The sequence below is a fragment of the Meles meles genome, chromosome 12, assembly GCF_922984935.1.
Source record: "Meles meles chromosome 12, mMelMel3.1 paternal haplotype, whole genome shotgun sequence".
Classification (NCBI taxonomy): domain Eukaryota; kingdom Metazoa; phylum Chordata; class Mammalia; order Carnivora; family Mustelidae; genus Meles; species Meles meles.
In genome coordinates, this window is record NC_060077.1 from 71,355,980 (window position 1) to 71,427,157 (window position 71,178).

Consider the following 71,178-nt stretch of genomic DNA (forward strand, 5'->3'; position numbering starts at 1 on the left):
AGGAAGTGGGGTGGCTGGGGCTCGGCGGCCAGCCAAGCGGGCGGGGCTGGAAGCGAGGCCGCGCGTGCGGGCGGTCCACGCGGTGGGCGTGCGGCGCTTTCATTCAAACTTTGGGAGCCTGGGTTCCGGCGTCAGCGAAGGTGTGACCAATCAGAGTCCGGGGACGGGAATAAATTATGCAAATCACCATCTGGCGATGGGTCAGATGACTCCCATACTTTTAAAAACTACCTCGCCGGGAGTTCGAGGAGTGACAGCGGCAAGTCCTGGCTTCCCGGGCGGGCGGCACGGGTGGGGGCAGATCCAGTTCAAGCCCTTCACTCTCCCCGCCACTCCCCGGGCTCAGAGTAGACAAATTCTCACTCCCACCTTCACCTTCCGCGGGCCAAGGCCACCGCTCTCTGGCCGAGAGAGGGCTGCCCCCGTGGGGTCTTGCCCGCGCGGACTGCTAGAAACCCCGAGAGGTGTTGTCTGCTTCGGTCCTGTTTGGGGCAGGGGGTGTGGCGGGGAAGGATGCGCAGCTCCGTTCCCCTGCTCTGCCTCTGGAGCGTCTATTGTTGCTTTGCGGCGGGAAGCCCCACACCCCCCGGTCCGGAGGGACGGCTGCAAGGTAACGTGCATCTACTCATCTTACCCCCCTCCCCAACTTCTCTGCGCCACGTCCCCTCTCTGTCCGGCCGACCCCTTTCCAGCCCCTCCTGGTGCCCGCGAAGTCCTCTTGCCTTTCCCACTGCCCGGTCTCTCCTCCTAATCAGCTTTGCAGTTCGCTTGCTCCTCGGCGCTTCTGCGGGGGACGTCCCTCGCCTGGCGTCCGAGAGGCCGCCGGCGGGCGGTGCGCTGGCCCGCGCTCACCCTCTCGCCCCACCCCCTCCCATGATAAGGTGCCCTGGATCCGTGCGGTCCAACCGGCAGAGTCGGCCGCGGGCCGCTTGCTTCAACCTTGTCCTTTGCGAGGCGAGAAGGTTGTTAGAGCTGAGTCGCCTGGTGCCCTCCTTCTAATCTGGGTGTGGGTGTTTGGAAAGTTAAGGGAGCAGGGGAGCTGGCTGTGGTTTGATTCACGGTTGCCGGGAGCATTTGGTTGAGTAACGTGACTGTGACCAAAAGCTTCTGGGCCTCTCCCACCCGGGGGTTGGCCTCCTCTTCCCTTACACCCTCTCAATCAGCGCTCTTCCTCTTCCTACCTACCTCTCTTCACCTTCGTCCTAGATGCTGGCCTTTCTTCTTTCCGAGTTCTATAGGGCAGTCTCTTTCATCAGAGGGAGACTGCCCTGGTGGAATGAGGGTAGGGTCACCAGTCGGGTGTGGGGGTGCCAAGTCAATTAGTTAAGTAGCAGAGAGGGGACATCCCCTCAACTCCACCCCATTATCTCATCTACTTACTATTCTGCTAAGTTGAGCCATCATGGGCATGCTGTTGGCCCATGTCAGTTTATGCACACAGGGGCAGGTTAATTTCAATGAATGGGAAAGCTCTGCTTCACTTCGCAGGTTTAGTACTAACTAGAACTGTGACCTGGGGTAGTTCAAGCTCTAGCTCCTCTCCTGTAAAACGCTGAAGTTCCCTCCAACTTCTGTGTTCTGTGATTCTGAGTATCTGCAGGCCATTCTTTTGAGTCGAGAAAGTATGTATCATGTGCCTGCCTAGTGCCAGGCACTCTTTGGGGGCGGGAGGTGGGGGGAATACAAAAATGAACAAAACAGATGATCTCTGCCTCTTGGAGCTTACGTTTCAGTAGTGGGAAGACAGACGGTAAACTCATTAAAATACATACACGATGCTCAGGAGGAGAAAAGTAAAGCAGAGGAGGAACAGGGTGCTGGTGGGGAAGGTGGTGCATGTTTAATTGGTAGTCAGGCTTCCCTCACTGTGAGCAAGGAACTGAAGGGAGTAAGAGAATGAGCTGTGAAGGCATACGGGTCAAGAATAATCGTGAAGTCCCAGAGGCTGAGCTACCCATAGTAGGAATGAAGCTGGAGAACTCTGGGGTCCGAGAAGACCAGATACTCAGGGGAACATTTTATGTCAGTATGTGGGTTTATTCACAAATCTGCCCCAGGAACGTCAGAAGACTTTTGTCCTTTTCTCCTATAGTTTCCCCATCTGGTCTCTGTGAATGGCTACCTGGGTGGGAATTGGGGAAGGCTGGCTATTTTTGCCCATGGTTCAAATTTCTGCTGCTTGGGGCTTTTGTTCATGACTTTAATGACAGTTAACCTGAGGTCTGCTCATGTATGTTTAATCACATTTTCTGGAACCCGATCCTTTTACATCAGGTATATTCTTTTCCTTCCCACGGCCACCTTCTCTACCATTTTGGTGTCTCCTTCCATGATTCCATTTGCTTCTTCGCTCTGGGATAAGTGAAACTCCTGGAGATGTCATTCGGTATTTTTTCCTTTGATCTCTAGGTGACAGGAGAGTTTGATTTGCTAATTTCCTAGCCTGTTATCAAGGGATGGTTTCCTGGATGTCTGGATGATGCAGGGTGGGGTTCTTTTATGACTGTCCCGCAACAGCATGGCGATAAAGCGCTTTGAGTTAAGAGGCCTTAGAGACCTGACGGGCATCCACTGTGTTTTGGGACCTGGGCGCTGTGTGTGAGCAGCGGAGCGGAAAGGAGCGGTTTTGCTGCTCTTATGGATTTCCCCCATGGCTGCAGTCATTTATTTAACAAACTAGAAGAACGTCTGGCTCGTGTCTGGCACGGCAAGGAGTCCTGAGGGTGTAGGAGGTCTTTGGAGTAAGCGCTGGAATCCAGCTGGGAATGCTAGGGGAAGCCCATTGTATGATAGTGGCTGGCTTCTTATTTCTAATTCCAAAATCCTGAGTCCTTTAAAATTAGAACATTATCTTGGTAATTTGTTTGTCACTTGTGGGAAGGAGAACTCATTTGATAGGGAAGAGGGAAGGAAAGAAAGAGACACCTGTTTATTTCAGAGTCACAATAATTCACAGTAATTAGGACGAGTGACTAACCAAAATTCTTCAATATGAAGGAGCTCTCCCTTTATCCTGTCCTTGCAACTCTCCTGGGAATAGAACTAGACCCCAGATCTCTCACTGTCCAAGCCCACTAGAGGCAACCACACGCTGTTCTTTTTTCCCCCAGATGAGGGCCACAAATCCAGCTATATACAGGTTTCTGCCAAACCTCCTATAAGATTCAACCTCCGCACGTCTGGGGACTCAGACCATGAAGGATGCTACCTGTTGCTCGGCCACAACCAGCCCTTGGAAGACTGCGGCTTCAACATGACCGCCAAAACCTTCTTCATCATTCATGGATGGACGGTGAGCCCCGGGGAGGGAGCTCTGCAGCTTGACACCAGATTTGGTTTTCTTTGTTTTGGTCAATTAAAAAGAAGACTGGTGCTTCCCGATTCTGCTCTCTGTCTCTCTCCCTCTTTTTCTTGTGGGCTGCTTGTGTTGCAGACAGCTGTGAAGAATGTAATGGGCCCTTCGCTGAGGGGGCAATATGGACTCCAGCAGGGTGGTATTTAATGCCGGCACACAGAGGGCTTTCAGAAAGTGGCTCTCCTGAAGGCAGCAGCTCAGCTCCACTGGCTCTTAAGGGGCCCTCTAATTACACTTAATTACATTGGTCAACCACTGCCTCGCGGGGGGGGGGGGGCGTCCCTCCCTAAGAGCTGAGCTGAACGGCAGCAAGTTGACTGGCTCTGAGAGTCTATGAAGAGCCAGCTGGCCTGGCTCGCTGGCCGCCGTTGGCATGGTGCCCTCCTGTTTGCATAGAGATGGCTCTGGTTAAAGGCACTGGGGCTCTTTATGTGCCCTAGCTGGGCAATTCACGTTGAAAGGCCCATGACAAACTTCAACAAAAAAGGGCTTTAACGCTCAGCTTTAGAAGCTTTTGACCAGCGAGGGGTTTATTCAATCATATAATGATGGTCTGCAGGAAAATGACACTGTTAGGTGAGCAGGTTTCTGCCTGGGCTAATTGGGAGGGGACATTCTTCTTTTTAATGATGAGAAATTCATATCCGTTACATGCTTTCTGGGTCTTTAGGTCTATCACCGACTGCTGGGGTCAGGCCTGGGGATGGGGTTTGGGGGATGGGTAATTCCCCATCTACCTAATGTGCCTGGAGGGATGGCGAGGGCCTGGCTATCCATCCCCATCCCACAGTCTACAATTAGAATCATACAATTGAACCTTTTTAAGGCCCCCTGTCAAAATGCAAATACAAACTGCCGACAACTTACAAACGGGTTGCATTCCAGAAAGTTCTTTTGTAATCTGTTTGGAGCTTGGAACAGCAGTTTCCCATAGAAGCAAGATGGTAAATGGCGTTTGGGTTCCCAGGCCAGGCACAGAAAATCTATTTATCGAATACTGTACATGTGGATAGGTTTACAACAGGACCTAGGCCCTATTTATAGCTTTGTTTCTGTGGGAAAATGTGTTCTGAGTTCTAATTTGGGATTCCAGGGAGATATCTTCCCTACTCTGGAATCAAGAGGGATGGCAGAGATGGGCTGTGGGATGGGGTCATCTGTTAACTCTGCATTTGCCTAGGACACAGCATCTCCTTGCGTCTCCAAGAGAGAAGCTAATTCTTCAGGACAACCCTTCCCAGCTGCCTTTGGGGCCCCTTGCTTGTCTGTGACAGCGACTCAGGCTAACCCCAGGCCAGAATGGCCACCAGCACTTACCTCATAGTGGCCCTACTGGACAGTGGGTGGCCACCTAAGACACCAGCTATGAAGATTTGATGGGAAAAGCAAGATAGAAAGAGCAATGGAAGACAAACACGTAGTGATCCTGCCTGTGGCCAGTCGTGCTCATGTGCAAACGTTTGTTGTCTGAGCAGCCATTGTAAAAGTTCTGGAACTGGCTGGGGAGAGGGTCATGGAACTGAATTCCGTATTCATCAGGACTCAAGAAGCCCATAGGAAGAATTTTTAAAAATGTCCTGTTTTCTTTGCAGATGAGTGGCATGTTTGAAAGTTGGCTATACAAGCTGGTGTCAGCCCTGCAGACAAGAGAGAAAGAAGCCAATGTTGTCGTGGTTGACTGGCTTCCCCTGGCCCACCAGCTTTACACAGACGCAGTCAATAACACCAGGGTGGTGGGACACAGTGTTGCAAGGATGCTTGATTGGCTGCAGGTAATTGCTCTGAAGAACAAGATCTTGAACCTGAACCTTCTCCCCCTCTCTCTGTCTCTCTCTCTCTCTCTTTTTTTTTTTTTGGTTAAAGATTTTATTTATTTATTTGACAGAGAGAGAGATCACAAGTAGGCAGAGAGGCAGGCAGAGAGAGGGGGAAGCAGGCTCCCCGCTGAGCAGAGAGCCCAATGCGGGGCTTGATCCCAGGACCCTGAGGCCACGACCCGACCTAAAGGCAGAGGCCCAACCCACTGAGCCACCCAGGCGCCCCCTCCCCACTTTTTTTAAGAGAAAGACAGTGAGAGAGGGAACACAAGCAGGGGAGTGAAGAGAGGGAGAAGGAGGCTTGCCCCACCCCTAGCAGGAAGCCCGATGCAGGGCTTGATCCCAGGACTCTGGGATCATGACCTGAGCTGAACTCAGACGCTTAACCGACTGAGCCACCCAGGCGCCCCGAACCTGAACCTTCTTAAGAAAATACAGCTCAGACTGTGTTACCATAAACTCCAGGAGTCTAACAGTGTCTTTGGGATTCAAATTTTTACTGAATTAAGTATTGCTTGAAACGCTTGAAAGCTGGAACTTTGGAAAGTGTTTCAGTTATTGGTATATTTCTGGATCTTGCCTGTTGCTTTATTTGCTGGAAGAAAATTTGACTGATGCATCATTACTTGCTCATGCTCTCAGGTTGGGAATAGTCAGGATCTAGGACCAGCCTGAAATCTTGAAAAATTCCTGAAGTCTGCTCTTTTTCTCTGAAGGGTGGCTGTCCTCAGGGGGAAGGAGAGGGTTGGTTCCAACAACTGCAGTCTAATGGCACACTTAAAATACTAAGTGTGGAAAACAGATCTCAAGCTCTTACATTTACTCTGTAGAGGTTAATGATTTGCCTGAGATCAGTGGACTTACCCGGAGGCAGGGGTGTACTGGCAAAGTGACCCCATGGTCTGGGCAATTCTAGTCTGACCTTCCTTTTGCCCATGGAGTCTGATGAATCCTGGCAGCAGTCTGGTTAGGGTTGGTGAGCAGTACCCAAGTTCTCTGCCTGGGTGGTTTTGTAGAGCTGGGTTTCTGAGCTGTGGGGTCCAGGGCGCACGTCCTCACCCTGCCAGGGAAGTGCCCTCTCTCTGGGTATCCCGGGTGGGCTTGTGGTGAGCAGGCCAGCAGCTCCTGGGGCCTAAGAGGCGGGGAGAGAGCAGGCTGGTGCAGACCATGGCTGGCACTTAGTCTCCAGTGAGTCGGGTGCCCCCCTCATAGTGCCCGAGAGAATGGAAATGTAGCCCAAGGGTCAGGGATGTGGCTTCTAGTCATAACCTCCACCCTGCCCTCAGCACTCAGCATGTAAAGTGCCATGAAGTCCTTTTGCCCTCCCCTTCTCTGGCGACATCCCATCCCCGTCTCACTGCCAGCAGTGAGGGCCATGCCCTGGCCGGTGTCTGTCCCCGGTTCCCCTGGCTCTTCCCTGTCAACGTAGAATTGTTGAATTGTTGGTGACCCTGTGGGCTCAGGACCACACACTTCACTCACAGTCACTCTTGTCACTTCCCACAGGAGAAGGATGATTTTTCTCTTGGCAATGTCCACTTGATTGGCTACAGCCTCGGCGCTCACGTGGCTGGGTATGCTGGCAACTTCGTGAAAGGCACGGTGGGCAGAATCACAGGTAGGTTCTGCTTCCTGCGCTGTGGGCTCACCCCCAGCTCCCTCTGCTCCTTGCCAAGCTGGCTTTCTGCACCGGAGTGCTCCTGCACAAGGCGGCTATGACAGTCAGCTTTGGAAGGGACCCGGAGGATATCTAATCCAGAGCTTTCCAGTGTTCTTTTTGGACACAGAGTTCTTTCAAGTTGAACTTGTGTGGGACCCTGATATATGAAACAGACAGAAGGGATGTTCTGGTGGAAGCTGGATAGATGGTGGGTACTGTTCACTTTGCTATGGGGCCTTTGCCTTCCCCAGAGAACTCTCAGGGTCCCAGAGCACCAGGGAACACAGTTTGAAAACCACTGGTCTAGTCCGACAGGCAAGGGGCGAACAGCTAATAACTTACATGCGGAACAGGGGTGAGCCCCGAGTCTCATTCCGTTGTCTACAAGTGGTGCTCAGGATCTCCAGGGAAGTGAACAAGTGGAGGTTCCAGTCTGAATTCTGCCTTATTTCTGTTTCACCACCGACAGCGTTTCCCAATGTTTTGCTGGCGCGTTTATTAGTGGTAATTATCTGTTCAGAACGGATGCTTCACCTTTGTCATTAAAGAGACCGTTCTGATGTTGGTACCCAGGTCGTCGGTGAAAAAATTTTGTTTTCCATCTTGAGCTTCTGATGTGTGTTTGGATTAAATCATCTAATGAGTGGAAAAGTGTGAAGGAGTTTCTTTCCCATTTTTGTGCTTCCCCCAGGCTGAAATTAATGGCAATTTTGTTGCCCTAAACTTTTATCTTCCTTCCAGAATTCTCAGACTCATCTTCACTTGCAGCTTCTCTCTCACCTTCAAGATACCGAGGGCCCAGCTGGTCACTGAGAAGGAGAGATGTGATCAATTTCCTTCCCAGCAGTGTTTTTATTTTAAAAGAGGAAAAAGGGAGTCCTTAGCTAACAAATGATTTAGTAAAGACACACTTTCAGGTTTTTGCACCATGCTGGTGGGGTAGATTTAAAAACATATGTATTTGTGAAATTTTATTGGCCTGCCTCCAATCATCCCTGGGCTTCAGTCTAACACACACACACGCACGCGCATGCACGCACACACTCCTTTGGATCTAGTTATTTGATTTAGCACAGCTTGAGAACCTCATTTTTGCCTACCAAGCCTGTGGGGCCCGAGGGTCCAGGTGGATAGTGATTGTGTGGCCACGTGACTGCTCATTAACGCATTGCTGGTGCAGAGCTGTTTAGCTGTAAGCCCCTCTGGGGTCCATTGTCTGAACAGCTCCCCTGGACCCCAGTGAGAGGCACGATGCTTCAGAGCGGAACCAGCCTTGTTCACATCCCCATCCCCCCCTGCCGCCCAGGAGGGTCATTGGCTGCAAGGACAAGCTGCAGATCCTCCCGTTCCCTCTTTCTGAATCTGAAATGAGGTGGGGCTAGGGAAGAGTTTTCCAGCTCTTCACCCTGCCTGTTTGGGTGCCGGCTGCTGAGATGCAGGCTCTGCTCCCTGAATGCTAATCAGTGCTCTGAGAGCCGCTCCCTGTCCGGCACGCCCCTTTTCTCCAGCCTTCCCTGTGGGCTGGCGCTGGGTGAGCGCAGTGGGAAGAAGTACCTTCTGGCCAGTTGCCAAGCAACCCCGCAGAGAGTATGTGGCTCACCTGATGCGTGCTGTTGTGCATGTCCGATGGGGGAGGCCCGAGGTCCGAGGGGGGAGTGCCCTCCCTCTCCATTGGTGGACTTCCCATGGGCCTGGGAACCAGGTGGTCCCAACTAGTAGAAGGACCGGACTGCAGCTCGTGTGGGGTCCTGAGACCCATGATGTTGCTGTACGGAGGCCAACAGGGGGACACCTGAACCCTAGTCTTGCTTGAATTAGAGTTGTGGACTGGGGTTTGCCCAAGTTTTACCTTTTGAGAGAAGTCTGTGTGATAGTAGGGAAGAAGTCATAGATTTCTAATTGAACCTGTGTCTAGTTAGTTACAAGTAAGCAAGCAGATTCATTTGTTCATTCAAGAACTATGAATTCAGTGTCCTCTCTTAGGAAGGCCAAGGCTTCCTAATGTCAAGTACCTAAGATGTGAGGAGCACTTCATGCTCTCTCTAAGACACATTGCAATGGGGCAAAAGGGGCCATTTGGCTTCATTTTACAGGTGGGAAACTAGGACTCGGTGCTTAAATAATGGGTACAGTTTCTTACATCCTAAGTAGCAGAGCCAGGAATTCAAGCCCAGGCTGTCAGCTTGCAGAGCCGGTACCGAGCCACCAGGCCATCCCACCTCTCCTTTGTGGGTGGAGATAAAACCGCTATTGAAATGCAGCAGGCCCTGCCCTGCCAGTGCGGAGGTTTTCCCGGGTGTGTGGGCGCGGGTATGTGTGTGTTCCATTTGCTGGACAGAACACTTTGGAAGGGCTCCGACTGAATGGAAGGAGGGGCGGTTCTCCACCTGTTCTTTTTTTGGTGGGAGTAAGCTCTCCCTCCTATTCCTAGTTTAAAAAGGTAAACTGTGTGACTTTTCCCCAGCATCTGTGAGCCCTGGCTCTGTGTCAGGCTGGGTGAGTCTGGGTAGGTGAAGGCTCAGCCTCCCCCCACCCCCCACCCCGGGCCATCTTCTCCAGAAGCCCTGTCAGCCGCCCGCATTCCTCCAGCCCAGCTTGGTTTCCATGGCACTGACCGTCTGGTGGAGACTTTTGTTCACATCAAGCAAAGAGCCCCTCTCTTGTATTGGTTGCAAAGCAGAATGGTCTTCTCTCTCTCTCTCTCTCTTTTTTCTTTCTTCCAGAAAACATAGCAAGAGGCAGGGGGAAGCTGCTTGTGTTGGTACTGTAGCCCTCGGAAGCCTCTGAACCACGTCCTCGTGGGCTGTACTGGGGGTCACTGCTTTCGTGCCGTCCTCCTTTGGGGCCCTGGGCTGTGGCTGAACCACCAGACCGCCCGGGGCTTCCTTTCTGCCTTGATCATACAGGCATTTCTCTAACCTTCTTCTGGAACCTGCTAACTTTCAGTCTCTACAGTTCTCCTGAGTGACGAGTTTCAGAAGTTTACTGTCCTTTCCAGACAACAGCTCTGCCTGTTGTTTAGTCTGAAATCACTGCAGTGATTCAAGCCTCACAGTGTGCTCCCTGGTTTTCTTGTGCTGGGATCCGATGGGCTCTGTCACCCATGTCCTCCTCGACGACTCTGCTCTTAGTCTTAACTCCTCTCTGATGTGGTGTTTCCAGTCCGCGGTGCCCCGGCCTCAGCACCGTTCCCATTCGGGGTCAGCGAATGCTTTGTCGTGGGAGCTGACCCGAGCAATGATGCATGTTTATCGGCCTTCCTGACCTCCGCCCTCTAGCTGCTAGCAGCTTCTCTCCCTCCCCCCACAACTATGACAACCAAATATGTGTCCAGGCATTGCCAAATGTCCCCCCAGGAGCAAAATCACTCCCAGCTGCGAACCACTGTTCTAGACTAAACCATGCTCTGTATTCTCAGCTCTCTCCTGGCTCTCTCCCTGTGTCTGTAGGGCAGAGAGCCGTCCAGGCTGGCGTGAATTTGGCTCCCATAATTACTTGAGCTTGGTAATAGCGGCTGGTATTTACACTGACAAGCCCTGAGTCTCTTCATATCTCACATGAACTGCATGGATTAATGTTCAGTTTCAATGTTATCGATGATACTGACGGTGGGAGTTTTTTCCAATCTAGTTCATAGACCACCTCCGTTTTAGAATCAACCTGGGGCATAAATACACATTTCGGGGCTCCACACCAGACTTGGCAATCAGGATCTCGAGGGGGTTGGGGAATCTGCATCGCATGCTTTGCAAACTCTTCTTTCTGAACGGTTTCCATTCATGTGGTTCCAAAAGAAGTCTCTTTTCGTATTGCTACTACCTGCTCGCTTTCCTTCCCCACCCTCGCCGCCTGCACACATATACACAGGTTGCCAGTGGCTTGTCTGGTCTTTCTAGAGTTTTTTTTTTGGTAAATATTTTATTTATATTTTGGGGAGCGAGAGCAGGGTAGGGGGAGCAGCAGGCAGAGGGAGAGGGAGAAGCAGGCTCTCTGCTGAGCAGGGAGCCCTATGTGGGACTGGATCCCAGGACTCCAGGATCAATGACCAGAAGCTTAACCAACCGAACCACCCAGACGCCCCTCCTTCCAGACTTTTTTTTTAATAGCTACATAGTAGAATTTGAATTTTTAACAAGCTCCCAGTGATATTTGCGCTGTTTCAAATGTGAGAACCGATTCTTGCTACATTGCTGCTTGCCTGTTCAGTGTGGAAAGTTTGCAGGCAAAAAGATTTCACCTTCTTGCTGCAGAATACAGGAATTCTGCGGGCCTGAGATACGGATCTCAGTGTGTCTGGTGTGGTCCCCACCCCTGATCTCCCTGTTCCACCCTTGGGCCTGATTCATCATTAAAGGAAGGAGAAGAGTCAGTCCACATGCAAATAGCTCCGTTTGGATAAACTGAGTCTTCCCTCTAGAACGTGCAGGGAGCTTGGTCATTCCATAAAAGACCTGCTTAATTAAGGCTGTGGAAGGATTTTGGTGGCAGAAAAAATGGGACGAATGGCTTAGTTTGGCCAGCCTGAGTTCTTTCTAGAACCGCTCCATTTGTGACAGGCTGGGGCTCCTGCGAGCTGCACGGCACTGTGAACCTGGCAGCCGGTTTTCTGAGTCTGCTGAGGTGGGAGGACAGGCGAAGGCTGCAGATGAAAGCGCAGGTTCCCCAAGTGCGGGCATCACACGGTTCCAGATTTATGGGGCTTGGCTCTGAGAAGGCCCTCCTTGTGCTCACGTGAATTTACCCGTAACTCAGCACTCATGGATTTGGCACACCTGACGCAGTTGGTCTTGGCTCCCCCTTCTGCTGTAGGTTTGGATCCCGCCGGGCCCTTGTTTGAAGGGGTGGACATCCACAAGAGGCTGTCCCCTGACGATGCGGACTTCGTGGACGTCCTCCACACCTACACACGTTCCTTCGGCTTGAGCATCGGGATTCAGATGCCTGTGGGCCACATTGACATCTACCCCAACGGGGGTGACTTCCAGCCGGGCTGTGGGCTCAATGACGTCTTGGGGTCAATCGCATATGGAAGTGAGTTCCTTATTTTCTGCTTCATGGAGAGGCTTGACTCGGTTTTCACATCTCCTCCCAAATCAGCCCGAACTGGTAGTGCTCCCACCAGTTCATTTCATAATGCCCCCTCCCCCACCATGGGGGCTGCCAACGCCTTGTACAGCTGGTCCTTCTACAGGCTTGTTAACAGCCATCTGTGGGGCTCTGCTTGGTGTTCTCCTGCTTTGAGGTCCCAGTTATTATTGGCTAAATTCTTTTCATAAGGAAAGGAATATGTATTTGTTGGGGGAAAAAAATCAAGCAATGCAGAACTGCATAGTGCAAAAACTAACCCCTTTCTCCCACTCCCTCTCTTATTCTTCAGAGGTAGCTGATAGGAACAATTTTGTATGTATCTTTCCGATCTTTTCTTCTTTGAAAACATGTATCTGTGTGTGCGTGTGCATGTGAGAGAAAGAAATTTTATTTTTTGAACTCACATTGTTCTGTAACTTTCCTTTCTTGGTCATAATACACACACACACACACACACACACACACACACACATACACATAGTGAATATCCCTCAGCATCAGAGCACATAGATTTACTTGACTTATTCTTTTTTTAAAAATATTTTATTTATTTATTTGAGAGAGAGCGTGTGAGAGAGCACAAGCAGGGAGATGGCAGAGGGAGAGGGAAAAACAGGGTCCTCACTGAGTAGGGAGCCCAGTGTGGGGCTTGATCCCAGGACCCTGAGCCAAAGTCAGACACTTAACTGACTGAACGACCCAGGGACCCCTCTTCCTTATTCTTTTTAAAGAGTGTATAATCTTGTACAGAATGGATGCACTAAAATTTAATTTTCGGTGATATTTTAAAGAAGGAAAACCAAGATGATGTCTCCATTCACTTATGATTTACCTTCTGAAAGCCCGAGCCTGTTCTCAGCAGTCTTGAGTTGAACTGAATTTGCTGCTGAAACTGATGCGTGGCCGCAGTGACCCATCTCTTCCGGGTTCCCGCTCGCTTGCTGCCTCGGGTCCTGGCAGTATTGCTATGTCTCCTTCCGTCTTAAGGCTGTAGCCCTCTCCCACTGTGATACTATTCAAGCAGCCCCCGCGAGGCTTGGAGGTCAATGCCAGGACCCCCATCAGATGGCGGCATTCCTTAAGGCCCGTGGTGTTATTGAGGAAGGGGTGGGATGGCTTTGTCAAATGTTTCTTAAGGTCCTAGGGTTTATGGAACCATTGGCTTTAGCTTCTGGTTACAAGAGATAATGATGTGCCGTGGGCCAGAAAACTCAAATCATACTCACACCGATCGTGTGACTCTGAGCGAAGTACTTGACCTCTGTGGGCTTCGGGGCCACCGTCTCTATTTGGCGCGAGGCTCATGCTGCGTGTCCCGTGTCTCGCTCTGCCAGCAATCACGGAGGTGGTGAAATGCGAGCACGAGCGGGCCGTACACCTCTTTGTTGACTCCCTGGTGAATCAGGACAAGCCAAGTTTTGCGTTCCAGTGCACGGACTCGAACCGCTTCAAAAAGGGGATCTGTCTCAGTTGCCGGAAAAACCGGTGTAACAGCATCGGCTACAACGCGAAGAAGACGAGGAGCAAGAGGAACAGCAAAATGTATCTCAAAACCCGGGCAGGCATGCCCTTCAGAGGTAACCAGATAATGCTGTGTGAGCCCTGGGGAAGTTCATCATTAAAAATAAGTGGTGGGGACCACTTTCGTGATGTGCAGCATCCCTCCCCGATCGCAGTGTTGATCTCTTAAATTTGTGTGAAGATAGGACTTTTTTCATTTCTTTGCATTGGCCTTTTGCAAAGCGATGTTATACTTTTCTCATTTGAGTGTCACAACACATCTGAGATGGGACCAACAGGGCATCAGTCATGGCTTGCATTTCTGCAACATGCTCTAAGACCAGAGGGGTTTGTGGGTGTTATTTTACAAATGACGAAGCTGGGGTTCAAAGAGTTAATATGTTGGTCCTTCACTCAGGGTCACACGGCTCAGGCTCTGAGGGTTGCTAGGCTGGGACTCCCCACGCCTTCCCACATTCCCTGAACTCTGAGTTTGGGGCTCATTTGATGCTGCAGTGATCCCTATGCCATTGCATGGAACACGAGCAGAGGGGGGCTGGAGGCTGGAGGCCGGGCTGGACCAAAGGGAAGTCAGCCCCTCAAAACTTGGTGTGCTGGGTGACTCAGTTTGAGTCGGGGTGTGCAGAGATGGCCAGCAAAGCTCAGGAATGCCTTGGTTCTGCTATCTCTGCAGTTTACCATTATCAGATGAAAATCCACATCTTCAGCTACAAGACAATGGGAGAAATCGAACCCAACTTTTACGTCACCCTTTATGGCACAAGCGCAGACTCCCAGCTTCTGCCTTTGGAAATGTAAGTCACGAGCTCCCTTTGACGGGTTCAGGGCCAGGAACAAGTTACTCTAAGAATGGGTGAGCGTAAGAATGTGCGAACGTGTGCAGGGGAAGGGCTGGGTGGCTCCAGAGCATCTGTGGTCCACACTCTCCACCAAGCCCTTGACTCAGACCCTTTCTAGGAGGGAGGCCCTTGGATGAATCAGCAGCGTGAGAAGCTGCTGGATCAGCTGGACAGAAACTGCTGTTTCATTTCAGGCAACGCCTGACCCCTGAGGCTGTAGGAAATTTGGAACATAAACGCCATTCCTGCACCGTTTCTAGTTGTCTGTGGGAAGGGCACATAGCAATCGGTGTGTATTTTGTCGAATGCACGCAAGGTTGGGATTACCAAGTGATGTCATCAAAGTACTCGCTTCCTAGGGCTCAGGGTCTAGTTGGGGGATCAGATGTCCGTGCACTCGCTTTCACACACAAATGGGGTGGGACAGGTCCCCCAAGTGTCAAATGAGAGGGACAGGCAGGAAGGGCTGTCTGTGGGCCCATTTCTCTGAGGTCCCTGGGGGACAGCCCACACAGAGGGACAGTTTTCCAGCAGCAGGTCGGTGACGCCTTTCCCGGTGTCCCCTTGTAGAGTGGAGCAGATCGGGCTGAATGCCACCAACACCTTCCTGGTCTACACCGAGGAGGACCTGGGAGACCTCTTGAAGATCAAGCTCACCTGGGAGGGCACAGCTCAGTCCTGGTACAACCTGTGGAAGGAGCTCCGCAGCTACCTGTCTCATTCCCGCAGCTCCGAGCAGGAGCTGAATATCCGGCGCATCCGGGTCAAGTCTGGGGAGACTCAGCGGAGGTAAGGGCCCCGTGTCAACCGTGAGCAGAGGGCGTCTGGCTCCGCCGTGTCCTCTCCTTGGCTGAGCACGCACTTCTAACCTTGCCCGGCCCCGAGCACGTGGGCAACACTGCAGACACCTTTGTAAGGAGAAGGGAATTCTGCATTGAGACCTCTGTCAACCATTGTGTGGCTTGTGTCCTGATTCCAAACCGTCAGCTGAGGGGGTGGGCAACATGGGGGCTGGGGTCCAGTCTCGGTTGTGTTTGCCGGATCCTGTGTTGGCCCAGAGGAAGGTGGGCTTCTCCTGGACAGGATCCCTTAGGAGCACTGCCTTGCTCACTGGTGTGCTATTGGGTGTGTGCCCCTATCTTTGCTTGCCCCTGTCCAGAGAAGACTCCGGTAGCAAGCCTGGGGAGTCCCCAGGGATGAGGTCCGCCTGAGGCCCTGGTTTCCCCAGCACCCGATTTTCAGAGCATTGTACCCTTCCTTCGGAGGCCGTGAGTCAAGGTTATGGGTGAGGCCCTGACGTTAAGTAACAGAGGATCCTCGGTGCTACGCCAGCTGGCAGTTCCCCCACGTTTTTTTTTTTTTTTTTTTTAATTTATTTATTTTTTCAGCATAACAGTATTCATTGTTTTTGCACAACACCCAGTGCTCCATGCAATACGTGCCCTCCCCATTACCCACCACCTGCTTCCCCCAACCTCCCACCCCCGCCCCTTCAAAACCCTCAGGTTGTTTTTCAGAGTCCATAGTCTCTTATGGTTCGCCTCCCCTTCCAATTTTTTTTTTTTTATAAACATATAATGTATTTTTATCCCCAGGGGTACAGGTCTGTGAATCATCAGGTTTACACACTTCACAGCACTCACCATAGCACATACCCTCCCCAATGTCCATAACCCGCCCCCCCCATGGATAAAGAAGATGTGGTATATATACACAATGGAATACTATGCAGCCATCAAAAGAAATGAAATCTTGCCACTTGCGACGACGTGGATGGAACTAGAGGGTATCATGCTTAGTGAAATAAGACCCCCATGGTTTTAAACTTCAGCCTGGCATGAGTGCTCCAGACTTGCATGTTTCAGCCCCTGAAACCGTGCCTTGACTCTGAGCAGACTTCTAAGCAGAAGTCAGGGAAGCCGGCAAGACCTTGGTAAAGAGAAGAGGGTTTCCTTGGCCACAGCTCTGTGTGGACTGCTGCGAGGTCACTGCCAGCCTTGGGATGACAGGAAGCAGCCTCCACCGTCTCTGTACCTAGTCTGTTCTGTGTTCTCCATTACAGTTCTTCCCGCGTCCCATTTCTGTGCATCGCGGGGACACAGTTTGGCCGAGGGTGGGGGGAGGCCAGGGTCCCTTGTCTGTGTGACTCTGGCCTAGAAACCTGGAAACTGGGGGAGCCAGAGCCCTTTCACGCCCTTCCCCTGTCTCTGGGTTACCGTAAATGTGTTCTCCAGTGTGATGAGATGTTATTAAATCTCCTTCCGAAGTGTTCAGACAAATTGACAGTCTGAGAGTAAGAGTTCCCCTTTCCCTCCTCCTCACCTCCATTTGGTGGGCCCCTCGCCATTCTGTTGGGGGTGAATTGGTCTCTTAATGTTATGTTAATGTGTTTTAATTTCCTGATCTCCATGAGGTAGGTCCCCTTCTTGTGTGTTTATGGGCTGTTTGGGCTTCCTGGTAAAGGTTCTTAAACCTGTTCTGAATGTGGCTTTTGTCCTTTCAGTCATCACGTCCCATACATCAGGGTCAGGTGCCCCATATATGTCTTTTGGTCATAGGGTCATGCTAATGACACACCGTCGAGGTCCATTTGGTTTGGCTCTAAGTTATAGTCAAACAGTTATTTGAGTACTGATTTTTCCCATGCTCTTGGTTGGGCAGTTTCTGAATCTTTGATTTTTGACTCAGTGCGGAATTCCAGTTACGCTTGTTAGTGGGTATTTCTGAGCACCCCGTTGGAGGTGTCCTGAGTTCCACCACAGGTATGGATATCCATGAGCAATTCAGGGCGGTGTATAATGTGCTAAAAGAAGACAAAACGTTCCTAATTAACTCCATGCCATTTTAGGTAATGACAATAGCAAAAACAACACTTATGTAACAATATGCTTTTCTATTAAGGTCAAGGGCTTGGGCCGTCAGGGAGGCTTCAGAGAGGCTATGCCTTGAAAGGCAGGCCACTTTTGGGTGGAAGGATGGAAGAAAGTAGAAGGGCCGTGATGAAAAGCTGCATGAACCCAATCATGACATGTGTCCCAGGAGATGTGTTTAGGACTCTTGCAGCAGCAATGGGGAGGTCTGGAGGTCTGGGTCAGGCTGTGGCAGGATGAAAACACTCTTTCCTCCTCGCTTGTTCCACTTTGGGTCCAGAAAGCACCATCTGGCTAAGGCCAGTGAGTTTTGCCTACATTGGTCGTTTCCCTTTCTTCCTAGATTAACTTTTTTTTTTTTTTCCTAGATTAACTTTTTGTGTGCAAGACTTTGAGAACACCAGCATCTCCCCCGGCCGAGAGCTCTGGTTCCACAAGTGTCGAGATGGCTGGAGAATGAAAAATGAAACCAGGTAACTGGGACTTCTGTGCAGTGTGTGTTGGTGCCCCAGCGTGTGCTGGACCTGGTTCTGGGCGCGGGGGACACAGCAGCGAACAAAACTGGTACATCCGATCCCTTCTCTTGTGAAGCTGACGTGTTGGAAGGAGAAGGATCAATCCGTGGAGTAGAGGATGTCAGAGTGTGGTTGTGTCTTTCTGCCTTTTGTTCTGCCTCCCTGGAAAGATGTTCACAGCCCATGGCCTCTCTGGAATCAGGCTATCTTAGAATGAATTTCTCCATGGTGACCAGGGCTGTGGGAAGGTTCCAGGGCTCCTGGCTTCCTTCTGGGCACCAGTTTGGAGTGAGGAGTCAAGTGGGAGGGAAAGGAGAAGTGCCAGATACAGTCCCCGTGTTGAGGTTTTCTGGAGCCCTGGGTGGTGTAAGCGGATACCAGCTGGCGGCTCTCCCTGTCGTTGAGAAGCAGGAATGCTCGTGTGTGTGGCATTGAATCAGACAGAAGGCCCATCTTGTGCCCCGGTGCTGGAGTCCCATTATTTCAGAATCGAGGAAGGCTGGTCTCATGGTGTGAGGCAGCAGGTGCATCCAAAGGGGGAGTTCGTTCCAGAGCCTCTGAGCCTAAACACCTGCTGGGGAGGTTGGAGATGGTCCCCCCTGCTGGCCCCCATCGCTTACCCCAACCGAGGCACTGGCTAATAATGCTGTCACCGTACACCGACCCCGTGGCGTGTGTCCACTTGGGCCCAGTGCCTTCCCTGTGCTATCTCCACTTACTTTGGTCCTCAACCCCATGATGCTGGTGGGGTTAACCCTGTGTGCTGTTGTGGACACCGAGGCTGAGAGAAGTTGGGTCGTTCTTTCTAGGTCCCCCAGCTGGCGATGGCTGAGTGAACATTTGAAGCACGTTGCTTGACTCTAAAGGCTGTAGTCTTTCTTGAGCATGGAGGTTTTTCTTGAAGTGAACATTGAAGCACGTTGCTTGACTCTAAAGGCTGTGGTCTTTCTTGAGCATGGAGCCTGCTCACCTGGACCTGGGTATCAGTTACCAAGCAGCTGCACCCAGGCTGGGGTCCCCTGTGATGAACCATCTGCCAGCCCCGGGGGACAGTCTGCATCCGCACTGCTCTGTCTTCTGTTCAGGGTCACTAGCCTGACCACAAGCTTGGTGATCATGGGATGCGCAGCTTTCTGAAAATTGCCCAGCTAATGAAGCGGCTCAGTCTAGTGCAGGCCCGTAGGATAGTCTGCTCTAATAATAATTTTAATTCTTTATGTTTGTGTTCAAATGTATACATTTCCAAGTGCCTCCCCAAATACTGATTTCATCAATCCTCAGAACAGTCCTGTAAACTGGACACGCCAAGGGAGGATCCCTATTCTTATCATTATTCTTAGATAACGTATCTTCTGATAAGACATTTTATTCTTCTTTTCCGCTCCAGAACTTTATGACAGTTGAGAATGGTGTAACTCACCTCCTACTGCCTCCTTGAGACAACAAGGCATCCATTCCTTTACCCTCAAAGGAACAGAAAGCAATAGAAGCCTGAGTAATACGTTAGTGCCAGGAGGTCCTGACATCCCTAGACGTAGGTTAGGCCTTCAGTGTTCTCTCCCCCGATAAGGATACTTGTCACCTATTCACTGATAAAGAGACTGAGGTTCCGGGAGGTTCAATCGCATGATTGCATAGCTGAGATTAGAGTCAAGATCTCTGGATTCTGTCTTGTCCCCTTCCTGCCATTCTACAGTCTCTCTTGTGTTTCAAAGTCAATGCAAAGAGGACTCATGGATAGTTCTCCCTGCATGTGTGTGTGTGTGGGGGGGGGCCACGGATGAGTATTGTGCTGAGCCTGTGCAAGCCAGTGGGGAGGTGTAAGGAGCTAGGAAGCCAGAGACTGCCCCAGTGTTGTGTTTCTCTAAGTGAATCCGTGGCTCGTTGGGAGAGGGGGAGGAGGAGGCACTGGGAACCCTTTTCTCTTGCTCTGAATAGGAAGCAAGTAAAAGAGTGTGACAGGTGTGTAAGAAACCCTGGTCTTGAGGTGAACAGAGCGCACATTCAGTGCAGGCTGGCGTGTTTGCCAAGCGAGTGACCGAGCGCCTCTCTTACACGGTTCCCTACAGCCTCGCTATGGATCTTCTCTGAGGGGCCAGCCAGGCCCGCCCACCCCCACCTTCCAGGGACATGGAGGAAAGTTACGGCTGAGGACACCCCTGAGGGAAGGACCCCCTTGGCCTGGACCCTCGAGCACCGGGAAGAGTCTCTTTGCTGGGCCCACGACCTTACCTCCTATGACGGTTGGGACATCTCACCAGAGGGGACCAGTAACTGCTGTTCCTGCTATTCCTGCTGCTCTAGAATAGCTCTAACTCCAGACCTGTGTGCAAAGGGTCAAAGGCCCGGGGCCTCTTGTGCACACGGGCTGGTTTCTAAGGAACTGGATGAGTCTGTGCTTTCCCTGATAACAGAACGCTTGTGGAAGCATGTGGAAGGCTGTCAGCTGCCAGACCGGACCTGAGAGGTGTGGAGTAGTCGTTGTGCTGGGAGCTGACTCGTGTTTGGAGGGCAGACCTGTGACTTCGTTCATCCAGAAGGAGGGGGTGAAGATCTGGGGTGGTGGTGAGGCCCTCACTGTTGGGGTTCCATGGGCTGCTCTGATCACTACTAGTTACATTTCAGCCATTCAGTCCTGCTCCCCTGGCTCGTTCTCTAAAGCACACATCATTGGCTTTCTTGGTTTTCTGTTGATTATTTTTTGATTGGACAAATGTTTGTTAAGCACTTAACTCATTAGCACACTCATTAGCACATAGCAGGAGACACATTCATAAACCTCCCCAGACTTAGAAACTGAGCGGGTTGGGATTTCTAGACTCCCTTCCACTGTAGGTGATCCAGGGGTAAACGTGCGATGAGGGGCACGAGGGATGCTACGGGGGGACGGTGCTGGGGACTATAGGGTGTGAGAGTTGGGGATCCCAGGCATTCAGGGATTTCAGCCAGTTCGGGAAGAGTGACACGTTTGATCACTTGCATGGGAGCAAGCAGAGTGCGGTACGTGCTGGGGACAGAAGGGTGGCCAGTCGCCAAATGTGACGGTTTCAGAGCAGAATCTCTTCCGCTTAGGAAGACAGAAGGCATTATGTATCTGTTCTACAGATCCGTTCCCGCAGAAACCAGCCCCCATGGAGCAGAGCCGGCACTAAGATTTAATAGAGTGCTTCCTCCTCCTTGGACTACCTTCCTTTCATAACCGTGCCTTCTCTGTGTTGAGCTCAGAAAAGCCTTCAAGTCCTGGTCTTAATATGAATGAATATATGTGATATCTGGGAAAGTGTTTTATACTTTTCCAAAGATTTGCATGTGCATCACCTAACTAGAGACTCACAATGGGAGGTGCAGGGCAGCTCCTGTCTCTGCTTGAGAACACTGGGGCTTCGTGGGGTTCGGCCACATGCCCGGAACTATATTCCAAGTTGGTGGTGGGGTCAGGGATGACCCAGACTTCCAGGAGGCAAGTCCATAGTGTGCTCATTTCTGCCACTTGGTGAAGAGGTCCGTAGCCTTTTCCCACCAGTGTGCCCCAGATGTGACGAACAAGGAATTATTTTTTAGAGCCCTCCATAAAATCATAAACCCTTTTATTAATATATAACCGGGAAAGCAACTGAAAGCCCAGAGGCTGGGCTTTTTATGGATGAGATTTGTTTGGAGGGAGATGTGATGTCAGGTTGGGGGAGAAGAGTGATTTTTTTTGTATCGAGATTGAGGTTTTTAAAGGACGTAGTTGTGCCATTTATCATCTGTGTTGTGCCAAAGTTGTATCATTGGTCAATGCCAAACTTCCAAAGTCGTAACCAGTCAAGTCTGAATTCAAGGTTGTTTTCTTAAATTGCGTGCTTCCTCTGTTGCTTCTGTGAATGGTTCCTAGCCAAAGTGGAGCCCATGTTATTGACTGTGCGTCCCGATTACTCCTGACTTCTGTTTTTAGTAATGAAAGCCTTAGGAATCAATTCCTCGGTGGGTCATGTGTTTATACATTTGACTTGAAGCCTTATTTGTATATAATGATGCTGTTTTTTTTTTTTTAACACTTACAACACTATTTATTTCTCAAGTGTATATAATGTATAAAAACAAATATATGGTTAGCTTTTATTTTAAAATTAACCAATTTTGAGATTGAAAATTTTTAATAGTAAAATAATAAAAATCTATACAATGCTTTGTGGTCTGGCATCTCAGTTCTTAATATTTGAAAGAATTATGGCTGCCCAAGCCTGCGGTTTGACAAAAAGTTACTTTCAAATAAGCTCTACTCTCTGTTTGATACTAATTATAGGTAGGAAGTGGACAATAACTCCCTTCACTGAAGAACAAGATGGAAATTTATTTATTTTTTAAAGATTAGAGAGAGCACACAAGCAGGGAGAAGGGCAGAAAGTGAGGGAGAAGCAGGCTCCCTGCTGAGCAGAGAGCACAATGTGGGACCCGATCCCAGGACCCTGGGATCATGACCTGAGCTGAAGGCAGATGCTTAACCAACTGAGCCACTGAGGCATCCCCAAATGGAAAGTTATTCAAATTGCACAAGTGCCTTGAAGTGTTATGTTAAGAAATAGGGCAGGTGGCTGGACATTGGGGAACATTGGGGAGGACATAGGTTTAGTCACATGAGGCCTGGTAAACAGTGACTCAGGCCAGGTAGAAGCTGAAGTCTCTATTGGGCTCAAGTCTCGGCTGGTATTACTCTGCTCCATAATGCTGAGAGGGGTCCAGGCTCTAAGTTTTTGCTGCACTACCCATAGGATGTTCCCCTCATCCCCACAGTCCAAAGTGTCCCCCACTAGGTCCTCTTCCAGACCGTGAGAAGGAGGAGAAAGAGAAGTCCATCTCCAACAAAAATACTGAACTGGACAAAGTTCGTATTTGTCAAATTCTGACATCTCTTTCTTATGCCTCTTGCTATCTTCACATAAAATCGGAGCATTTCTTTTATTGCAGTGGAGCTTAATGATCATTTTATACATTGCCTCAGAAATTTCCATACAGTGTGTGGACCATGATGCTTTCCTGAGCTGTCCCTCCATGGCTGGTCATCAGGTCCACGATCCTTTCCTGCTCACTTTTTTCCCCTGGTGCCTCCTTTCCTATTGCCCATTCTCACCTTGCTCCAAACATTTCCCCACTCATCCTACTCAAATGTTCCATTTCCCAAATATACTTGAGTTTCTACTCCCTCCACCCGAACTCTTGTTTGTTCAGTGTGGCTGACTCCCACAAGGGGATGGTTGGAAGCTTTCAACTTAGTCATGCTCATGGAGCAATGCCTAGTAGGCCTTTAGTCAGTCCAGAGTTATTCCCATTGTCAGAATAAGATGCTTATTGATCCAAGTTAATCTTTGATTTGCAGGAGAGCAAAGGTTTCCTGTGAGGGTAGGAAAATACTGGGTCAGAGTGGTCACCTTCCCAATAGGCTGGTCCTGCTTGGGAATCTTTCCTCTAGTGAAGTCCCCTAAAATCCTGCTGGTTTCACAGTGGATCCCATGCCTTCGCCCCCCATCCTGTAGATCCTGGGAGCACCAGTGTTCGTTTTTTCCCTCCCTCTTCTCCCCTTGGTTTCCATGGAGGCCATAGTTGCCATGGCGAAGTGGAGAGAAGTGTCAAAGCTGTCTTTTGTAACAGTGGGGTAATCTACAAATTGGGGATGGCCTCTCCTAAAAAAAAAAAGAAAAGAAAAAAAAAGATTACTAAGTATGTGCAAAGAATGAGAGTAAAACAAAGCCAAACTAGGGTTCAAGTCATTTGTTCTCCTAAACATCTGTGGTTAGTAATATCATTTAACCTTGACTTTCTTTATACCATGTAAGTACATGTGTGTGTTGCAACAGGAAGGGGCTGCTGGAAGAGTCCAGAAACTAGGACAGGTCTAAGCAGGCAAGGGCTCAGGTCCTGAGGTCAGCCGGGGCAGAAAGGAACGGTATCCAGCCCCACGCTAGTTACCGCAGTCCAAAGGAATGTGCACTCTGCCCGCTTACACTTTCACAGGAAGTGGGTGGTCACGGTCAGATGTCGCATATGAACCTTGCAAGTGTGGAGCCCAGGGACAGAGGCTGGGGTGATTTCACTGGCATGCAGAAGCCGGGAGTACGCTTGAAAAGTAAAGCTATCTTAGCCGCTGCGCTGGTCGGTATCTCAAGACAACTTCAGAGGGACTGCAGTCAAAGCCTCAGCTCTTCGTTGAGGGGGAGAGCATTCCAGCATGACCTCAACTGTTTTGTGTGTGTGAGAGATATCCATCCTACTGTCTGTCCCATGTCCTTTTTAAGATAAGCACAGCTTTCTTCTTTCTGCCTAGGGTACCCTAAACTCTATACAGGCTTCTTTTTGGTACCTCAAAAAGAGACACTCAGAAGTGTGGCTTCCTAAACCCTGCCATTCATTTCCCTGGTGATGGGGCTGCTCCTGTCTCTCCCTCCAAGGCAAGCTTCCTGTTAGCAGTTCCCTGGCTTCTCTCTCTCCCTTCACCACCCTCACTCCCCTTCCTCCCTCATCTCCTCGCCTCTTCCCTTCTTCCCTCCCCCACTTCTCCCTCCCGCTCCCCTGCGTTCCAGTATCTTCTTCGGTGAGGTATCTGCTCTGATCTTTCCCCCATTTGGGGCGCCTGGGTGGTGCATTTGGTTAAGTATCAGACTCTTGGCTTCAGCTCAGGTTGTGATCGCAGGGTCATGGGATCAAGCCCCATCTTGCATTGGGCTTGGGCTCCGCCCAGCGGGGAGTCTGCTTGAGATTCTCTCTCTCTTCAACCCACCTTCCTCAGCTCCTTCTTTGAATTGGAACACTTTTTACATTAAAGTCAGTATTTTACAGTGTGGCTGTCTAGTGACAAAATTATTTCTTCATGGCACTTGGCTTACTCTTTCTGAATCTATAATAATATTTTTGGATAGAACCATGCCAAGCAATTCACACTCACTTACGATGGCATTTTTATTTGTAAAATTTAAAATTTGAACGTTAAACAATGTCAGGACCCCACTTTAGTTGTCATAAGGGGTGTGGAGGGCCACAGAGATGCCCACTCAGAACGGAGGCTCTCTTTTCCCCAGCTTCTGGGAGTGTTGGCGGTTGAGGGCTCCCAGGTGAGCCTCTCTCCGGGGATCGCCCTCAGCCAACCACAGAGTTCAAGGGCACAGCCCCTCCCCAGGGGCAGTACATAGCCATGGACTGGTGATAAGGCCCCATGTCCACGCCTCAAGCCATAGCAGCTCTGAAGGGCCTTATGAGCTGCAGAGCTCCTGGTGGGATCCGGCCAGAACTTTGTTGTGCCCAGTGCTCCCCTGCACTCTCGCTGCCCTCACTCTACAGAGTGCTCCCCAGCAAAAGTCTTGCACACAAATCTCCACCTCACACAGAGGTCTGTTTCCTGGGAATCCAACTGAGGACAGATTATTTCCTAATCAACCTGCAATTAATTCAAGTGCTTAAAGAGGTGTAGACAGAGAAACTCGGGTCAGCCCTTGAGGCTCAGGGAAGAGACGTGAGAAAACAGGAAGCCTATTATCACTGGCCTGTTATAACTGCTTCTGGTCAAAGTCACTTACCTCACCCAGGCAAGCTTTCCCTTTCACACAGCACCCTTTGAAACTATTCTGATGTCGGGAGGAGGAGAAAGCACCTGGCAGGGACCAGGATGATGCAATGAGAGAGAGAGAGGGAAAGAGGGAGACTTTCCATCAAGGCCAAGTGAAGCTGAAGAGAGAAAGAAGTTCGCCCCCCTGGGAACAAGTTATCACAGAGCTGGGGTGCGTGGGGAGTGTTTGTGGAAGGTGGAGAAGACTCATTTCGTAACTTTTCTCAGCACCCGTTTGACAGGGTGGGAGTGTGAGATGGGAAGTCAGAGGAAATCGTACCAAAAACTATTATAAAATTATACAGGGTGATACTCAAACATATTTTTATTCAGCTATGGATGCTAATGAAACTTGGATCAGAAGTGACAGGTGGGCAACCAGGATCCTAATAAAAGGATTTCCTAAGTTTTCTTTGCTACAGATGTTAGCTACAGAGTGTTAGCGACACTCACCTTGATGTGAATCTCATCTTCTTTTGTCCCCATAATATGTGCCTCTTGGAATCACCCCACATTTTTATTTTATTTTATTTTCTTAAAGATTTTATTTATTTATTTGGCAGAGAGACACAGTGAGAGAGGAAACACAGGTAGGAGGAGTGAGAGAGGGAGATGCAAGCTTCCTGCTGAGCAGGGAGCCCAATGCAGGGCTCCATCCCAGGACCCTGGGATCATGACCTGAGCTGAAGGCAGAGGCTTAACTACTGAGCCACTCAGGCACCCCTCACCCCACATTTTTAAAGAGTTAGAACAGGGCCTTTAAAAAACAACCTCAGTTAGCTTATGTAAGTGAGTTTCCCTTATACACCAGGCAGATGTTTTTGTAAATTTAATTACATAATAATAACTAATAAGTTAATTGTATTTATAAAGTCCTTTCACCTATGTTCCCTTCATTGGACCCTTACAGCCATCTTCGGGGTAGGTAGTGGAGTCAGGCCTGTGTTATTTCCTTCCCTTAAAAGCACTGAAAGAATTTACCTTTCAGTAGTGTGAGTCTGTTTGTTCCTCTGTATAAATCTGGACGTTGATCTATTCTGAGGTGGGGCCACCCGCTTTTTCTGAGGGAACAGCCCTCCTAAGACTTTCTCATAAGAAGATGGACAAAGAAGAAACAGTTCCTCCAGTGCTCCAGGTGAGTGGGAGATGCGAAGTCACCAGGATTTCTAAACTTGCCCAACTGGCTCCTTGTGGAATACTGGAATCGCGCACATTCCAGAAGAATGCCCTGGAGATGTTTTACCAGCGGAACCACCTGGCGTCGTGGGAGGGGATGCTTCCCAGGGGGAGGAGCAGCTACAGAAACGGGAGGAGGGCTCCAGCTCTCACTCAGTAAGGCAGTCCTGGAAGGTTCTGGAAGTGATAGAGAACCTGGTGTGGAACCGGGCCTTTTTCAGTTCCATTCCATGTAACCCTCACTGCACTGCTGTGACATGAATGTTCCCATCCTTTATTTCAAACATGGATGCCAAGGTTTGGGGAGACTGACTTGTCAAATGTCAGAGCAGTAAGTAGTGGTTGGGACTCCAGCCCAGGTCTCTCCGACTCCAAATCTGTTGTTTTTAATCACTGGGTTACACTGTGTATAGGGTGAGGTGGGACAATGGATTGTAGTGCGTACCTGCAGACCCATATTTAAAATATTTCTTCAACATATAGTTGGTGGAAAGATTAAGACCGAAAGGGGGGGAGGCTGATGGGTTGTGGGGGAGCGGGCAGCATTCAGGGTACCCCATTGGGCAGACAGAGTACCATCGTTAACACCGCCTCCCACCTCTGAAAGCAGACGAGGGAATCTGTGCCCACCTGAGCTTAACACCGGGTGGTATCTTTTTCCCCACCCTTCGAAGCCCATCAGAACCTCCCTGGCAAGGGTAAACAGCTCAGCCCCGGAGAGGTGGCCAGGGAGGGCCTACTGCCAAAGGCTGGCTCTTTAGACACAGCTGCCAGTATGCCCCGTGTGGCCAGACCACAGACCACATCTGTGGACTCTGAAGAGGTCTCATATTCTGTCTCCTGGCTTTCTTTGGTCCGGCTTCCTTCTGTGCTCTGCCCAGGGTTGGCAGCCTGGCTGGAAATGCTGGCCCCAGTGGTTAGATGGCATCCTCCCGTCCCTCCTCCCCTGGGCCATGCCACACTGTTTTGCCGCAGGGCTCCACGTACCTTCCTCTCTGCTGGGAGAACAGGAGGTGAGGGGACCTGGTGATTGTTTCGGGTCATTGTTACCTGCTTAGGGAGCTTCCTGTCAGGCTACCTCCCCTGCTTCAATGAGTGGACATCCTCCATCAATCCACATCGATCCAGAGATAGCCGCAATGATAGAAAGACCATCTCCCAGGAAGCCTGCCCCAGGATCTGCAAATTGTGATAAATAACCAACAACCCATTCTCTCCATGTTATTTACTTTCTGTGATTGTTGACATACTTTGCCGAGATTGAAGTCTACGATGTTTTGGTTGAAAATGAATCAAGCTGAATGCTTCTAAAAGCTATAATTCTATGTAATTTAGACGTATTTCCATCAAAGAGATTGTAGTCTACCAAGAATTCAGTCCACAGTGTGGCAAATCTTTATGGTGCCCAATCCAGTTTCAACACTTAGGAAAAGAGAAGCTGAAAGCTGGTTACAAGTAATTTTATATGGGAAATAGGGATAAAAGAGAGGTACAGAAATGGGTAAAGATGATTAGAGCTGGCTGATAAGGAAGAAGAACCAGGGAAAGCCTGTACCTGCCATGCAACATGCTCCTGAGAATCCTGATCATTATCAGAAGAAAAGAGGGGCACGTGGATGGCTCAGTCAGTTAAGCGTCTGCCTCAGGCTCAGGTCAAAACTCCTTGGGATCGAGTCCCACATCAGGCTCCTTGCTCAGCAGGGAGCCTGATTCTCCCTCTGCCTCTGCCGCTCCCTCCTGCTTGTGCTCTCTCTCTGGCAAAGGAGTAAATAAATAATCTTAAAAAAAAAAAAGAAGAAGAAAGAAATACAAAAGAGGAATGTCATGGGGGTTAAGGACTTGAGCCAGCCTAAGGGTGCTGAGGAGCCCGTCCTAATCTGTGCAAAGCCAGGAAGGGTTATTACCTGGTAACTTGCAAGATTAACTCGAGCTGATGTGTGGGTTATTCCATGAATGGAAGATTCTGGAGGATGTTCCAGGCCTTAGGTCATCCCACCCTGCAGCTGTGTGCATAACTTCTTGGTGATTTCTGGTGGGTTTGCCCAAATTCCGTGATTGTATGTTGACTAACACTATCTAGGAGCATTCTGAGAGCCAGGGGGAGATGCTGGCATAGTGAGTCCCACCACCCCAGGGACAGGCTGGAAGGTTTGGAACATTTGGCTACGGATGTAACATCTGAATGATACTGTGTTATTCACGATGACGTTAGTTTTCCCTTACTCTGTTCTGGAATATGTCTTTCATGCATAACAAGTAGATATTCTGATAATGATTTATTGAATAGTCTTCTGATTCCCTTATAAAGGTAGGAAGCACTTAATTAAATCAGGGAGAAAAAGCACAGAGAAAGCAAATGACTTAGCCAAGACCTTGGAGCTCAGGGGCTCCTAACTTGAGGTTTCTTACACTAGGAAATGGTCCAAGGGGATGTATCCTGCTGCCTTCCTTCCTGTACTAGGTTTTTCACCCAACGTGTTGGAGTGACCAACAGGATTCTTGATTTGTTTTTTCCTGCTCTTTTCAGAAGGCAAAAGGTACTTTTCTGGGTACATGAATGTTCATACTGATATTATTTTTTTTATTATTTATTTATTTGTCAGAGAGAGAGAGAGCAAACACAGGCAGACAGAGTGGCAGGCAGAGGCAGAGGGAGAAGCAGGCTCCCTGCCAAGCAAGGAGCCCGATGTGGAACTCGATCCCAGGACGCTGGGATCATGACCTGAGCCGAAGGCAGCCGCTTAACCAACTGAGCCACCCAGGCGTCCCTGATATTATTCATAATAGTGAAAAAGTGGAAACGATTCCAATGTCCATCAGCTGAAGACTGATTGAACAAATTGTGGTCTGTCCCTACAATGAAATATCATTCAGCCACAAAAAAGGAATAAAGCTCTGATACGTGCTGCAGTGTGGATGAACTTTGAAAACGTTATGCTCAGATTAAGAAGCCAGTCCCCAAAGACCACATATTGTATGCTTTCATCTATGTGAAAAAGAAACTACATGGAAACATCCAGAATAGGGGGGCTTTGGAGATTGGTGATTAATGGTGTCCTTGGGCTGAGGGACTGGGAGCAGGGGGAATAGGGGGTGGCTGCTAATCGGTACAGGTTTCTTCCAGAGGTGATAGAAATGTCCTAAGATTGGCTGTGGAGAGGGTTGTAGGACTCTGGGAAAATACTAAAAACCATTGACTTGTACACTGCGAATGGGTGAAATGTACAGCATGTTAATTATATCTCAATAAAATGAATAAGGAGAGACCACTAGTAGGGTTTGGGGTGCTGGAGATGGGAGGCCTCAGCTGTGTTTGCACCTCTCGGTATAGTCCTGGGACCAGAAGTGGGTATCAGCACAAAGGGTGACAAAGGAAACCTACACTGGTCACCAGGGGCAGGAGCCAGTGGGCATATTCAGTAAATGAATGAACCGATACTGAAGTTGCTGATTCTTTTTTTTTTTTTAAGATTTTTATTTATTTATTTGACAGAGAGAGATCACAAGTAGGCAGAGAGGCAGGCAGAGAGAGAGAGAGAGGGAAGCAGGCTCCCCGCTGAGCAGAGAGCCCGATGCGGAACTCGATCCCAGGACCCTGAGATCATGACCTGAGCCGAAGGCAGCGGCTTAACCCACTGAGCCACCCAGGCGCCCCAAAGTTGCTGATTCTTTGTTAATGCCCAGTGAGTGAAGGGAAGTGGAAAGCGCTTTGGCCTAAGTCTTAGGGTGTGGAGCCAGGAAGGGCTTTTGAGGGTGCCCAACGTGACTTTGTATTAAGTCTTTAATGGAACCAGCACTACGGGGGAATATTTGCACATCTCTTATCCCCCAGAGAGCACCACCTCTGGGGTCTCATTCGAGGCCTTGGTGCTGGTAGACTGGGGGGTTGAGAGTGGGAGGCTCTCATCTGGTACTCAGCATGGAAACCTGGAATGAATAAGGAAACCAGACGACCCTAAAAAATGTAATCTCCTGTTGTAGCAGGTGGCATTTAAATTAAATGTGAAGATTTTTCTAGCAGCAAAGCTCACAAAACACTGCACTGAGTCATCCCTGAGGAAGTGGGGACTTTAATGTATGCGGACACCTGGGAATTAGATGCAACCTGTTATGAGACCGGAACGTGGATTGTTTGACTTCTGGAAAGCCCGCAGCCAGTGGGGACTGGGATCTCACTTGTTGCAAGATCAAGTCCAGATGCGATCTACCGCTACACCAGTTGATTGTGTCATGATGAATTGATGGTGTTATGCTGGGACAAGCCATTCGCCTTGTAAATCGAAGCGTCAGCAAGGACGGTTTTGAAAGAAATTGTGTGGCCATCTTTCATTTTCTCTGTCCTTTTTGTCTTTTGGTTCAATTGTGCTTGAGCCCAAGAACCAGTGTGGTCCCAATCTGGTCTCAAGTCCTGTGCCTTAGCAACTCGGCTGGCAGGGGGCCATAGAAAGATAGTGGCTCAGGCTAAATTATTCTGATAAACAAATTCATGCTGAGATATGCTTGCATATACTTGACTAAGTCATTTAACATACTGCATTTTAAAGGAGCAAGTCAGTTATCTCAAGGAACAATTTAATGACCCCACACCTCATTGCAGTAGAATCTTTTTGTTTTGTTTTAGACCGTTTTAGGTAGGTGGATTTTCTGGATACTTCTTAACTGACGCAGTTAGATCAGTGTGTCTCCAATGTATGTAGGAACCACCTGGGGATCTTGTTAAGCTTGACTCTAACTCGGTAGCTCTGGCATGGGGCCTGAGATTCTGCATCTCTAACAAGCCCCTGTGGGATGCTAACACTGCTGGTGGGGGACTCGTCTTTGAGCAGAGGGCCTGCATGACCACCAACCTACATTCAGCAATACCAATGCACTCAGGAAGGAGCTGAGTTGCTCTTCCTTGGAACCCCCTTGATACACTCTATATCCCCCTATTATAGCACTTGAAACATTGTATTGTAACTATGCCTTAGGAGCTGGCATCTTGGCTGCCCTTCAGGGCTCTTCTACAGAAGAAACTGCGTTTTATTCAGCTCATCTCGGTTAGTGAAATTGCTGTGTTGTATGGTACACGCTGTGCTGGGCACGGAGGAGGCACTTGGTGTTGGATGGGGAGCAGACACAGCCCTGGAGGTGGTCGGAGGAGATGTGGAACTCTGGCGTGGCACTTCCGTTTCCACCTGGCCACGTGGCATAATCCAGCGAGCGCTTCACAACCCTGCCTGTGGATTAGGGGCATTTAAAAAACACAGATGCCCAGGTGCATTCCACGTTCTGATTTCATTGAAGTGTTTGGGGGACCTGGATACGGATGATTTTAAAAGCCTTCCAGGCCCTTACAAGCCCACAATAAAAAGACAAATACCCAACCAAACAATGGGCGAAAGATCGGGACAAACATTTTTCCAAAGAAGATACACAAATGGGCAGGGAATATATGAAGAGAAGAGCAAAATCATTAGTCATTAGGGAAAGGTGAGTCAAATCCTCAATGAGTGATTCCTTCACACTTAGTAGGATAGCTGTAATAAGAAATAAAGAACAAAAGAAGTGTTGGTGAAGGTGTGAGGAAAGGAGAAGCCTCAGACACTGCTGGTGGGAATGTGAAATGGGGCAGCTCCTTCGGAAAAACAGTTTGGCAACTGCTCAGTCAGCTAGAAATGAAGTTACCATACAACACAGCAATTTCACTCCTGGGTACAGACCCAAGGGAAATGAACGCATGTATTTCCACAAAAATGTGGACATGAATGTTCATAGTAGCATTATGCATAGTTGCTGAAAAGGGGAAAAAACCCAGATGTTCTTCAACTGATGGCTAGATACATAAAATGTGGTACAACTGTACAATAGAACCTGGTCTAGCCATAAAGAGGAATGAAGTACCGTTACATGGGAACTTTGGAAACATTGTGCCAAGTGAAAGAAGCAAAAAGCCACTGATTGTATGATTCCATTTCGATGAACTCTCCAGAAAAAGCAAATCCACAGAGACAGAAGTGGATTGGTGGCTGCCAAGCCACAGGAGAGGGAGGACTTGAGAGATACAGGCTTTCTTTTCCTGGTGAGAAATTTAAAATTTAAATTTAAAATTAGATAGTGGTGATAGTTGTGGGACCTTGTGACTATCCTAAAGGCCACTGAGCCGTCCCCTGTAAAGCGGTTAGAATGATGGATTTTTTAGAAGTAGGTTCTATGCCCAAGGCGGGGCTCGAACTCATGATAAAAGTTGCCCGCTCTATCAACTGAGCCAGCCAGGCGCCCTGCAGAATGATGGATTTTAAGTTTTGTGAATTTCATCTTAAACAATAAAAAACGGAAAGCTTCCCAGGAGATTCTGAGCAGCCAGGTTTGAGACCCTCTGGTGTCAGGCAACCGGGGGTATGTGCTCCCACATTTGCCACCGAGAAGATGCTGTTGACCAGAGAGTCAACTTCAAATGCACCTTGGAATGACCTGGGGAACTTTAAAAAATGCCAGTGCCTGGGTCTCTCCCCCTCCCCAGCAAAGGACTCTGATTTGATTGTTCTGGGGATGGCGTGAACAGATTCCACAGGAAGTTCTAATGGGCGGCCAAAGTGGAGACTATGTTACTTGTGAAGCTCAAGTGCCTAGATGTTAGGGTTAAGAGCATCACCAAGAGAGTTGTTAAATGCCCTTTTCTGAACTCTGCCTGCAGAGATTCTGGTTCCGGAGGCCTGGGGTGGGGCCTGGGAGTCTTTGTTATTAATAAGCTTGTTGGTGAGGCTGACGCAGGTGGCCTGGACCACACTTTGAGAAACACTGCTTTGAAGGAAGCTTCTCAAAATTTCATGTGCAGTCAAGTCACCTGGAACTTTATTAAAACGTAGCTTTTGCATTGGTTCAGCAATTCTAACCAGTTGATGATGCCAGAGACACCGGTCTGTAGACCACCATTTGAGTTTCAAGGCTATCGGGCCCGGTTCTCAAAGTGGGTGCCTGGACAGGCATCTGTATCACTTGGGAATGTAGGGGAGGGATGGTGGATGCTTCTGAGGATCTGTGAGGTCTTGAGCTCAGGATGGTGGCAGAAAGAAGGGCTGGTTCTAACCGGGCTGCTAGGCAGTGGCGGGTCGGGCTGCATTTGTGAACCAGGGCCTCTTCTCTGCATTCCTGCAACAGCTTGGGGCACCTGCCTTCGCAGGCCAGGGGACCCCTTGGGAAAGCTATACACCTACCTACCCATTTTTTTTTTTTTTAAGATTTTATTTATTTATTTGACAGACAGAGATCACAAGTAGGCAGAGAGGCAGGCAGAGAAAGAGGAAGGGAAGCAGGCTCCCTGCTGAGCAGAGGGCCCGATGTGGGGCTTGATCCCAGGACCCCGAGAACATGACCTGAGCCAAAGGCAGAGGCTTTAACCCACTGAGCCACCCAGGTTTTGCAGTGAGGTGTTAGGGAATTAATGCTTTACTTCTCCCAGGGTCATTTGCATTTAAAAAGTGGCTTCCAGGAGAAAGCACTGATTCTACACGGAATTTTAAGCTCTGGGGTTCCTGAATAGGAAGCTGCCCGGTCTTCCAATCTCACTTCCTCGGTGCTAGTGCAGGGGGCATCTGAAAAGGGCTTTGCCTCCTGCTTTCCCTGGGGAAGGCCAGCAGGGCCCCCTCCCTGGGTGCTGGCCCGGAGATGTGAGCTGAGGAATTCCCCATCTGCTTGGCTGCCTCCTGGAATCTCTCACAGCCCCATCCTCTGTGGGAGAGAGGCAGCAATTAGCATAACTGGAACAGAAACTCTCTGTCTACATTCCAGACTGTGGGATTTGGGCCTCCCCCGGAGACATGCTAATTATGTGGAAGGGACCCTGGGTGCCTCTTGGCACCCATCCTTACTCAGATGTTGCTGCTGCCGGAAAATCAGCCAGGTGTAGATAAAACGACAGCCCAGGCTTGTGCATTGATTAACCTTCTCATACAGGAAACCTGCCGCTACTCCCACCCCTCGAGCTCTCTTAATATCTTCCTCCTCCAAATTTCTACAGCCTTTTGTGGTCAGGAAAACAGGCTTGCTTTTGGCATGAATGCTTTCCATCACCTCACCCACGATCGGCTTTCCTCTCCATTTGGACTGTAGTTCCTTCACAGGGGACCTTGTTTTATACTTAATTAACTAACCAATCAACCAATCATTGGTTATTAAAGAAACCCCTTGGCAAACACTGTGCAAAGATCAGCAAGGCACCATCTGGACTGAGGGGTGCCCAGGGGTATAGAGCAGAGTGACATACCATAGCAGAGTTACATACCAGTGGTCAATGGAAGAATGCATCAGATGCTCTGGGGACATTGAATAAAGGGTGTGGAAATGTTGTCTGGGACAGAGCGGGGGAGGCTTGGGGGAAGACTTCCTGGAAGAGGTGCCATTTGAACATCATTAAGGATGAGTAGGCGTTTATCACACAGGTGTTGCAGGAAAAAGCATCTATAAGGTCCCATGACGAGAAAGAGTTTTGGGGGGCATCTGGGTGACTGAGTTGGTTAAGTGACTGCCTTCGGCTCAGGTCATGATCCTGGAGTCCTGGGATCAAGCCCTGCATTGGTGGGGGGGGCGGTTCCCACTCATTGGGGAGTCTGCTTCTCCCTTTGACCGTCCTCTCCGCCATGCTTTCTCTCTCATTCTCACTCAAATAAATAAATAAATAAAATCTTGAGAAAAAAAGAGTTTTGGGTTTTCTTTGGACCAGAGGCAACTGAGGTGGCCGGCCCATGGGCCCACTGTGAGAGGAACAGAAGACAATATGGATAGATGAGTGGCTGGGTCCTAAAAGATTTTGTCTTCCAAGCTAAATTATGTGGTGGTATACTCAAGTGTACAGAGCAAACAGTGAGGGATTTTAGTAAGAAGATAATGTGGTCAGAGCTGTGTTTCAGAAAGGAGAGCCACAGTGTAGAGGATGGACTTGAAGGTGAACTAGAAATGGGGAGACCAGGAAGGCATCAGAGTGCTGAGGAACGGGACCAGGGCAGAGCAAGTGGGGAGAGGAAGCAGGCAGTGAGAAAGGGGGCCATCTGGGGTGACACAGCCGAGCATTGGGAGGGGGCCCGGGCACGTGGTGGTACCATAGGAATTGGGACAGGGCCGACAGGAACAAGGACAAGTTCCGTTCTGGACACAGAACATCCGAGGTGGCTGAAGGCAGACCGGCCTCATGGGAAGGGGCCAGGAGGGAAGGAGAGGGATCAGATGGAGAGATCCTGATGTCAAAGGTAGTGTAACCTGGGGCTCAGAGAAGCTGGTGACGAGCCTGGCTGAATTTGAATCCTGGCTTTGCTTCTTACTAGTTGCATGAACTTGAGGAGGACGTGGTCTACAAGCCATCTGTGTGTCGCTTTCCATTTTTGTCAAAAAGGAATCAAAGTCCTACTTTGCACGATTGCGGGAGGACTGAATAAGGGAATATGGTAGGGTGCTTAGCACAGCATCGGGGACATCAAGGCACTTGGTAGTTCTAAGTCACCAGTGAGGCAGAAGCTGAAGCTGGATGTGGGTAAAACGGCCCTTGGGGGAGAATGAGCCAGATGCAAAAGGAAAGACTCAGGAACAGAATCCCCAAGGAGCTTGAGGCCAGCCAGTTAGGTGAGTGGAGTCAGGACCAAGGTGGGGAGGAGGGGTTGCCCAAGAGGTCAGATATCACAGGGGCTTATGAAATGAGGTGGGAGACTCTGGCTTATCAGTCATGAGGTTACAAGAGATTTTAGAGCAATTTCATGGAGTGGGAAATGAGGATGCAGAATGTTTGCCAAGAACTTTTTACAAAGGTAGGAGATTTTTTTTTAAAATGAAGCAAAAGGGGGAACAGGTGCAAGGAAGATTTCTCTCCCCATCTCTCTCTCTTTAAGTATTTATTTATTTGAGAGAGGAGAGAAAGAGAGCAAGCACGAGCAGGGGGAGAGGCAGGGGGAGAGGGAGAGAATCTCAAACAGACTCCCAGCTGAGTGTGGAGCCCAGTGGGATTTGATCTGAGGATCCCGAGATTACGAGCTGAGCTGAAGTCAGAGGCTTAGTCCACAGAGCCATCCAGGCATCCCAGGGAAGTTTTCCCTTTTAAGACAGATTTTGTACATATCTCTCTCCTTTCACTTTCACATTTTACTGAAATTATCTGCAGGTAGATCTCTGCCTCCCTGCCCAGCTCCCAGCATCCCCTCACCCTATGGGGAACTGGAGCTTTTGGTTACTTATGTGTCTTCCCATCAGAAGACACACAGGAGGGACGCCTGGGTGGCTCAGTTGGTTGGGCCGCTGCCTTTGGCTCAGGTCATGATTCCAGGGTCCTGGGATCAAGCCCTGGATCAGGCTCCTTGCTTGGCGGGGAGCCTGCTTCTCTCTCCGCCTCTGCCTGCCACTCTGCCTGCTTGTACAATCTCTTTCTCTCTCTCGCTGACAAATAAATAAATAAAATCTTAAAAAAAAAAAAGAAGACATACAGGAGCTATGACTGTGTGCTGTGAGTTTCTTAGCACCCATCCCAGTGCTTGGCACAAAACAGGTGCTCAATACACATGTCTTGAACCAGCCATGGGAGCAAGATGTTGGATGAAGGCTCCTGTTTCCAGACACTGCACACCCGGGGAGAGACCTGCACATGTCTGGGGGTTGGAACTGGAAGGCATCTAGCAATTTTTAAAAAAAAAAATTTTAAAAAGGATCTTATTTATTTATTTGAGGGGGGGCACGAGCAGGAGGAGGGGCAGAGGGAGAGGGAGAAGAAGACTCCCCACTGAGCAGGACCCCCCGATGGGGGACTCCATCCCTGGACTCCAAGATCATGACCTGGGCTGAAGGCAGAAGCTCAGCCAACACAACCACCCAGGCCCCCCGCATCTAGTGATTCTAGAATGATGGAGAAAAATGACTGATGAGCAAAAGGCTCTGAGGTTTCTCTCATCACATGCTGAGGCCAGTTCAAGCTCAGGCTTGTCCCCAGCAGCTACGCAGACCCAGAGTGGCTCACTCATTTGTTCCTGGAACTGGTGTTCATGAACACTTGTTCATGGACTTGTCATGCCAAGGATGTGCTAAGTCTTGTCCCTACTGGGTCACAAAAAGTCTTGACAGGAGGCAGAGTCATAGTATTGATTTCTTAAGTCGGTGCTGTGTGAAAAAGCTCTGACTGCAAGCAAACTTCCGCTCCTCACTGGTGTCTGCAATCGTCCTGCTCTCACTGAGTGTGACTTGCAGGGGCACGGGGCACCAAAGGCAATGCTGTCACCTCAGCGTCCTCACCTGGAAAGTCACTGAGTCATTCCAGCGCCCGATGCCTCTGATTCCGCTTCATTTTGAGATCCGTTCCTGAGATTGGATTTCGATAGGAAGAGCGTGGAAGGATGTTAAACTGGGAGAGGAAAGAAGGGTGGCAGGCTGGGAGATGGGAGGTTATGACTTTGGGAGAGCAGCTCCTACCTCCCTGCCCTCACAGCCCTCCCCATCCACTTGAGGAGTAAGGATGACCATAGCCATGAGATACCCTAATGGTCAAAGCAAGTTCTTGGTGATTGCAAGTTCATGTGGAGCAACAGGCATGGTTTCTGATGGGAAGCAGAAGTCTGGACCCAACCAGGTCAGATCCGCCCTGAAAACAACCCAAAGGCCCATGAGGTGGTCTCAGGAATCCCCAGGATCATTCTTTCTAGGACCTGCTCATTGGATCTGCTCTGGCCTGGACAGCCTCTCATTCTAATGCCATAATCAACCTCTCAAGGTGATCCAGGTCCCTCTTCTGCAGGGGGATGTATGCCCGGACCACCCCCGTCAGCCACTCCACAGAGTTCAGACACCCCAGGGCAGCCTTGATCCCCTTCTGGTTCTGATCACGCAGTGGGAGTGTGTTTTATGACTTGGTCAGAGTTTGTTCTAAGAGGTGGTTTTTATATCTTGAAATAGAGAAGACCTTTCTGACGCAGTATCATCAAGTAGGCTTGAGAGGGTGAGGACATTCTAGCATCTTTGGAGTCTGTTTTGAACTGTCAGTGGAAATACGACCCTCTAGAAAGCGGGAGCAGTGAGCTTTCGCAGGAAAAGCTGTGAAGTTGGAGTCGGAAGTGGTTCTGAGTGGTTCTGCCACTGAAGATCCACAGATGTTTTACTACCGGGGCCTTGGTTTTCTCATCTATAAAATGGGGATAAGATACTTGTCTTTGCCCTTCACAGGCCAGTTTTGAGGAACTGAGGAGATAAAAAGATGAGGGAACCTTAGAAGCTGCCCCATGCTGTGCTGAGGAAAGGGGTGGTTCTTTCGATTACAAGCCAGCTGGCTCGGGCACCTCCAGATAGCTGCTAGATCAGACCCTGCAGGCCTGCAGGGGGTGTGGGGTGCGTGTGGAGGGAGGCTCTCTTGGCTCCATCCAGGACCCTCCAACTGGCCCACACCCTGCTATCTTGTATCTCTTGCCCATTCTGCCCCACATGAGAGCCAGTGGGGGTTTCAACTCTGGAAATGTTATCCTCGTTCCTGCCATGAGCAAACCAAGCTTCCTCAGGGCTGCCCTCTGAGCTCCCCCAGAAGGGTCTGACCTTCATCTCTGGGACAGGGATAACCTTCAAAGCCAGTCAGACATTTTACTGCTCCCCCAGTGATGACATGATTGGAATCCAGCACACCTCTCTGAAGCACTCCCCAGTGTTGGATAAATACATGAGGGAAGACCAGGAATCACTTACAGGACAATGAAGCCCGTGGACTTGGAATGTTACACACTCCCAGGAATTCTCTTGCGGTTGAGAGGCAGCTGAGTTGAGAAGGGTTGAAGATCTGGACTTCTTGTTGGGAATGGAACAGGGGTGGCTAAGAAGACCCTGGGTATCATTTTGTACAACTCTCTTATGGGAAGCAAGCCAGTGCCCAGGGAGGGGGGTGGTGGATTCCTCAGGTGCTATCTCGGAGTGGTGGTGGAACCCAACTGTTGGCATCAGGACTGTGGAATTTAGAGTTAAAAAATGATCAGTTTTCCACAGAGAGCCATTTTGAACAGGGATCTAAGAATCAACAACATAGGATTCTCGCTCTTCGGAAACTTGCAAGAAAGGATAGTAGACAGAGCCACATGTAGTTGGGACCCGCGGCGGACCGTGACAAGAACTGTTACGCAGGTACTGACACAGTGGGATGAGTGTTCGGTGTATTGCTATGGTCTGAATGTCTGTGTTTCCTCGCCCCAGATTCCTATGTTGGGGCTTCATCTCCAATGCGGTGGTGTCAGGAGGCGGGACCTTTGGGAGCGGAAGAGATCATGAGGGTGGGGCCCTCAGGAATGGAACCGTGCTCTTATGCAAGAGATCCCACAGAGCTCCCTAGCCCCTCCCCTCCATGACGATATAATAAAAAGTCTACAACCCAGAAGAGGTCCCTGACTCGACCATGCTGGTACCCGGATCTTGGAGGATTTCCAGCCTCCAGAATTGTGTGAAATAAATTTCTGTTGTTTATACGTTTCTGTTATAAGCTACCCAGTCGCAGGTATTTTGTTACAGCGGTCCAGTTGGACTAAGGTATTGTCAGGAGAGTCTCAGAAGTCTGATGGGTGATGGGGAGCTGCACCAGCCCAAGGCTGTGGGGCCACACCCATGGTCACATGTCTGTACAGAGCCCCACGTTTTTGATCATTATGGGCTGTCAGCCTGAGAGCATCATTATGTCAGTCCAGCCAGTCTCTTTTGAGACAGGCAAGCAGCTATGGCATGGCCCGTATCAGGAGCATGACGAGGCTGACTAGCTGCCCTGGCTGGTGGTTACCTCAAGGGACTCCAAGCCTGCCTCCTCTGAATTGGACTATCCCGCACTCTAAACATGAGGATCCTCCTCCTTAAAAAGAAAAATAGATCCTGGATATCAACTTTTTGTCTGTACTGTCATTTGCAAATATCTTCTCCCATTCCGTGGGTTGCCTTTTTGTTTTGTTGACTGTTTCCTTTGCTGTGCAGAAACTTTTGATCTTGATGAAGTCCCAAAAGTTCATTTTTGCTTTTGTTTCCTTGGCCTTTGGAGACATATCTTGAAAGAAGTTGCTGTGGCTGATATCAAAGAGGTTACTGCCTATGTTCTCCTCTAGGATTCTGATGGATTCCTGTCTCACGTTGAGGTCTTTTATCCATTTCGAGTTTATCTTTGTGTACGGTGTAAGAGAATGGTCGAGTTTCATTCTTCTACATATCACTGTCCAGTTTTCCCAGCACCATTTATTGAAGAGACTGTCTTTTTTCCATTGAATATTTTTTCCTGTTTTGTCGAAGATTATTTCACCATAGAGTTGAGGCTCTCCACTCTATTCCACTGGTCTATGTGTCTGTTTTTATGCCAGTACCACGCTGTCTTGGTGATCGCAGCTTTGTAGTAAAGCTTGAAATCGGGTAACGTGATGCCGCCAGTTTTGTTTTTGTTTTTCAACATTTCCTTAGCAATTCGGGGTCTCTTCTGATTCCATACAAATTTTAGGATTATTTGCTCCAGCTCTTTGAAAAATACTGGTGGAATTTTGATCGGAATGGCATTAAAAGTATAGATTGCTCTAGGCAGTATAGACATTTTAACAATGTTTATTCTTCCAATCCAAGAGCATGGAACGGTCTTCCATCTTTTTGTGTCTTCTTCAGTTTCTTTCATGAGTGTTCTGTAGTTCCTCGAGTACAGGTCCTTTACCTCTTTGGTTAGGTTTATTCCCAGGTATCTTATGGTTCTTGGTGCTATAGTAAATGGAATCGATTCTCTAATTTCCCTTTCTGTATTTTCATTGTTAGTGTATAAGAAAGCCACTGATTTCTGTACATTGACTTTGTATCCTGCCACGTTACTGAATTGCTGTATGATTTCTAGTAGTTTGGGGGTGGAGTCTTTGGGGTTTTCCATATAAAGAATCATGTCATCTGCGAAGAGAGAGAGTTTGACTTCTTCCTTGCCAATTTGGATACATTTTATTCCTCTTTGTTGTCTGATTGCCGTTGCTAGAACTTCTAATACTATGTTGAACAAGAGTGGTGAGAGTGGGCATCCTTGTCGTGTTCCTGATCTCAACGGGAAGGCTGCAAGCTTTTTCCCATTGAGGATGATATTTGCTGTGGGTCTTTCATAGATAGATTTTATGAAGTTCAGGAATGTTCCCTCTATCCCTATACTTTGAAGCGTTTTCATCAGGAACGGATGCTGGATTTTGTCAAATGCTTTTTCTGCATCAATTGAAAGGTTGATATCCAGGATCTATAAAGAACTTCTCAAACTCAACACACACAAAACAGATAATCATATCGAAAAATGGGCAGAAGATATGAATAGACACTTCTCCAATGAAGACATACAAATGGCTATCAGACACATGAAAAAATGTTCATCATCACTAGCCATCAGGGAGCCCTCCCTGATCATCAGGGAGACTCAAATTAAAACAACATTGAGATACCACCTGACACCAGTTAGAATGGCCAAAATTAGCAAGACAGGAAACAACGTGTGTTGGAGAGGATGTGGAGAAAGGGGAACCCTCTTACACTGTTGGTGGGAATGCAAGTTAGTGCAGCCACTTTGGAGAACAGTGTGGAGACTCCTGAAGAAATTAAGAATAGAGCTTCCCTATGACCCTGCAATTGCACTGCTGGGTATTTACCCCAAAGATACAGATGTAGTGAAAAGAAGGGCCATCTGTACCCCAATGTTTATTGCAGCAATGGCTACGGTCGCCAAACTGTGGAAAGAACCAAGATGCCCTTCAACGGATGAATGGATAAGGAAGATGTGGTACATATACACAATGAAGTATTATGCCTCCATCAGAAAGGATGAATACCCAAACTTTGTAGCAACATGGACGGGACTGGAAGAGATTATGCTGAGCGAAATAAGTCAAGCAGAGAGAGTCAAGTATCATATGGTCTCACTTATTTGTGGAGCATAACAAATAACATGGAGGACATGGGGAGATGGAGAGGAGAGGGAGTTGAGGGAAACTGGAAGGGGAGATGAACCATGAGAGACTATGGACTCTGAAAAACAACCAGAAGGTTTTGAAGGGGTGGGGGGGTGGGTGGGAGGTTGAGGAACCAGGTGGTGGGTAATAGGGAGGGCATGTACTGCATGGAGCACTGGGTGTGATGCCAAAACAATGAACACTGTTATGCTGTAAATAAACAAATAAACGAATAAAAAAAAAAAAAGAAAAATAGAAGCCATTAGAAGCAGCCCCTTCCCCTTCCTCGTCACCAAAGCCATCTCTGTTTGTTGTACTCTTTGTTTCTTCTTTATGTCACAACGGATCTTGTGTCCATTATCTGTCTCCTCTTGGGCAACTGACTCCCAACACATGTGCTTTTCACAGACTACTGATCCCATCAAATGTCTCCTCTCTCCCGCCGGAGGAAAGGCTGGACGTGCAGATGGGGCCACCAGGGAGGGCTTGCAGAGCACTGGTGAAATAGCCTGCGTCCTGGGAGGGAAGATGCCCACTGCACCCCAGGGACAAGCTTCAGGCAGCAGATCCTGAAGGACTGGAAGGGATGGAGGGCTCATGATGAGAGGGAGGGGCAGAGATGAGGCTCCAAAGTTGATACGAGCCAGCACTGCCCACTCCTGGTGGGGAGAGAGGAAGCCGAGGGTGAACATGGTGCCTGCACACTGTTTTGGTGAGGCGTGACCATTTCGCTTTTGGGTGGAAAGGCTTCCCAAACTTCCTCACGGGCTTTGAACAAAAAACCCAACATCTCCCTGCTGTTTCTAGTTTTGAACAGCTGGCATAGGTCTTTGGAAGGCTGGCTCACCATCTTTACTTTCTGAGCTCATTCTCTGTCCTACTTTTGCCTTGACATTCATTTTCCTCTTACCCGCCTCGCCATCTCCTAGCCCATGTGGAGCAGGCCTCCTCACTTCTGTCTCGAGGGACAGACATCTGCCCTAAGGTTAGGCTTCAAGGAGGCTCCCTCCCTCTTTCTCTTTCACAGTGTTCCTATAGCAGCAGGGCCTTGTAGGAGTCCTGTCATCATGTTACTCTCCTGGCCAAAGGTGTTTGGAAGCTCCTTCACATCCGGTGGACCCACTTGGAAAGTCCCCAGTCCGTACCTGATGCTCTCCACAGTCTTTTCCTCCCATTTCTGGCTTGTCTACAGCCTCTGGTCCCCTCCTTCAGCTACTCACTTCTCACCACCTTCCATGGATGTGTTATATGCACACATCATCACTCACACATGGGCTCTTCTTGTCTGGAATGCTCCCCTTGGGATCTAATCCTAATTTTTCCATTGGCAGGCTGTGCTGCCTGGGTCGGGTCCCCTTCTTCTCTGAATCTCAGTTTTCCCAACAGAAGGGTTGAACTAGATAAGCTTCACTGGAATTCCTTTCAGCACTGACATTCTCAAACTTTGGGATGAGTTAATAAGCCGCTGGAGGACAGAGACTCTGCCCCATACACATCTTTGTGTCCCTAACAGTGGCAATATAGAAACCATTGCCTTAGTCCATGCTGATTTTGTTACTGGGACAGTCAGCCTTAGTTTAGGGACAAAAGGTGTCCCTGCTGGGATGGATCTAGAGTTTGGAGTGGGTATCCTTGTCTCCTGGGCTGCATATAGTCAATAGGATATGTACATATTTAGATTATCTTAAGGAAATGGCCTATGGGATTGTGGAGACTAGCAAGCCCGTCAGCAGGGTAGGTCTGTAGGCTGGATGCCCAGGGAGGAGCTGCATTTCAAGTCCAAAGGCAATCTACTGGCACAATTCCTTCTTCCTCTGAGAGGTTAGTCTTTATTTTCTATTGAGGCCTTCAACTGATTGGATGAGGCCCACCCATACTAGGAAGAAAATCTGCTTTACTCCCTCAGCTGTCTACTGATTGAAATGTTAATCTCATCTAAAAAATACTTTCACGGAAACATCTCATACCATGTTTAGTAAAATAGCTGGGTCCTGTTGCCCAGCCACATTAACACATGAAATTAACCCTCACAGATGGGTTCTCTTGCTTGTCTCTGAAGTCCCTTCCCATTGGCCTGGGTGTTTGTTCCCGGCCCTGGAGGCTGATAGGCCCAGATCCTCCCACTGAATGCAAATCATGTCCCAAATGAATGACAAGATGTTGTTCTGGGAGTGCACATGGGGCACCCAACCCTGGGCAGTGGTTGGCAGGGGCAACTGATCTTGGAGTAAAGCATCAATGCCAGTGACCATAGGATCTGTAAACTCACACCGTACACTTGACCTTTGTGTCCTCCTCCACTAAAAAGGTGATAATCTGTGGGACTAAATATGATAATAAATTGTGAGTGCCGATCCTATAACAGATGCTACATGAAGGCCACTCAAAAGATGTCAGTTTTCTTGTTTTCTTCTTCTCTCCTTTCCCTCCCTATTCTTTCTTAGGGGAGATGGTTTTCCTTTGACCCAGTGACAAGGGTTGAGATATGAATTGAGATATGAGATATGATATGAGTTGAGTAATCTTTGCTTTGGGCAGCAGGTATTTTTTTAGTTCCATCTCTCCACTCGGGTGTGGAGCTCCAGCATTAAGTATCTTTTCTGACTACACCTCTTGGGACAGCCTTAGGCTTTGTTTCCATATCCCCCAGTTTCACAATCTTTTCCACCAATCTGTCAGGTATTGTCCTGATTATGTGGGTGAGAAAGAGTGCTTCTATTGTCTGGCCACGCTGGTCGGAATGTAAGTCACTCATTTCAGGAATTTTTCCCCCCTTCTCTTAACAGTCCTGCTGTGGGTGACACATATCCAGGAGAAATCATGAATAAGACTTCCTTGATAAATTACAAGGACTTGGCACCATCACCACGGAAGGGATGCTCTTTCTTCTGTGACCTTCTATTTACCTTAGGTAGGAAGAACAAAACCAAAAGAGACGGAGACACTGTCTCATCTGCCCAGATGTTTTGCTCAGGGGTCATGGTCTCAGCCTGACTTTGCAAATCACTTTGCACTGGAAAGTTGAACAGATTGGGCAAATAGAAGCTCCAAAGTAAATAAGATAATGGTTTAATGACCCCAGACTTGTCTTAAATGAACCAGTGGGTGTTAAGTTTCCACTATACCTCTGACAGGTAATGTTGGTCGGCAAATATGTTGAATAGGAAGAACAATAGCATTCAAGTTTCCGTCATCAAATATTTGCAGTGTAAGGCCCTTACCAACATAGAGCTTAGGGGCACTGACCCTGTAGTTCAATCAAAAATTCATGTATAACTTCTGAATCCCCCAAAACTTATACTAATTGTTCACTGTTGATCAGAAGCCTTACTGAAAACATAAACAGTTGATTAACATATATTCAATGTATTATCTACTGTATTCTCACAATAAAATAAGCCAGAGGAAAGAGGATGTTAAGAAAATCTTAAGAAAGAGGAAATGCACTTGTGGTACTGTGCTGTATTTATTGGAACCCCTCCCCCCAACTTCTGTGGGCCTATGCAGTTCCTAGTTGTTCAGCTATGGTTGATTTTGTGAAGTAAACCACAAAATGCTAGAGAAAATGTGCCAAGGAATAATGGACGTCAGCCCATCCATGGTAATCACATGCTACCCCACTGCCTGCTAGCCACGTGCTTGGGTTGTGCACTGCCACCCTGGGAGTAGACCTGGCTTGCCTTTTCTAGCTTCTGGGCTCAGCATCCATCCTTGGAGGGCTGCCCGTGGCCTTGAACAAGAACATTGATCGTTTGCGTGGAATGGCACACCAGTGACACAATTCCAAACTCAGCTTTGAGACATGTGGTGTTAGAATCCTAGGAGAGCTTGTTGAACAAACACACACACAGGCACATTTCCCCACTCCACGTGGTTCTGACTTGGCAGGCCCACACTGGGGCCAGGAACCTGTGAGTTCGCAGAGCTTACCAGGTGTTTCTGCCACAGAGCCAGGTATAGGAACCCAGTCTTAATCCCATGTAGAGTGATTGGAGAGGGAGCCCAGACTTCCAAATCAGCCCCTTTCTGTTCCCTGACTGTCGTTCTCCACTCCTTCTTGGCCTCAGCACTACGCTGTGTGGGTATGTGTGCTCTGGAGAGTGTGTGGTTTTCAGATGTTCTGTTCCCCCTTCTCACAATGAAGGACATTCTTACGCTACCCCTTCCTCCCCAGTTTTGAGGAATTAAATAATGATTAACAACAAATAATTATTTATAAAAAATCAAAAAGTAGTGAATAGGGGCACCTGGGTGGCTCAGTGGGTTAAAGCCTCTGCCTTCAGCTCGGGTCATGATCTCAGGGTACTGGGATCGAGACCCGCATCAGGCTCTCTGCTCAGTGGGGAGCCTGCTTCCTCCTCCCTCCTTCTCTCTCTCTGCCTGCCTCTCTGCCTACTTGTGATCTCTGTCGAATAAATAAATAAAATCTTTAAAAAAAAAGTAGTGAATAATCTAATTACTTAATAATTAACTATTGGGGCACCTGGGTGGCTCAGTGGGTTAAGCCTCTGCCTTTGGCTCGGATCATGGTCCCGGGGTGCTGGGATCGAGCCCCGCATCGGGCTCTTCACTTAGCGGGGAGCCTGTTTCTTCCTCTCTCTCTGCCTGCCTCTCTGCCTACTTGAGATCTCTGTCAAATAAATAAATAAAATCATTAAAAAAAATTAACTATTAATTATTTAATAGTTAAGTAGTGATTAGTTCATTGCTTGCTTTGTCTTTTAATTTTTTATTTGTTTTTTATTTTTTAAAATTTAAAGCCAATTAATTAACATAAAATATATTATTAGTTTCAGAGGTAGAGGTCAGTGATTCGTCAATCTTATCTAATACCCAGTGCTCATTATCTCAGATGCCATCCTTAGTGTCCATCACCCAGTTACCTCATGCCCCCTGCTACTCCATCCTCCACCCACTCCCCACCCAGTAACCCTCAGTTTGCTTCCTATGATTAAGTCTCTTATGGTTTGTCTCCATCTGTGATTTCATCTTCTTTATTTTTCCCTCTCGTCCCCTATGATCCTCTATTTTGTTTCTTAAATTCCACTTATCAGTGAGACCATATGTCATTGTCTTTCTCTGATTGACATATTTTGCTTATCATAATACCCTCTAGCGCCATCCACATTGTTGCAAATGGCAAGACAAGATTTCTTTTTTTTTTTTTTTGATGGCTGAAAAATATTCCATTGTACATAACTTCTACTTTATGCATTCATCTGTTGATGGACATCTAGGTTCTTTCTATAGTTTGGCTATTGTGGACATTGCTCCTGTAAACATTTGGGTGCACATGCCCCTTTGGATCACTACATTTGTATCTTTAGGGTAAATACCCAGTAGTGTGATTGCTGGGTGATAGGGTAGCTCTATTTTCAACTTTTTGAGGAAGCTCCGTACTGTTTTTCACAGTGGTTGCACCAGCTTGCATTCCTACCAATAGCGTAGGAGGGTTCCCCTTTCCCCATATCCTCGCCAATATCTGTCATTTCCTGATTGTTAATTTCAGCTATTCTGACTGGTGTGAGGTGGTATCTCACTGTGGTTTTGATTTATATTTCCCTGATGCCAAGTGATGTTGAGCATTTTTTCATGTGTCTGTTGGCCATCTGGATGTCTTTGAAGAAATTTTTGTTCATGTCTTCTGCCCATTTCTTGATTGGATTCTTTCTTCTTTGGGTATTGAGTTTGGTAAGTTCTTTGTAGATTTTAGATACTAGCCCTTTACCTGATATGACATTTGCAAATATCTTCTCCCATTCTGTCAGCTGTCTTTTGGTTTTGTTGACTGTTTCCTTTGTGTGCAAAAGCTTTTTATCTTGATGAAGTCCAACTAGTTCAGGTTTGCCTTGTTTCCCTTGCCTTTGGAGACTTGTTTAGCGAGAAGTTGCTGTGGCCAAGGTCACAGAACTTGCTGCCTATTTTCTCCTCTAAGATTTGGATGAATTCCTGTCTCCCTTTTAGGTCTTTCATTCATTTTGAGTCTATTTTTGTGTATGGTGTAAAGAAATGGTCCAGTTTCATTCTTCTGCATATGGGTGTCCAATTTTCCCAACACTATTTGTTGAAGAGACTGTCTTTTTTCCATTGGATATTCTTTTCTGCTTTCTCAAGGATTAGTTGATTCTAGAGTTGAGGGTCTGTTTCTGGGTTCTCTATTCTTTTCCACTGATCTATGTGTCTGTTTTTGTGCCAGTACCATACAGTCTTGATGATTACAGCTTTGTAATAGAGCTTGAAGTCCAGAATTGTGATGCTCAGTTTTGGTTTTCTTTTTCAACATTCTGTTGGCTATTTGGGGTCTTTTCTGGTTCCATACAAATTTTAGGATTATTTGTTCCAGCTCTGTGAAAAGGTTGATGGCGTTTTGATAAGGATCGCATTAAATGTGTAGATTGCTCTAGGTAGCATACATGTTTAAACAATATTTGTTCTTCCAAATTCTTCCAAAAGCATGGAACATGGAACATGGAACATTTTTCCATTTCTTTGTATCTTCCTCAATTTCTTACACGAGTGTTCTATAGTTTTCTGAGTACAGATCCTTTGCCACTTTGGTTAGGTTTATTCCTAGGTATCTTATGGTTTTGGGTGCAATTGTAAATAGGATTGACTCTTTAATTTCTCTTTCTTCTGTCTCATTGTTAGTGTATAGAAATGCAACTGATTTCTGTGCATTGATGTTATATCCTGCCGTTTTGCTGAATTGTTGTATGAATTCTAGCAATTTTAGGGTGGAGTCTTTTGGGTTTTCCACATAGGGTATCCTGTTATCTGCAAAGAGTGAAAGTTTGACTTCTTCTTTGGCAATTCAGAGGCCTTTTATTTCTTTTGGTTATCTGATTGCTGAGGCTAGGACTTTTAGTACTATGTTGAGTAGCAGTGGTGATAATGGACATCATCCCTCCTTCCCCAACCCTGTACCATGTTCCTGACCTTAGGGGAAAAGCTCTCAGTTTTTCCCTACTGAGAATGATATTCATTGTGAGCTTTTCAGAGATGGCTTTTATGATATTGAGGTATTTCCCTACACCCTGAAGAGTTTCAATGTGATCTTCTGGGGAAGATTGTATTGAATCTCAAATTTATTTACCCTGGGGGGAGGGTTGTGTGGGCCAGGCAATAATCTGCTGGATTGCTCTAGGTGACTTTTGTTCCCAGAAGGCTTTCCTTACAGCTTTGGAGGATGAGAATGAAAATGGCAGCCTCCCAATCACTGGAGTCCCCAGTCCTCAGTGCGCCCTCAGAGAAAAACAGTCAGTCCTTCCCGTCTCCCTGGTCTGTTGCTGTGCTCCGTGCTCACCTGGCCTGTGACTGAGTGGTTCTATTTCTGGCATGCAACCCTGTTTTGAGTCTCCCAACCCTGCAGAGTCCTGAGGCCCACACCCATGCAGCTCCTTCCAGGGGAGAAAAGTCTCCCTGGATCTGTCACATGCTGGGCCCCAGCTTGGACAGCAGTGGCCCAACTGTGCCACAGATCACAATTTATGGCAGCCTGAGCTGAGAGCCCACTCCTGAGCTTGCCGATAGCAGGCGGCTTTCCTCCACCGATGCCTGGGAGCTCTGCCACACTCAGGCATCCCCGGTCTTCCTGTGACCCCAGGGATCCTGAGACCACACTGTCCCACCTAGGATTCCTTCCTGCTTTGCCACCTGAGCACCTTTCAGGCCTGGATGCCCATCACTGGAGCAGACTTCTGAAAGTTCTGATTTTGCCCTCCACTGCCATATCACTTTCTGGTGCCAGCTTCCTGAGGCTCCCTCTCCCCATGGTCTATCTTCCCATATGTCACCTTGGATTCACTTCTTTGTGCCTCTCACCTTGCAGGAAGTGGCCACTTTTCTGCTTATAGAGTTACAGCTATTCTTTTCTTCCATCTTGGGTTGAGTTTACGGGTGTTCAGAATTCTGTGATAACTGTCTAACTGAATTCCTGGGACCAGACGAGACTAAGGTCTCCTACCCTCTGCCATCTTGGACTCCACAATTTCTTGCTTTATGGATTTCTATGTCTCCAACTAGAGTGGGAGAGGAAGTTCCCCTGCACACACACCTGGGTATTTAGACGTTTCTTTTATTATCCCCCCTTCTTCCCATAGTCCTGGAGGTACTAGGGAACAGAGTAGGAAATACACCCTAATAGTGGCATTTTCTCTGACCTGGACACCTGTCTTGTAGACTAGCCATTTTGAGATCACTAGGGGCCCATATGGGTTCTCAGCTAAGTATCAAGAGTTTTATACAGTCCTTACATGGAAGGCAAGAACATGGCCACTTTTTCCAAGAAGGATTTCAATGCCTTACCACAGCAGTGGACAGAGGAGCACCACGGCCTACAGGGGAGTCTCAGAGTGTATGAGCTTCCCATAGACCGCTCCATGACTGGCTTCTGGCTCCAGACTACCTTCTGAGATGGTAGGCAGAAGTCCCATGGACAGAGCTGTCAGTGACCCTCAACCTCAGCCCCTGGGATGACTGTTCAAAAGACGTGACAACTCATACTTCACTTGTCTCTACAGATTCTTTTTTTTTTTTTTTTTTTTGTCTATCTGGTCTTCTGTCCTGCTGAATTTTTGAGACTCTTTCTCTGTTTCCCTGTCAGATCAACAGTGAACATGCATTCCAATGAGGCCAGTCCCAAGATGTTGCCTCTCAGATGAACACCCTGAGTTCTCCACCCTACCCACAATCATGTCCTTCATCCTGGCCCCCTCCTTTGGCTCTTGCTAACCTGGGTAGGGAAGCAGACACGGACAGATGGGGTCTGCCTAGAGAAGAGGGAGTAGGGGCTGCTCTTCCTTGCCTCCCTTGGACCTAGCCTCCCTCCTGCCTCCACTCAACAGCCCTATTTTCTACATCCTTTACGTGCTCTCTGATTAGGACAGTCTAGCTTGAGTCCCTCTTGTACTCTAAGCCTTACATATATGGGCACAACCACTTTGTGAAGCCAAAGCTTCATGTGAGCACATTTTCTCCCCCTGATTAGATCAAGGAAGTCAGGGAATATGCTTCTAGTTCTCACTAGTGCTTGCTGATGGAAGTCCAGCTGTTCTAGGTAACTGACTCCTCCTGCTCAAACACACCTGGTTTCCCTCTGCTCTGGAAGGCACTGGGAACAGTTTCCACCAGTGGCTTGGTCAATGGAAAGAAGAGCTCTCTTGTTGGGAAGAATTCTGGCTGTAGGAAGGAAACATGGCTCTGGCCAAAGCAATCCATTTCCTCATCCTTATGTCCTTTCATTTATGCATTCCCAGCAGAAACACCCAGTACAATTCTAGGTAACACAGGGTCTCTGGGAACTTACTGTCCTATTGGGGCTGTGAGGCTTAAAACAGACAAGGCAAATCAGCATGTGACTGAATGCCTCACATACTTGATTTGAGTCATGAATTGAGGGGGTCAGAGAAGAGGGGTTGTAGGGTTGCAGGGGAGTGTAGGCTCTGGGTGGGGAGTGTTTTCCCAAGCTGCAGAAACAAGAGCAGAATGCAGGCATGGAGCAGAGAGTATGGGAGACCTTGCAAGTGGAGGATACAAGGCAGAAGGAACTTGGTGTTTTGCACCACACAGGAGGTGTGCTGGGGCAGGGGAGGAGTGGGAGAAAATGAACATTGGTTCCATGCTGCTTCCATGGACATAGCAGGCAAACTGGCCCATGCTGGCCATTCCAGGCCTTGTCTGGGAATCGCTTTGGTAACCAAGAATGTGTAAGAGTAGCCTGCTGGGGCAGCACTCGCTTCTTCCCATGGCCTGCAAGCAGGCTCAGCTGGGGCCAGAGGCCTCAGCCAGACCACTCTTGCCTCGTTCCAGGCGCAGAGGTAGCAAGAAAGGCTGGAAAGGCAGTGCTGTTTGATTTCCAAGGCTTTCCAAGCTCGCCAGGTGGAAGGCAGCCAGAGAAGCAGCAGCTGGTGACAGCCCGCCTAACTGCTTCAGATAGCAGGCAGCCTCTCCAGGGAACAATTGGACAGAAAGGGGGGTGGCAGGTCAGGGAACATGGGCCAGTGGAATTCTGAACAAGGTCAAAGTCCAATTTGGTACAGTGCTTTATTACCAATTTAAATCTCGTCTTTCCTCCCAGGGTGGCTGCCACCCCTGCAGGAGGAGGCCAGGGCTGTCGCAGGGGAAATTTGCATTTAAAGACTCCAAGTGCCTGGCACCCTGGCAAGGGCTGCAGTCTGGCCGGACTCTTCATCCCAGCATCCAGGAGTTGCACACCGAGGCCGAGGATGTTTCTATTTCGTCTGTATCTAGACACCTGCTTGCGTGCGGGGGGTGGGGGGAGCGGGGCAAAAATCTCAGACTCTTTGTACTTCTTCCAGTAGTGGGCAGGATCCCAGAATGTGCAGAGTGGGAGATGGTGGGGTCTGGAAGGTGGTCATGCTATGTTTTTCTTAACTGGAGCCGGAAGGAATTCCTAAGGGAATGGCGATCCATGGCAGTGGGGATATTAAAGACCCACACTACGGTGTGGGAGGGGGGAGGCTGTGGAATGTTGGCTGATGGGATGAGGCAAGGATCCAGGTGACCGTGAAAGTCTAGCAGGGGGATTCTACATAAGTGGTGGGTGGCTGATTCCTGGCACGTGGTTCAGTTGGAAGAAAGGCTCCTCTTTATGCCTCCCTCCTTGGGACAGGTATTTGCCAGTCTTTGGTTTCATCTGGGGCATTTTCAGAAATACTCATGGCTGATTACAAGTGCCCCAGAGTTTCTGATGTAGCAAATCTACACCTTCTCTTATCCCCCATCAATCCTATCACCTCGACCACCATTATCACCATCCCGAGGGAAAGGGATGGACAAGTTTCTCCTCACTTCCATGTGCTACCCTTCCTTAGGTTGGCCTTTTACCATGAAATCAACATATGTTTACTGGGAACCTAAGTGTTGGTGGACACTTCAGTACACAGCTTAAAATCTACTCTGTTTTGGTGTTTGATGCCAGAACTGTCTGTGAGAAGAGGGAGCATATGGTACAATGTGTTCGTGACATCAAGTCTCATGGGGACAATGACCTCATAAGGAGATTTGCTTGTCAGCACCCTCAGAGGCAAAGCCTGTCACAATCCCTTGGCTGTTTGTTGGGCTGGGACATTAGATGTGGGTTACCCAACACCCTGTACCCAGGAGCTCCACGTGTACACACATGAACCTGCCTCAGCCGCCTGAAGATATATTCTGTATATCCTACAGCTAAGTCATCCTGTGGTCAACCAGGTTGGCTGGCCCTGCTCTGTCTGAGCACTCCTGGGCCTCAGAGAGAGCTCTTAGGGTTTGCTGTGGGCCTCAGGGATTCCTCATCCCTTTGCAGCTCGCAATGGGGAACAGAGTGATGTGACATGGGCCCTCTGTTGTCTCTTCCAGTCTGACTGGAAGAAACAAGGAATGCTGGGGATCAGCTATTCAAGGACATGTGGGGCCCTCCAGGTCTCAGGGTCATGCCCGGCAAGGTTGAAGGGCTCCCTGAAGCTCTGGTGACTGTCCACCAGAAGGAACTCTGGGAGAGCAGCTACTCAGAGGTGGGCACCGGCTGAGCAGACCACACATCATCTTTACCGGGACACATTCCCCACGTGAAAGCACCAAGCCACTCTTGGGCCCCTTTGTCACTCACTTGGAAAGCAGGAGTTTTTGTGGGTCACATTTAAGGCCCTACCACAGAACAGAGATCATCAGTGGTTCCCAATACCCGCAGCCTAAAGCCCAGAGGTCTTGGGGTGCCATCCTGTCAGCTTCCAAACTGTCCTATTCTTCTGACCTTCCAACTACCTGCCTCTTTGCTCTCGCTTCAGATATTCTCAGACCGACCCACTCTGCCCACCTCACCTCCAGCTCCCCTGGGAGGTTCCACAGGCCATTGTCTATGTGCCAGTTGCACCACAGGTGTGGAATAATAACCTGCTTCCTGCTTAGATACTCATCAAAGCCTACTGGCCCATCTAGGTCCAATTCTGGGAAGTCTCCCTCAACTGGAAGTGATGTCTCTGCATTACTCAGGGACGGCACTTTGCATTATTTGTCTCCATATCCCCAGAGCACAGCATGATATGAAGAAGCTGACTAGGACTGAGTTGAATAAACAAGTACACCTTGATGACCCAGGTCACTAATTTGGCACTCTTCCCTGGGTGTATATTTCCATGCACACACATAATCTAACTTATGAGCTCAAGAAGGCACAGATCTTGCATATCCCTTCTCTCTCTACACTCTGCAGCACACAGCTCAGAAGCTTGTACATGGACATGTTCAGTGACAGATGTGTTTTGATAATGAGGAAGAGAGACACGAAAAGTGGGTTCCTTTCTGCTCCCTGATATGGGCCATATGTTCCAGCCAAAGCCATTTCTTCACCATCCCTGTCACCCACTCCCTGCTTGCCTGGACTGTCATGTGTTTGCTTGTTCTGTTCTCTAGTTCCTTTCTTTGTTCTCCCAAGCCCTTCCCATTGTTCTCAAAGTGAGCTTGAACCCCACCTCATCGATAATACCCACCTCTAGATCTTTTAGAAGACCCAATTCACCAACTCCAATGTGCAAGCAGAAGCACAGTTCTTCAATTCTAAAAAATGGCTTGTTTTAGTTACTTTGATGGGGTTAAAAAAATAACACCCATTATTTCTGGGTGTGTCTGTGAGGGTGCCTCCAGGAGAGGGTAGCATCTGAATTGGTAGACTAGGAAAGACCTTCAACCCATGTTGGGTGGGTGTCACTCCATCTAATAAGGGCTTGAATAGAACCAAAAGATGTGGGGAGGGAACTCACTTGGAGCCTGAGCTGAGACATCCATCTTCTTGCACTTTAAGACACCAGAGCAGGGAGAATGTCTCTTTTTGCTTAGAACCTCTCAGAGTCTTACTTTCCTCATCTAAAATGTGGAAAGAATGATACCAGTCTTGCCTAAATCAAGTTTTTATACTGATAATTTAAAAATATCACAGATAGAGAATTATATTCAAACCTTTGTACTTCTTAGGCCTTCTTAGTCCTTTGGGCTCAGACGAGGACTTAGATCATCTTCTCCTAATTCTCAGGCCTTTGGCTTTGAACTGCATTACACTATCAACTTTGCTGGATTTCCAGCTTATTGATGGCAGATCCTGGGACTTCCTGATTTCCATAATTATGTGAGCCAATTGCTACAATAAATCTTTGGTCACACACACACACACACACTCTCTCTCTCTCTCTCTCTCTCTCTCTGTAATATATATATGCATATATATCCTACCCATTCTGCTTCTCTGGAGAACCATGACTAATACACAGCTTAAGGTTGATTTCATCACCCTGGCCTACTGGGCTGTGAGGAAATTCAATCCAAATCTTTCTTTGGTCATTATGTGATCCCCCACTGGGCTGGGTAAAGACCCCAGGCCACTGCAGCCGTGGGTCACTGGTCCATATGGCTCACAGTGGCATTGCCCCCACCCAACAGGTGCCATCTCTGTGGTTCTACTCGTCTGTATCTATCAGATCACCTTTGGGTCATGGGTCGGTTTTCTGGTATGTTTTTGAAATTTAATCTTTTTATTATGGTAAAACATACACCACATATTTATACATAACATAAAGTTTACCCTTTTAGCCATTTTTAAGTGTACAATCTAGGGGCATCAAGGACATTGGCAATGTCGTGCAACCATCCCTACTATCTGTTTCCAGAACTTTGTCATTATCCCAAACAGAAACTGTACACGCTCTGAACAATAACCCTTCATTCCTCACCCCCTTTTCACCCCAGCCCCTGGTAACCTCTCCTTTGCTTTCTGTTGACAGTGCAGGTGGAAAAGTAACAATGAGGTTTTGGCAATTTGAGAAATTTGACTCTCAGCCGCGGCCAGGCAGTGTGAAGCAGGGGGAAAGTTTGTTTTTTCTTAGAACGCCTCAGAGACTAGCTTTCCTCATCTAAAGCATCGAAAGAATGATACCAGCCCTGCCTAAATCAAGTTTTTATACTGACAATGAAAAAAGTCACAGATACAGAATTATATCCAGTGTACGTTTGTTAGGTTTATAAAAAAAAATTGCGACTTCATTGATGCTATATAAGTAAAATTGTATTTTATATATCCAAGCGGAGTTGTCTTTTTGATGAAGTCCTATCTTTAATTATATTGTTAAGTGAAGGACGGTCTACAAATGTGTCTGTTTGAATATACAGCTTTTTAATCCCTCTTTCTTTCTTAGGAAAGACTGACTTTAGGAAAAGTGAGTGGTCTATAGAAAGCAGAGCATAGCTTCTCAGTTGCTGGCAAACTGGTGAGAACCTTCCTTAGATGGTCAGGAGATGTCTTTTTGTTCTCCTCATATCTTCTCTATAAACAGGATGGGAGACTTCGTCTTCTCCCTCCCTGAGTGGATGTAAATGGATCCTTGCCAAGCTGTGGGGCCAAGGTAGAGAAAGCCACGTTTTCTGGAGGCTCTGTGATTCGTGGGAGCTTCTGCCAGGCTCTAGGGAGCTCCCGGAAGCTTAATCTTCATGCTCACACCACAGAAACAGCTCCTCTGTGCATCTGGGCACCATAGGCCATCTTGGAGAAGCTAGGAGGACATGTGGACTATAACCAGGCTAGACGGCCAGGGGTCTGGATTTGGCTTGGGTAAGTCTGGGTTTGCTTTTTCTTCTCTGGAGATTTGTTTCTCCCTTTTATTTTTCCTCAAGACCCTGAGCCAGGGGATATCCCAAGAAGCAAGAGCATGTCCCAGACACCAAGGTTGTGGGCGTGATCACCAAGAGAAATAAGGCTGAGTTCCTCTCACTGGTCGGTTGCTCAAGTAATGGTATAAACCAGGCCCCTTGGCTAGCCTAGTTTTGCTGTGGTTTATCCCACTCACATTGCTGCCTGCATCAGCTGTGGTTGTGGGGCCACTCAGCTCTCTGTGCTGGGCCTGGGCCTGGAAAACGTCAGGCTGTGACTACCCATGCATAAACAACCAGCCACTTCTGGGCTGAGGACAGTTTTCCACTCACTTGTCTCCAGATTTCCAGGGTCTCTGTCTGTCTGTGTTTATGTCTTGGCCCTGTGAGTAGAGTCTCCTTCCTGGGGAGGCCTGTTCTCAGGGGTCAACACTGGTGGCTACTTACTCCCCACAGGGAGCTGGGAAGTCACACCTGAGTACTTCAGAACATTCTAGACATTTTGAGAAAGGCAGCTAGGGTCTGACCTGGGGAGGTCAATAACACTACGGGCCCAGCAAATAATTCGTGATGTGATTCAAGGGGAAGCTCCCTTGTTCAAACACATCTACTACCCCCTGTGTTGCTCAAAATTCTACCTACAGGTGACTCAGATCAAAAAATTGCAATAATAGTAATGACTATATTTCTTGTCTGAATTGCACTTTCCAGATCTCAATAGCCTATTTAGTCTCCATGTCAGATTCACAGTAGGTAGGCCACGAATCATTCCCACTGTATTATAGATGCAGACACAGGGCACATCAAGGAGAAGCAGCGGGCTCTGTTCGGGGGTCAGGTGGCCTGGGTCCTCTCTTCATTCTGTCCCTTTTGCTTTGTCACTGTCACAAATGACATCTTCTCTGAACTTACTTTCCTTATTTGAATATATTTTATAGATTATAAAATTCTCTTCATTTAAATATGACATATCTGGGGCACTTGGCTGGCTCAGTTGGTGGAGCGTGTGGCTTTTGATCTCAGGGTTGTGAGTTCGAGCCCCACGTTGGGTGTACAGATTTCTTTAAAAATACAATCTTTAATCAATCAATCAATCAAATACATCAGTTAAAGGTAGACCTTTATGTACTGATATGAAAGGGTATCCAAGATAAGTTGCTAAGTACAAATGTGGAATGTGGGTATAATCTCCTATTTGAGTTTAAGAAAGAAATGACTATAGGTCCACGCACATGCCTGATTGTATCTGTGCCTCAACACCACTGGGAGGATATACAGAACATGTTGTCAGCAGGGGTGGATGTGGAGGGTGGGAGGAGGGAGGAAGTCAGTGGTGGAGGGGAGGTTAACTTTTCTTCATATTCCTTTGTACTTTTAAAAATTCTGCCTTTATAAATAAAACACAAAAATAAGCATTTTATATTGGAGGACTTAAGGTTTTCTTTTGGAGCGAGTGGGATGATGTAGATAATATCAGATGCTTTATGTACATCAAGGGCTTACTACCATCCCAGGAGGCACCCTAAAAGACTGTTATCGACCATTAGATTTGACAGCATTGTGTACTGGGAAAATTACAGGCTTAAGAATTGAACAGACTTGAGTAAAACTCAGCCTCTTGCTTTCTCATCTAAAAATCTTGGGGGAGAAGGAAAGAATGACCGCTATTATGAGCTATAAAAAATAAAATGAAAACATGACATCATGGATGTAACAAAGGGCTTGTCCTTCTCCCCTTGCATGACTGTGCGAGCAGGACTCTGGAAAATGGAAAAATGGTCTATGTTTCAAGTAAGTTTTGACATCAGGTAAGTTCTCTAGGGCAGCACTCTCCAAGACATATGCAACGCAAGCCAGATGCATGCTGTTAGGTTTTCTAGTGGCCACGTTAAGAGGAAAAGCACAAAGAAACAGGTGACACTAATTTTTTTTTTAAAACATTATTTCTGCCCTACAGAAGCATAGAGCTTATTTTTTTTTTAAAGATTTTATTTATTTGACCAGAGAGAAATCACAAGAGAGGCAGGCAGAGAGAGAGGAAGGGAAGCAGGCTCTCCGCTGAGCAGAGAGCCCAACGTGGGGCTCGATCCCAGGACCCTGAGATCATGACCTGAGCCGAAGGCAGCGGCTTAACCCACTGAGCCACCCAGGCGCCCCCTAATTTTAATAATATGTTTAAATTAACCCTGTCTATGTAAAATATACTTTAATGTGTAATCAATGTAAAATTATTCCTGGGATATTATACTTTTTTCACAGCGAATCTTTTGAAATCATGTGTATTTTACACTTACAGCACACCTTATCTCGGCCCGGCTCTATTCCGACCTCCTCTGGTCCATAGCTACCTGGGGCTAACAGCTGCCATACTGGAGGGTGTGGGCTCTGTGCCAGGAATGACACCATAGAAGGCTCTCAATAACCCAGAGGCCCGGGGCTGGGGCTTAAAGGAGGAAGGTGATGGACAGGAACCCAGTTTGTCCAGCGCAGGCTGTGATTAGGTAACAAAAGCACAGAACATGCTTGAGTAAATAAATAAGGGGCTAAACACTCTGCCCTACGAGGCTGTCCTCCCATCACCCTGAGAAAGGTCAAGTGCTTTCACTGCTATGGTGAAGTGGAAAGGGAACTGGATGGGAGGTGAGGACAGGGGACAGGGAAAGGGCTGGATATTGTCAAATGTGGGCGGCTTCCCCATCACCCACTCTCCTGGGCTTCCTCAGTCTTTGCTGGAAGCTCTTTGTTGGCTCAAGCCCTGAATGTTTCCGCTCTTCTGGTCTTGTTCTGAGCTGTCGTCTCCCCCCATGCTGTACAAGGCTCTCTCCTTATGGCACCAGATCTGTACATGGGCTCGCTCTGTAGCCCTAGGAGCTCCCCTGAGCCAAAGTCTACTGCACTGAGTCCAGAGTCTTGCCCACATCCCCACTGGACCTGCTATCCCTGCTTTCCCTTCTCCCGTGAGGCCTCCTTCTGTTGCCCAAGTCAGAAACTTGGTAATAAAAGGTGACTCCTTTCCTTCCTCCCACTTCCAAATCACCACCAAACCTTGTCAGTTCTGTCTTCCAAATAGCTATCGAATGTCAAGAGAGATTTCTTGCTGTATCACGGCAATTGCATCCTAATGGGGTCTCCTGCCTTTCATTTTGTGCCTACCCAGTCTTCTCTCCCACATGCACTCAGCATGTCTTTCTAAAGCTTCAATTCCATCCTGTAACTTTCTGGCCTAAACACGCCCACTTCTCACCTACACCCCTGGATGAAGTCCAGAGTCTGTGTGTCCCGAGCCCGGGACTGAGAACTTGTCTCCCTCCACTTCTGCCCTTGTCCTCTGCAGTGGGCTGAAGAGTGAGCCCCCACATCCATGTCTACCTCGAACCTCAGAATGTGACTATTTGGAGATAGGGGCCTTGCTGATGTCATTAAAGATTGAGATGTGTTCATTCTGGATCAGGTGGGTCCTTAATCCAGGGACAATTTTTCCTGGAGAGGAAAAGGCGCCCATGAAGAAGTCGTTCACAGGAAGACAGAGACAGGGATTGGGCTGATGGAGCCACAGACACCAAGGATGGCTGGAGCCACCGGAAGCAGGAAGAAGCAAGGACTTCTGGAGCCACCGGAAGCAGGAAGAAGCTAGGATGCGGAGTCTCTCCTTGACCCCGCAGAGGGAATATGGCCCTGGCGACACCTGATTTTGGATTTCTAGCTGGTGGAACAGTGGGGGGATATATTTCTGTTGTTTTGCTCTACCAAGTCCGTGGTAGCTCTTTCTGGGAGCTCTATGAAATCAACACACTCTTTCAGCTGTAATGACTAATTGCATTTCTCTATACTTGACCTTCTTTCAGGGTCTCCCCCCACCCTGCCACCCTTCCCCTTCAGCCTGACTCCTGAAAGCCTCTTCACGTGTGTTCCCGACTGGGTGAAGTGCGTCTCCTCTGCGTCTTCAGAGCACGTGGCACTCTGTGTACCAGTTGCCTCCCTACTTGCCTGCAACCCCCACTGGACTGGAAGCCCTGTGGTGACAGGGACATCTTGGAGACACAACCATGATCCATGCCCCCTCCCCCACCCATGCTCAGACAACACCTGGCTGCAGCAGGTGCTGAGTAAGCATTTGCGGAATGACTGAACGCTCACTCTTCTGTCAACCAGGGTTCTTTGTGGGTATTATTTCTGGTTATCCTTCCAAAAGGCTTGTAAGTCTTTATTTTTATTTTAATTTTTCCCAATTCAAGATACGGAAACCAAGGCTTAAGTGCCTCTGGGGGCTGACCTGAGGGACATAAAGTTCATTCTATTTACAAACCTTTACATCAATAGGAGTTTCCAAATTTATTTTGGGCTCTCCACAGCCTGGCTGTCAAAGCTGTAGTTTTCACTGTTTGAAGTCCAAAAGTCAGACTTCACTGAGGAACGTGCTTATGACATCCAGGGGAAGCCGTGGAGGTCATCGTCATGTTGACTTGTACAGAGCTCCAACCTGCACGTCCAGACATAGGAAATGTGTGGGAAAGTGTTCAGTCCCTGTCACTGTGATGCTCGTGACTGCCACAGGGGAAGAATTGAGTTTGAAGATCAGAAAATCTTTACCATAGTCCAGGATATCCCTGTAGGCAGCTTTGTGTCCTCAACATCTCCAGTGCAGCTGAAATTGCATTTCTAGGGGAGGGTCCACATCTGTGTTATTAAAAATCCCTGTGCAAAAAAAAAAAAAAAAAAAAAAAAAAAAATCCCTGTGCAGGTTCTGCGGCTCAGGGAGGTTTGAAAATGGAGGGAAGAATGGGGAGCCTGGAAGCCTGGGGAGAGAAGGCAAAGATGGAGAAGCTGCAGAAGATAAAGGCAAACTTGGCCGAGGTGTAACTGTGCCCTGGGTGGGGAGTGGGGAGATCAGTTTCTAGAAGAACAGAGCATGCCCAGAGACTAGTCCCCTGGGCCTTTGTGAACCATCCCACCTACCAAGCCCACTTCTTCTCCATCAGATGCCATTCCCCAACTGTGCCCAGCCCTCACCTTGGCCCCAGTGGGCTCCAGGCCTCGATGACCACTGGGTCTTGGTTTCTGCTGTCTGCTCCCTACATCTCCCATCTGCCATGTGAGGTCTGGGCTCTCACCTCTCACCTCCTGCCCAGAGCTTCCCTGCACCTTGGCTCCACTGTTCTCCTGGAGGCAGAGCTCCTTCCCCATGAGTCTACACCTTGTACCATTACCCTCATCCTCATGGCTCCATGCACATGCATTGTGTCTCTTGTGCATGTCTCCTGCCCTGAAGAGCTGGGGCAGAGTCCTATAGTGCAAAGGTCATGGGCCTTGGAAGCCCCACACCTGAAAGTGATTTGTCACCTCACAATGCATCTGGGAGCAAATGATTAACCCACAGTCCAGCCTCCATTTCGTCGTCCATAAAACGGGAAAGATACCTTCTTCTTAGGGTTCTTGTGCAGATAAAATGAGGCAATGTGTGGAATGTCCTTGGCATGCAGTAGGTGACTGATAAAACCATGTTAATTAACAAAGGAGCTGGATAATCATTGCCATGGTTGTAACTAAGACCTTGGAGAGCACTTTCCTATTTTCACTTTTTAAAAATCTTTTTCAAAGATTTTATTTTTTTTTATTTGACAGAGAGAGATCACAAGTAGGCAGAGAGGCAGGCAGAGAGAGGGGAAGGAAGCAGGCTCCCTGCTGAGCAGAGAACCCGATGCGGGGCTGGATCCCAGGACCCTGAGATCATAACCTGAGCCGAAGACAGCGGCTTAACCACTGAGCCACCCAGGCGCCCCCAAAGATTTTATTTTTAAGTAATCTCTCCACCTAATATGCGGCTTGAACCCCTAAACCCAAGATCAGGAGTCACATGTTCTTCTGATGGAGCCAGGCAGGCGCCCACAGTCGGCCTGAGGGTTTTCATCAGTCTCCTTGCTGTGGGCAGGGAGAAGGAAGATTCAGGCAAGTAAGTCATCAAGGCTCACAATGCCCTAGAGGAGCACCTGTGGGGCCTTGAGGACTTCTTGCCTTAGACCCTCTGCTTTCTCTTGCACCTTGGGTGGACATGACAGGCATAGGGACAACTGTCTCTGTTTTGGCTCTCCTCCTGTGTGGAAAGCACAGTCTGAAAAGGTTCCCTCGAGGGTGTCAAGAGTTTAAAAAAAAAACCCCAAAACAAAACAAAAAAAAAACGAAAGTAAAACCAGTCAGTCACTGAAACAGTAATTGGTAAAAGTTTATCATGCTCGCACCAGAAAGTCTGCAAACCAGGAGCACTCAAACCAAAAGAGGGAATGAGGCTCAGAGGTAAATTGCTAAAAGGCAGCTTACATGGTGTGGAATCAGTGACCGATTATTCTTCACGATGATGGGTTACAAAATTAGAATTTTCTTAAGGGGCGCCTGGGCAGCTCAGTCGGTTAAACGTCTGCTTTCAGCTCAGGTCACAATCCTGGGGTTCCTGGATCAAGCCCTGCATCAGGCTCCCTGCCCAGTGGGGCGTCTGCTTCTCCCTCTCCCTCTGCTTCACCCCTCCCCCAACGCTCGGCCTTTCTCTCTTGCTCACTCTCTCTCAGTAAATAAATAAAATATTTTAAAAAGTTGTGTTTTTTCCCCTAAATGAAGGGGGAACTAGTTGGTAGTTAACTCACATAAATTCTAGAGAATAATGTAAGTTTTACTTACACAGTTTTCAGAGACATAAGCAAGAAGTGGCCCAGATAAAGTTAGCTTCTCTTCGCTTGCAAAAAAAAAGCTAAATTAAGCTTTGCGTGTGTGGCTAAACTGGTTTGGTCTGCTCAGGGAATTTTCAAGTCTGGTCGTCGCTTTTGATTTTAACAGGGGTCTTTTTGACAGAACTCAAGCGTGGAACGTGTGGCTGGTGCTCCCAGATGCCAGGGACGTGGGAAGGGCCTGTCATGGTTGGCTGCAGCTCCGGTCGTCTTGAAAGGGCCTGGGCTGTGTCATGTTTTGATATGTTGTCCTGTGTCACTGCAGGTGCAGCAGTTCCACTCATGCCATGGGGCGGCAGTGGGATCGGGCACACGCTCTCTGCCTTCTTTTCCCCCTTGGGTCCTGTCCGTGCTGGGGCTGACATCAAGGTCCGGAACAGCACGTGTTTTATAGGGATGCATGTCATTTTAGGGAAGGGGTGGAGCTGAAGAGGGGAAGGCTGCAGAAGAGGGGGGAAGCAGGGGAATGTTGGTGTTGGGAACTTTCTGGAAAGACACTGAGGCGACAGAATACCCCTGTGCTTCTGCTCTGACTGGCCCGAGACCATACTGATGGGAGACCAGCCGGAGGAGTCAACTCTGAGGCAGCAGAACCCAGAAAGGGTCTGTGGGCCTTGAGGTGGGAGTGGTGAGCGATGGGGCTTGGGGGGGCTGGTGCCAGGCTGGCATTCCCATCACCTGCAGGCCCTGACAGGAAGCCTGTGGAGTTGTCAAGCTGCCATGTCTAGGCTGGGGCCTGGCTTCCTGGGCCAAAAGCAGGCAGCTGAGGAATTTAGTGACATATTTTCAGTACCTTAAATGGGCTCCCCATGTTTTGGTCAGAGCTGCAGAAATGATCTCATGTGTTGTTGTTTTTTTTTTTCTCCCTTTGAATTTTATTCTGAACAGAAAAGGTGGCTCTCCCTCCAGACCCAAATAGTGTCCCCAGCATCTTTTCCTCTCAGGTCCTGGCTATGTCAGACGGTGAATGGGGTCCACAGCACACCTCCTGCGGCTCCCCCACCTGGCTGAGGGGTGCGAACAGAAGCCATCCAGGGCTCCCAGCCCCTCTCCCTGCTGCCCGCCATTCTGCTCCCGAGAGAGCAGCCATCTTTGGGGGATACCCGCTGGCTGGAAGCTGTGGATGGTGGGAGCTGAGAAAGGGGGAAATGCCGCCAATCCTGGGCTTGAGAGAGAGCTGGAAGAAATGAGCCAGTGAATGAGGCTGCTGGGAACAGAAGCAGAATCCAGAAATGTCTTCTAGGACTCCTCCAACCCCAACCTTGTCCCCTCTCCCTCCAGAGTGTTGAACTGACAGTTTGCTTCCTCTCTTCTGCCCTCCCCTTGCCCAGCTGGGCTGGTGTTTGGGGTGCCTGTATGCCCGGGGGCTCCTTCTGTGGCCAGCTCAAGCCCTCACAAGGTCCACAGGGCCAGAGAGAAGCTGGGAGGTGAGAGGACTGCGGCTTTGAATGGGGAGGAGTAGTGCCAAGAGAAGAAGAAGGAAGAAAAGAGGGTGGTTTGACCTGGTGATTTAATTTGTGTCTGGTGTTTGGCTGCACAGAAATGCACACCGAATGAGACTCAGCCTCTGACCTCTCACCATTTGAGGTCAAAAGGGTCAGTGGTGACCTAGGCACAAGGGCAGGTGACCAGGTAGCCCTTCACATCGGCAACAACTGTTTGACGTGAGAGGACACCTAGTTACCAGGAGGAGAAATAAACGTTGAATTTTTGGGGTCAAATTGAAGGATAAAAGCGTGAGCCTGTTTGGGGGTCCCTCAGGGAGGGTCCTCTATGGGCTCAGCTGGGGCCAAAGGGAGAGGACAAGTGTCATGGAAGATGTTGGGAGCGGGGGCAGGGGCATTAAACTCACAGGGTGTGGCAGGAGGGGGCACCTTCCCTATGTCGGTTCCCCAGATAAGGTCACTGAAGATCCTAAAACACTTTCACCGTCATTATGTCATCTCATCTGTGCATAGACCATAGTTTTATTTTTTTTAATTTTTAATTTTTAATTTTTTTAAAAGATTTTATTTATTTATTTGACAGAGAGATCACAAGTAGGCAGAGAGGCAGGCAGAGAGGCAGGCAGAGAGAGAGGAGGAAGCAGGCTCCCTGCGGAGCAGAGAGCCCGATGCGGGGCTCGATCCGAGGACCCTGAGATCATGACCTGAGCCGAAGTCAGCGGCTTAATCCACTGAGCCACCCAGGCGCCCCTGCCATAGTTTTATTTTTTTAAAGATTTTATTTATTTATTTGGCACAGAGAGAGAGGGAGAGAGAGAGAGCATGAACAGGGGGGATAGGCAGTGGGAAAGAGAAGCAGGCTCCCCGTTGAGCAGGGAGCCCAAAGAGAGGTTCCATTCCAGGACCCTGGGATCATGACCTGAGCCGAAGGCCAAGGGCCAATCGACTGAGCCACCCAAGTGCCCCTAGCCCACCCCTTCTTGAGGGTAGGGCTGCTCTTCATAGGTCTTAGAGTTCTTGACATGCCTGACACAGATGTTGGCCCAGAGCTGCATGAATGATCAGCTGAGCTGGGCATAACGGCAGTATGCGGAGATAGGAATCCCAGAGTTCTGCCATGACTCCGGAGTCTAAGAACCACACCATGTTCTTAACTATAAATTTTATCTGCATAGAGCTTTAGTTTTTTTTTTTTTTCCTAAGATTTTATTTATTAGGGAGAGAGAGAGAGAAAGAGAGAGAATGGGCAGGGGGGTGGCAGAGGGAGAACCAGACTCCTCCCCGCTGAGCAGGGAGCCTGATGTAGGGCTTGATCCCAGGACCCTAAGATCATGACCTAAACCGAAGACTGACGCTCCACTGACTGAGCCAGTCAGGTGCCCCGAGAGTTAGCATTTCTTTCTTTCTTTTTTTAGATTTTATTTATTTATTTGACAGACAGAGATCACAAGTAGGCAGAGAGGCAGGCAGAGAGACAGGAAGGGAAGCAGGCTCCTGGCTGGGCAGAGAGCTTCAGGGAGTAGGTCAAACGTATGGGAATTGGGTCAGAAACAAAGCAGGAGGTGTAAGAAGGGTGTGTTTTCCGCAGGAGATTATCACTGCCAGGAATTACGATGTCTGTCGGGCCACTCCTCTTCCACAGAGGGGGCTTGAGGGCAGATGCTGGGCCGGGATCTGGTGGAGTCTGAGAGATGCCAGCTTTGTCCCTGGGGAGAGAGGGTCCCTCAGTGTGCAGCCTCACTGGGAGCCCAGGGGCGCTGAGAAAGCCCTGACACTTTCACTTGGGTGACTCATGAGCCCAGGTGGGGCTGGGGAGAAAGTGGCCAAGGTTCACTTCCTTCCTGAAGACTGTGCTTGTTCTGGGCTGATAGTCCTTCCGGAGAATGACAGGCAGAGGGTCCCTTCCATGGGACTTTTAAAGACTATAAACAATAAACATCCCCCTCTGCACAAACACTCAAGCAAACAAAAGCTGGGGCTTCTAATTGTCCAATTGTCCCCCTGGTCTGGACCCAGGCAGCAGTCTGGACGTTCCCCTTTCTCGGATTAATCTAGAATAACTCCCCCCTGTGTCCTCTCTTACCGTCATCCCTCCAACATTCTCCGGAATGTAGAGCATCAACACTGTTGATGTTACGGGTTGGACACATTCTTGGTTGTGGAGGACGGGGGTCTCTGTACGCTGTAGGGTGTTTCCAGCACTCCTGGGCTCTACCCACTAGATGCCAGTAGCACCTTGTGAGTGATGATCACTAAAAATGTCTGCGGACACTGCCAGGTTTCCCGTGGGGCACACAACGGCCCCCAAATGAGTAGGACTGATGCACAGTGTAGATACTTAAAGCCTCTAATGCCATTGTCAAAGTTTCAAAGTTTACTAAGTCCTGATTTTGATTCAAGATAGCAAATGGTACATTGAATGGGGTCTAGCAAATGGTGGTTAGCAAACTGTGTATTGAATGTGGCATGATAAGAGCAGCTTCCTGGTTCTGCAACCTGGGGCAGGCGAATTGTCCTTCTGGAGGCTTCTAGTCTCTAACCAAAGTACAGTAAAACAGCAGAGGCTGCTGCTGGCTGTAGGCATGCTCCAAAGATACAGGTGATGAAATGCCTGCCAGAGCTGGGAGTTTTTGGAGAAATTCACAGTGTGGTAAGGGATTTGCAGCGTTATATTGTTACCTTCCCTTTATTAGAAGCTACACGAAGTCCAGCTATTGGTCTAGCAACGTACAGAGATTGTACAGGCAAGATCTCATGAAAAACCTGATTTCAAATATTCTGTCCCATCGTTCCCATACAACTTTGAAATATCCCAACTTCGAAGGAATCCCAAAGTGGTGTTTTTCAACGGGCCTCCCACCCCCAGGGGCAACACGAGAGGCCTTTGCTGGACCTTGTGCATTGCTTTTGGTATCCTTCCGTGTGAGGTACAGTCTAGCAGTGAGGCAGGGGTCCTGCTGGCCTCCCGTGCCAAGGTACCACGGGATGTGGATTGTAAATGGGCAAAAGGCACATCCTTGTGCTCTCCAAAGACCCACGATAGGCCCTGTGCGTTGTAAACGTTCCTTATGTTACAGACATTCTTGCCTTAAGTGGTTCATGAGTGAAGGGAAAAGCACTTTTACTATGAGATAAGAACTTAGATTTTGGTCCCAAATTTGACATTTCCCCTCTCTGGGTCTCACTTGTCTTATGTGTCACGGGATAGAGCTGGACCAGGTGACTTCTGAGTCTACTTCTGGCTCTGACCTCCTCTCTTTCTGGTAATGTCCATGATGCTTAAACAGCCTTCAACTCATATATAGTGGGCATGGAGAAAGCAGTACAGGCAGATGGCATCCTCCAAGAGCACACAACCTGAGTGCAGAAAACATCAAGGATTTAGGGCCAGATTCCTGGGGTCTGGACCTTTATGAGCTGTGTGATCTTTCCAGAGTTATTATTTTTTTTTAAAGATTTTATTTATTTATTTGACAGACAGAGATCACAAGTAGGCAGAGAGGCAGGTAGAGAGAGAGAGAGGGAAGCAGGCTCCCTGCTGAGCAGAGAGCCTGATGCGGGGCTCGATCCCAGGACCCTGAGATCATGACCTGAGCCGAAGGCAGAGGCTTTAACCCACTGAGCCACCCAGGCGCCCCTCTTTCCAGAGTTATTTAAGCGTGCAGTTTCACCATCTATAAAATGAACATAATCACAATACCTAGTCACAAAATGAATAATGTTCTTAGAACAATGCCTGCCATGTAATAAATTCTCATGATCTATCAGTTATTAATCTTATTACAATACACTGTGAGCAGCATCATGGTAAAAACACAAACAAAATGCTAGGGAGGCCTAATTGAGGAATGCTACCCAAGCCAATCCAGGAAGAATAGCCTGTGTGCAACTCTGTAGCTCCAACCAAGGAAAAGTCTCAGAAACCCGGAACAACCAAGCCAACCCAGTTCCCCAGCATTCCCTGTGGCTTCGCCTTAGCCAGCCGGATGTTGTCCAGAGGTGGGGAAGTTTGGTTCCCCGCTGTGTCCTCCCCAGTGTGGCCTGGACCCAGGCTCTCTTTGGGTCAGTCCAGACTCATGGAGCTGGAAACAGCTGCTTTCAGGGAACAATCAACTGTATGTTGAAATAATGGAATTTCCTAGCATTTTAATTGTTTATGGTGAACAAATGACCAGTGATTCAGAGAAATGATATCTACCACTGGCGTTGGACAAAAACCTGAAGTTTCCATTCAGTCTTAGTGAAGGCAAAGTAGAACTGTCTTTCACACCTAGGCACAGCTCAAACACATCAAATCTGGGGAAATGACAGAGCTAACCCTAACGGCAGGTCACCAGCAGACATGCTGGTCCCAGAGAAGGGGCATGGGCACCCAGGTAATGAACACATCCTAAATTTCTCTTGGCTTTGGGCTTTCTTTTGGCTCTTCACTGAATGCAACTATTAAGTGCCAAGACAATTAATAGAAAAAAGGACAGTCTTGTCAACAAATGGTGCTGGGACAACTGAATAGCAGGTGTGACAGAATGACATTGGATCCTACCTCACACCATATACAAGAATTAAATTGGACCAGCGGTCTAAATTATGAGCTAAAACTATAAAGCTCTTAGAATAAAACATAGGAGTAAATCTTTGTGACTTTGGAGGAGGCAATGGTTTCTTCAGTGTGACACCAGAAACACAAGTGATACGAGAAAAAATAGAGAAATTGGACGTTATCGAAATGAAACACTGTTGTGCTTCAAACAATGGGATAAAATTTAACTGTAAAAAAAGAAGTGAAGTACTGCTAAATGTAAAAAACTAGACAGAAAAGGCCACATATTATGCAATTCCATTTCTCTATAATGTCCAGAATAGGTCAAAAGAGACAGAAAGTAGATTGGCAGGTTGCAGAGGCTGGGGGGTGGCAGGGGTGGGGAGTGACTGTTAGTGGATATGCATTTTCTTTTGGGGCTGATGAAAATCATCTGGAATTTGGTGGTGGGGCTGGTTGCACAACCTGGCAAATATCCTAAAAATCGCTGAATTGTAACTTTAGAAGGGTGAATTTTATGCTATGTGAATTATACTGCAAAAAAAAATGTGGCTGTCAAGTGAGGCCTTTCCCCCTGCCCGCCATACCTTTCCACTCTTTCCTTAGTCTTTTTTCATCTGCATTACCTCAAGCCAAGTGTATCTATTCATTTGTATTCACCTGTTTGTAGTTGATTATCTTTAATATAGCCGAAATTTATTTTGTCCTTGTTCTATGTCTTCTTGTTAATTTAACTCATCTTGGAGCACCTGCTGGCTCAGTCCACAGGGCACAGAACTCCTGATTTCAGGCTCGTGAGTTCAAGCCCCACATCGGGCATAGAGCTTACTTTAAAAAAAAAAAAAAAAGCTCAATTTTTCTATCCTTACAAAATCTTGAACATGTGATGCCAGCATACGCAAGTGATCTCCTCAAGTTACATAACATCTATAAATGTGACGAATGTGTATCTTTCACTAAGACATTGATTACAAAGTATTGAATAAAAATTGGTCATCAGCAGAAGGAGGCATTTTACCTTAATAAAATGTATCTTAGAAATTAAAACAACCCTATGGTATGTATGAGAATAATTCTGGTATCCGGAGTGACTGACAGAGTTTAAGTCTGTGTTAGTGGTTTCAGTTGACTCTCACTCGTGGTACTGTATTTCCTCATGTATTTTAAATTTTGGGTTGTAAATGCATGTTTTGCAAGGTTGCATCTGTGAGATTTTTGCGTGGTGTCTGGGCAGCAGTATTGCATTTGAATCTCATGGTGCTTTCAGCCCGAGATTTTAATCTCTTACCAGAGGTAAGGTGGGGGCTTACTGGATCATACAGATAATATAAACTTGAATGCTGAGTCTAGATAAAGACAGAGCCCTCATATAAATTATCAGGGGACATGCTTCCTATCCAGAGCCCTGGACAAGATAGATAAACTACCATATTATCTCTCTTTGCAAGAGAGCAAATTCTTTTCCTGTCACTCTTTTTTTCTTTTCTTTTTTTTTTTAAAGTGGGCTCCATA

At 48.2% G+C, this 71,178-nt stretch overlaps 1 protein-coding gene across 1 annotated transcript; it reads left to right on the top strand.

Moving 5' to 3' along the window:
• The first annotated feature begins 262 nt into the window (after positions 1-262).
• LIPG (lipase G, endothelial type) lies at positions 263-21,797 on the top strand. The gene is made up of 10 exons (XM_046025875.1): positions 263-610; positions 3,111-3,292; positions 4,948-5,127; positions 6,679-6,790; positions 11,642-11,863; positions 13,255-13,497; positions 14,115-14,235; positions 14,851-15,069; positions 17,519-17,623; positions 19,735-21,797. The coding sequence occupies exons 1-10, from the start codon at positions 514-516 to the stop codon at positions 19,754-19,756; spliced, it is 1,503 nt and encodes a 500-aa protein (XP_045881831.1). The 5' UTR covers positions 263-513; the 3' UTR covers positions 19,757-21,797.
• The last annotated feature ends 49,381 nt before the right edge of the window (positions 21,798-71,178 follow it).

Coding starts and splice junctions, on each gene's coding strand:
- LIPG (XM_046025875.1), top strand. CDS start 514: ATGCGCAGCTCCGTTCCCCTGCTCTGCCTCTGGAGCGTCTATTGTTGC. Junction 3,293..4,947: donor TCATCATTCATGGATGGACG/GTGAGCCCCGGG, acceptor TTTTCTTTGCAG/ATGAGTGGCATGTTTGAAAG. Junction 6,791..11,641: donor CACGGTGGGCAGAATCACAG/GTAGGTTCTGCT, acceptor CTTCTGCTGTAG/GTTTGGATCCCGCCGGGCCC.